Here is a 70,680-nt window from a genome sequence, read left to right on the forward strand (position 1 = left end):
AGTCCCCGAAGTCCCCAAGTAAGAGGAGCTTCTTGGTTGGGGAGTTATACACATGATGTCACCAAGCATAAGTAACCGGGCGGTACAGAGACCCTACAAGTCCCCGAACTCCGTAAGCAAGAAGGGACTCGTTAACCTGCACAACAAAGACAAAAAAAACAGGTATATGTAGAATGCTCGTTGCATTGGGCAACAAATGTGAGTTTAATTGATATGCGTTGGCATATACGAGTGTATGAGGTGCGTGATACATGGTCGTATGAGCATATGGATTGCATATGATAAATGTGTGACGCGCGCAAGGAGACGAACGAGGTCGAGTTTGACGGGGTTACGCTCGTGAGATGTAAGTTGCATGAGCGCTGCGAAGGTAAGCGTTTGTAATTCTTGAATGATGAATAATTGAACGCTTGTGTTTGCTTGGTTGTCGCTCGTATTAATGGAACGCGAAAAGAATTCAATTTGTCGCAAGTGACAAATGGTAGAAGAATTCAATGTTCCATTAACGTGTGGTGTGTCGAGTAGACATGAGTGTAAGGCTCGAGGACTGCCGGGAAGGCATGAGCGGAAAGCTTGTGAGCGGGAAACTCGGGGTTGCCGGGAAGGCATGAGCGGGAAGCTCGTGGGTTGTCGGCAAGGCCTGAGCGGAAGCTCGTGGGTTGCCGGGAAGGCATGAGCGGGAAGCTCAAGTTTTGCCGGGAAGGCATGAGCGGAAGCTCGTGGGTTGCCGGGAAGGCATGAGCGGGAAGCTCAATGGTTGCCGGGAAGGCATGAGCGGGAAGCTCAATGGTTGCCGGGAAGGCATGAGCGGAAGCTCGTGGGTTGCCGGGAAGGCCTGAGCGGGAAGCTCAAGGGTTGCCGGGAAGGCATGAGCGGAAGCTCGTGGGTTGCCGGGAAGGCGTGAGCGGAAGCTCAAGGGTTGCCGGGAAGGCATGAGCGGAAGCTCGTGGGTTGCCGGGAAGGCGTGAGCGGTAAGCTCTTAAGCGGAAGCTCAAGGGTTGCCGGGAAGGCATGAGCGGAAGCTCGTGGGTTGCCGGGAAGGCGTGAGCGGTAAGCTCGTGAGCGGAAGCTCGGGGTGCCGCGAAGGCGTGAGCGGTAAGCTCGTGAGCCGAAGCTCGAGGTGCCGCGAAGGCGTGAGAGGTAAGCTCGTGAGCGGAAGGCTCAAGGGTTGCCGCTGAGGCACGAGCGTAAAAGCCTGGCGGTGCTGCTGAGGCACGAGCGCGAAAGCGTGGCGGTGCCGCTGAGGCACGAGCGCGAAAGCGTGGCGGTGCCGCTGAGGCACCAACGCGAAAGCGTGGCGGTGCCGCTGAGGCACGAGCGCGAAAGCCTGGCGGTGCCGCAGAAGCACGAGCGCGAAAGCCTGGCGGTGCCGCAGAGGCACGAGCTCGAAAGCCTGGCGGTGCCGCAGAGGCACGTGCGCGAAAGCCTAGCGGTGCCGCAGAGGCACGTGCGCGAAAGCCTGGCGGTGCCGCAGAGGCACGCTAGCGAAAGCTCGGCGTTGCCATGAGGCATTAACGGGTAGCTCGAAGGTGATGCCCTGAGGCATGAGCGTGACTGTTGCTAATTATGCTGGGCCGTATGTACAAGTCCCCGAAGTCCCTAGTCAAGGAGGGTGTTCTTGCGGGTTGATACCAAAGCGTAGCTTTGTGCCGTATATCAAGCATAATTAGTGCGAGTGCGTCGTCCATCTAGAATTGGTTGGAGCGAACGCTTTTGCCCTTTCGGGTGGGCCCCTGCTAGCCCTGCGAGGAGTCCCCCACTCCTGGCTATAGACCTCCGGATGGTCGGAAAATTGTTTGATGAGGGGAGCCTGCGCGGAGCAGAGGGTGTTGGGTAGCGAGCCCAATCTTAGATACCCAAGCTTCGGGGTTAACTGCCGGATCAATGGCTGCCGTGGGCTGTGTTAACTAGTCCCTTGCTGTTTTCTCGAAGGAGAAAAGCTTGACTGCAATGCGCGTAGCGGTCATTGTCATTATGAGGTGTTGCCTTACCGCTTGGCGGTTGGTCTGAATGAAAAATGATAAACACATAGGGCAAGTAATAATATTTTGTTCGAGTGTCCCATGTTTTATTTAATTGAGTTGCAATTAAAATAGAAGCATGGCATATCTAGCATGGCATGTCACATATACCGCAAGGCAGCAACTTAAATGAACATATAGGCATGTATACTAGTATGGTAGCTGACATGTGCATGTGTACTAGTAATTAAGCTATACAATCAAGTTGGTTTCCAAAAGAAGACGAAGCATTGGTGCTTTGTGTCTGGCGGTATGGGACATGCTGTAGTAATTAAGTACTATAATGAAAGCATGCAGTACATATGTGTTTATGTGTGTGTTTGCATGTGAATATAGCAATTCTGACACTTAGTACAGACATGGCATGTGTTGTGGTCAGATGGTAGCATCTAGCAATTTGAACAACTAATTAAAATATGGTCGCATGTGCTTAGATTCTCAAATGGTCAGTAGATAGCATGTGCTGCGTCTCCACTTCATATTCAAGTGGCCCTCATAATTTAATCAAGCCTTGGCTTGACAAACTTGCTGACTATGTGGTGCAAACCATGGCCACGTGATACTTGAATTAAATAAAGAGTAAGAAGTCAGACTTAGCTCGTGAATTCGCGTATTTGACCGCTGTAAGAGCTTGAAGCCATAGTTGAAGACCAATAATGGTGGTTGGATTTGGATCAGCGTCTCAACACCCAGAGGATTGAAGCGGTGGCCAGCGGTGGTTGCTAGCGGTTTGGCGGAGCTGCTTTTGGTCAGCGGAGCTTGTCCGTGAAGTTTTGGTCAGCGGTGCTTGATCAGATCAACAGTGCAGCGGTGCTCTGGCCAGTAGAGCTTTGGCAGAGATGGGTTTTGGCCGTTAACCCGTATTTCTGGGTGTGGAGAAGATCCAGCAGTGGTTGGCTATTTAGTGTGGCCAGCGGGGCGGAGCCTTGGCTGGCGGAGCTTTTGCCACTGACGGATATGGGCGGAAGAATGGAGATTGGCGAGGGTTTCGTCCGCCACAAAATTTCGAAGCCGGAAACCAAAATTAAGGTCTGGTGCTTGGTGGAGGTTTGCTAGCGGGGTTGGCTAGCGGAGGTTGGTGGAGCATGACCACAGGTGTGGTCAGCGGAGGTTACTGACGGAAGTGATGCTGAGTGGCTTGTCGCTGGGGAGGCCGCCTGGCGGAGCGGAGCCTTGGGCAAATCAGCGGAGGAGCAGAGCTTGACTAGCGGAGAGGCCTAGCGGAGGCAGCCCGGTGGTACAGTCCAGCGGTGAAGAGGCTTGTGCTGTGAACTTGCAGCAGTGCAGCTCGAAGGGGAAGTTCGGCGGTGCACTTCCAGCGGTGCAGCTCGGATGAGGTTGCCCAGCGGAGCGGTGGCTGGCGGAACTTTGTTTCAGCAGCGGAGCAGTGGTGATGCCCAGCGGAGGAACTCCGCCACTGTCCGGTCGGTGCAGCCCGGCGGAGGCTTCCTGGCGGTGAAGCTTGCTGGCGGTGCCAGTGAAGTTTTGGCGGTTCCTAGCGGAGCTTTGGTCGCTGAAGAAGTGTGGCGGAGAGGAGCTTCAAAAGAGGAGGGTCGCTAACGGAGTTTGGCGGGAGAATGTGCCGCCGACTGAAGCTCAGAAGCTTGCTTAGCGGAAGGGAGGTTCCGCTGATGGATACGAGCGGAGCCGCTGAGGCTAGCGGGGCTGGTTGCCGCTGGTAGTTCCTGTGATTGCTGCAGCTGGTGCTAGCGGTGGTGTTTGGCCAGCAGAGCTAGTGGTGGCGGAGCTCTTGGCGCTGTGTCAGGGAGATTTGGCGGACACTTGCCGCTTGTTAGCGGTGTACAGTGTGGCGGAAGATTTTCTGTCGCAGGTTGGCTAGCGATCCGTTTCCGGCGAAGGATGGCCTACTGGAGGTAGCAGTCGAGCTTGCTGGCGGTGAATCCTTGACTGGCGGAGCTCCTTTTGGCGAGTAGGAAGCTAGCGGATGTTGCTTCTGCTGGGAGTAGCTGGCGGGAAATGTACCGCTGATGCATGATTCGAAGAATGAACATGGGTGCCCAGAGAAGTTTTCTGGGTGTCCATAGCAAATTGGCAAATTTTTTTTTTTTTTTTTTTTTTTTTTTGTAGGCCAGCGTTGACCTTTGAGTTGGGCGTTGACTTGCCCAAAGTTGGCGTTGACCAGACTTGTTCGGCGTTGACTTGGCCGATGGCACAAGTTGCCGTGAAGGATACGTTAAGATGACTTAACTCAGTGATAAGTGACGAAGCCTTTGTGTTGGCTTCCCACAGACGGTGCCAATGTTAACGTTAGTGATCCGTGAGATCTCTAGTTAGCTTTAGAGAGAGAGAGAGAGAGAGTGACACGAGATGTATAGTGGTTCGTTTCCCGCCTTAGCGGGAAACTACGTCCACTTGAATGTTACACTAGTGTGTTGAGCCTTGCGGCCTAAGGGGATTACAAAAGATGTAATGGGATGGTGTTTAAGTGGGAGGAGGCATTCCTTTTATAGGTGAAGGAAGCCATCTCCTTTACATGGTTTTCGATGTGGGACAAGCAAAGATAACTATTCTAGTGTAGAAAGCCTAGTTGTGAGGGCATGTTGGCAAGGCCGGGAAGGTGGCTTCCCGGCGACGGATTTGCCACTTCCGGATATCGTAGCGTAGCTTGAACATAGGGCTACAAGATGCAAGTAGCGGTTGGGCCTCATCATGGCTTGTTGGTGTCCCAAAGAGGGTGTTAATTATGCTTGGTGAGATAGCAAACTAGCCTTGCTAGTAGAGGTATCTACAGCATGTAGTATCATCACGTGGCATTGAGGTGGATAAGGCGAAGATTGAGTTGATTTCCAATTGACCACCACCGAAGAATGTGAAAGGAGTTAGAAGTTTCCTTGGGCATGCTAGCTTTTATAGACGCTTTATTCCAGATTTCTCTAAGATCACCAAGCCATTCTATGACTTCCTAGGTAAGGATGTGCCATTTGAGTTCACTTCAGAGTGCTTGCAGGCTTTTGAGTTACTTAAGGAGAAGTTGACTCACGCACCTATCATGATTGCACTTGATTGGACTAGACCATTTGAGTTGATGTGTGATGCTTCAGATTTTGCTATGGGTGCTGTTTTGAGTCAGAGGATTGAGCGAGCACTCCATGTGATTTATTATGCTTCTCAGGCTTTGAATGATGCACAAGTCCATTACACTACTACAGAGAAGGAGCTGCTTGCTATTATCTTTGCATTGGAGAAGTTTAGGAGTTATCTTCTTGGGAGTAAGGTGATTGTTCACACGGATCATGCGGCATTGAGATATTTGTTGAGCAAGAAGGATGCCCAGCCTCGTTTGATTCGTTGGGTGCTATTGCTTTAGGAGTTTGATATAGAGATCAAGGATAAGCCGGGTAGAGAGAACCTTGTTGAAGATCATTTGTCTAGACTTGAGAAAGGCAGAGACTCTTCTGATATACCATTGATTGAGCATTTTCCCGATGAGTACTTATTCCGTGTTGACACTGAGATGCCTTGGTTTGCAGACTTTGTGAACTATTGGGCTAGCAATTGTACTTTCATTCCGGATAACTATGATGCACAGGCCAGAAAGAAGTTTCTTAGAGATGCTCGGTCATATATTTGGGATGACCCGTACTTGTGGAAGGTAGGTAAGGACCAGGTGATTAGACGATGTATTCCTCAATGGGAGGCCCCTGAGATTATTTCATTGTGTCACTCATCTTTGTGTGGAGGTCATTTTGGTGGGAGGAGGACAGCTTTCAAGATCCTTCAGTCTGGTTTCTTTTGGCCTACTTTGTTTCGAGATTGTCATTTTTTTGTGCTTTAATGTGATAGATGTCAAAGGACCGGAAATATTTCTTCCAAGGACCAAATGCCTTTCACTACATTATGGAGGTTGAGACTTTTGATTGTTGGGGGATAGACTTTATGAGACAATTTCCAAAATCTCATGGGAATGAGTATATCATAGTCGCGGTTGATTATGTTTCGAAGTGGGTTGAAGCCAAGGCTACAAGGAAGAATGATGCTAAGGTAGTCACCAAGTTCTTGAAAGAGCATATTTTCTCTCGATTCGAGACTCCTAGGATTATTATTAGTGATGGTGGTACACATTTTATCAACCGGACTTTTGGTGCTTTATTGAGGAAATATGGAGTCAAGCATAAGGTTGCCACACCTTACCATCCTCAAACCTCCGGTCAAGTGGAGGTGTCAAATAGGGAGATTAAGAGAATTTTGGAAAAGACAGTCAATTCTTCTATGAAGGATTGGGCCATTAAACTTGATGATGCTTTATGGGCCTATAGGACCGCATATAAGACTCCTATTGGCATGTCTCCTTTCCGCTTGTGCTATGGAAAGAATTGTCACCTTCCGGTCGAGCTTGAGCACAAAGCTATGTGGGCTATCAAATTTTTGAATTTTGACTTGGAAGCAAGTGGTGAGATGCGGAAGCTTGATCTTTGTGAGTTGGAGGAGATCCGAGAAGAAGTATATGAGAGTGCCAAATTGCTTAAGGAGAAGACCAAGGTGATACATGATCGAAAATTGGTGAAGAAGACATTTCTTCCCAAGCAAAAGGTTCTCCTATACAATTCTAGGCTCAAGTTATTTTCCGGGAAGTTGAGATCTAGGTGGAGCGGTCCTTTTTAGGTAGTTGAAGTTTTTCCTCATGGCACTATAACAATCAAGAATCTTCATGGTGGGGAACCCTTCAAGGTAAATGGGCATCGATTGAAACTCTACTTGGACACCACATTTGACACTCAAGAGGAGGAGATCACCCTCCAAGATGTCCCTTGACTCACCCTTGACATATGGACCGGCAATGAAGTCCTTAAACAAAGCGCTCGCTAGGGAGGCAACCCTAGCATTACTTGTGATGTTCTTTCTTGTTCATTTTGCATCAATAAGGCTATTTAGCGATCTTTTTGGAAGGTTGGGAGGTGCTTGGAGTGTGGAGAATAAGGAGATATTTTGAGCTACAATTCTTGTGTGGAGGTCATTGAGGATGATTTTGGGTTGTGAGTTGATGGGATTAAGACCACGAGCTTAATGAAGGACCCTTGTCCTTATTCCTTGATGGGCTATTTGTGATGCATTGCTCTTGGACACTACACATTTCTCAATGGAGTTGATCTTTTCATGAGCACCTAGAGCTATTATGGAGCATACGTAAAGGAAGTCAAGGCCATGTGTCTTGAGGTTGGTGTCTCATATTCGTCTTCTCCAAGGGTCGTGAGCAATTGAGGGTCGACAAAGGGGGTTTTCCGTAACTTTTCTCAGCATTTATATTTTTATTTTCATAGTTAAATTTTTGTGCTTTCGCCCAGACTTCACTCTCATGCCTAAATCCGACACGGATTTTAGCTTTCGAGCTCACTTTACAACATTGAGGACAATGTTGGTTTTAAGTGTGGGGGTGAGGGCTCGGGTGCCCTATTTTCTTCACTAAAAAAAAAAAAAAATTAGCTTTATGTAATTATATTTTAGTGGTTAATGCCTTTTTCCAACCCCAATGACGAGACATACATGGACTTAGCTTGTTGTGATTGTGAATAGATTAAGCATGATCTAGGACTTTGAATTTGTTTTGTAATTGAGCGTATATGTGATCTATGCTTGACTATATGTGTGCACATAGCCTATGGTTAGGTTGGTTCAGATGTAAATTGGTTAATTTTCAAAGCTTAAATTAAGAATTTTGACGGATAGGTAGCAAATTAGCTAAATTAAAATATAGTTAGCAAATTGGCTGAAATGAAACCTAGGATAGCAAATTGACAATTACGTATTCTTTTAATTATTCACTAGCATTATGAGTAAGGTGGGGTGGGGATGAAAAATATAATAATAAATTTGAAGGAAAAAAAAAATGGATATGAGGACACCGTTCTAAGTGAATATTTTTCTCCCCATAAGGTCACCAAAATATTAGAAATTTGTTCAAATAAATCCAGAATATGTGTCTGGCCCAAACTCGAAGTTACTTGCTCTATTTGAAATAGAGCTTTTATTAGAGATATTCTCGGAGAATCTTAGGAGATATCCAATCAATGTACGATTATGTTTCCATGTACAACTTTATCTCTATGCTTGTAATCCTCTATATAAAGAGGCCCCTAATATCAATGAAAGCACAACTCAATTCTCTCCCAATTTTGGTTTTCCTTAAACACATTATCAACACGAAGCCCTAACCCTGAAACCTTAAATCCGTAGCCTTCAAACCCTAGCAACCATCGCCTCATATATTGAAGCCCTCAAACCAAGGATTCCAAAACCGGCGGCGGAACCACCAGAACCGGCCGGAAAACCACCGAACCGACCATCAGAAGTATCGAACTAGCCCTCCAAGAAGAAAAGCAGGGATCCCTGCACTGGTTCACCACCTTCCGAACCTCCGATTGCTACCAAATTGTTCCACCACTATCATCTTGACCCCAGGTTTCTGGAACCGGAACCAGATCCTTCGGAACCGGCCAAAAATTGACCGGACCTGCCAGACCAGTAGATGAGTTCCGGGCAAGCGAAAAAAAAAAAAAAAAAAAAAGGAGAAACTGACGCAGCCCACCATCCACCGAGCCCAACGTCAGGAGCCCAGAAGAAGAAAGCTCTCGGCCCAGAGGCCCGCTAACCCAAGCCCAGAAGCCCGCTGATATCAGCCCAGCAGCACCTGACACGTCATCATCAACGTCAGCACGGCCACATCACCACAGGGACCCACTGCCACGTCAGCAACCCGACCACACAGCCACGTCAGCAAAGGACCACACTGCCACGTTAGCAGCGGATCCCAGCGCCACGTCAGCACCGGACCCCAGTGCCACGTCAGCACCGGTCAACGCCGGTTGACCGTTTCCGGTCAACTTTCCGGCGACATTTCAGGCAACTTTTCCCTGTCAAAATTTCCGGCGACCTATTTCGAGGTATTTTTAACTAAAAGTTCCGTTTTTTTAGTTTTTATTCAATTTCTTTTCTTGTTCTCGGGGACTTGCAAACTCCCTTCTTCTGCCCCCCTTTGTTCATCATAGGGGAGACCTAATTAAGCCGAACTGTGGGGGTTCGTGCTCATTCCAAGCTTGGAGCTTGTTGAGATCTCCAAACTTAGAGTTTGTAGAGAATTTATGATCGGCCACTTACGTCATTGTTTCGATCTAATCCAATACCTCTTGGAAGCAATTACGCTCAGAAATTCCTAATTTCTTGGAACCGATTATGCTCAGGAATTTTATATGTTTTCGTGGTAGCTTTTTCGCTCCGAAACTAACCCCTTTTCTTGTTCTCTTTCAGGATGAGTAACCTGAACAAATTGGACTTTGCTCCATTGGGAACGACTGGCTCTGGATATCACAAGTGGGTTCGTGATGTCCGCCAACATCTCAAGGCCGATGGAATCCTGGATACGATTCTCAAGCCTAGCCAGGACGTGCTAATTGTTGAGCAAGCTCAAGCTTTGGAAGCAAATAGAGCAGCCTTAGAGGTAAATAAGGCAAAAGCCATCATCCATATGACGAGCAAAGTCCGTATGAAGAAGACCCCAGAAGGCTGTGGGTCTCACTCGAAGAAAGATTTGGCAACGTCCGTGACTCCCTGCTTCCTGACCTAGAAGTGAGATGGCATAGCCTCCGCTTCTGTGATTTCAAGTCAGTTCTTGACTACAACTCGGAAGCACTTCGCATTGATCCTTAATGGAATTCTGTGGTAAAGAGATCACAGATGCGATGTTGATTGAGAAGACTTTCTCTACCTTCCCCGTCTCTGCATTAATGGTTGCTAAGAACTATCGAATCGATGTTACTGCAGGACGGATCACAAGGTTTCATGAGCTCATTGGAGCTATGAATGTCGCTGAAAAGCATGACAATATCCTTGTGAAGAACTATAATTCGAGATCCGTAGAAACAGAGCTTATTCTGGAATCCAATTATAGTCGTGCCCCTAAGAGAGGGCGCCAAGAGCGAAACTCTAATCTTAGGGATACTTTTGGACGTCCTAGTCCATATAATCGCTCTACTTGGGAAGGTAACCACCAAAATAGGCGAACACGGAACCGAAGAGGTCAACGTGGAAAGAGAGAGGGAGGCAACGCCTCTGGCCATGTTGGTAGCGCCACCAACACTAAGAGCCATCTAAATGACGCTTTCAAAGCACCTCAATCAATGGAGTCTGAGCAAAGAGATGAATGTTCTCGATGTGGAGTATCCGGTCATTCGGCACACATTTGTAGAGCTCGTGAAGAAATTGTCACAGCCTACAAAGCATATTGTGAAGCAAGAAAAGCTCACTATTGTGAAGCAAGAGATGTAATAGGCAATTGCCATATATTTTTGTAGTAGATGCCAATGGTTTAGTCTTTCTTCAAAGTAGGCTCACCCAAAGTAAGTGTGATGTGTAGGAAGGTTTTGAGATAAGTGGTACTTAAGCGAGCTTTGCTCCACCAACATCTCTCTATTCACCTGGTCATATTTATTTTGGAGTTACCGAAAGAAGTCAAATGACTACCATTGTTTTGCATTAGCTAGCATTTTGGATTAGATTTTCTTTGGTCAAAGAGACAATGATGTAACTCCGTTGGCTTATGAATAAAATTTCGAGTTCTTTTCATTTTGACTCCATTTTGATTCTGAGCATATTACATTATGACTACGATGGCTGGGCCATCAGTATTAATTCATGGTCATGGAATAGCCCAAGTTCCCCTGGCCAAATGGCACCTTGATTACTGTCACAGAAACTCTCTACGCTCCTAGAGCAAATCGCACCTATGAATAGCCAACGAATTCCATGCAAAAATGCATTTGCACCTATGAATAGCCAACGGATTCCATGCAAAAACGCATGTAGAGAACGGAAATGACACTACTAAAAAAACATGATTTAAGGACGTTGAAACCGTGTCCTCTAATACATACAATGACTCATTAAAAATGAGTCCTCTATCCGGGAGTCATCGTAAGTCCCAAACAAGGACACAGAAAATGTGTCCTCTTATCTATACGAGGACACGGTTTATGTGTCCTAATAGCTTTGGATGTGGTGTCCTTATATGTATAAGAGGACACCTAAGTTGCATCCTTATATTACCTAATATGTGTCCTCTTTTCTATGTAAAGACACATGAATTGTGTCCTTAAATCTATGAGAGGACACAAAAAGCACACTATCAAATGTGTCCTCTATTTCATACAAGAACACATAAATTGTGTCCTAAAAGCTCTCGAAATAGAGTCCTTAAATCTTTAAGAGGACACAAAAAGTACACTCTGAAATGTGTCCTCTTTTTTATACAATGACACGCAAATTGTGTCCTCAAATATCTGAAAACAGAGTCCTTACATTCATATGAGGACACAAATATACATTTCCATAGGTGTCCTGTTTTCCATACTAGAACACATATATCATGTCCTTAAAGTTCTGGAAATGGAATCATTAAATCCATTTGAAAATACATTATCAAAATTGCCAACAAGCAATCCTTATATATTTAGAGACCATCCATTAATACATGTCTAGGATCCAAAACAAGTAATTAACCTACAAACACCACAAGTCCAAGATCTAGAATGTAGTACTACCATTGTTTCGACCAATTTAATTCAAAGCTGAATGTTGCGTACATATATAACTTCATACCAGAATGCTAACTATTTTACTTCATGCAACTTGGATATACCCATCAACCTACTCTACCCACTCTACTCGAAGTACATCAATCTCTTCTTGGGTGTAAGTGTCTTTCCCCTCAAACTGAAATGATTACAGCTGAAACCAACTTAGATAGTTGATTCCGATAAGCAAGTGGTTTTTCTGGAATCCATTCGAAAATGATAACAGCAATCTGTGGCCTGATGGAAGTAAGATGGCATGGCAATGAGCCATATAGTAATGAAGTTACATTAAATGTGGGTATCCATCATACATAATCACACATATCACACAAAAATATAATCAGATGTAATAATTATTTATCACCAATAGTACTGAAAAGAATAATTTGCAATATAAGGCTGTACCTGCTTGAAGAAAGTGCTTGTTCCAGACCCCAGAAGGCCAAGAAGAAGAAGAAGCTTCTGAGTTTTTAATATTAAAATCATAGCACTCACATACCTAAGAAAAAAAATGGTAAATCCTAGGTTAGGTTAACATGATGACAATTCGTATGTAAAAAATCATATCTATATATATATATACACACACACACACACACACATAAGGTATGTACACAAACAGTTGCTATTAGGAAATAAAAAATTGCATGCAAGCTCACCTCCAAGGACCTTCCTAAATGCTCTGTAAAAAAGCTAATACATCAAACCTGGAAGGATCAAACTTTTGAGGATCAGGAAAGTCTTCTGGATCATGATGAATAAAAACAACATCCAAGTTAACAGACCAACCTTACTCTATATTATATCCTACAATAGTGAAAAAATGTCTTAGAATTACATGGTCAAACTGGTGCAGTAAACATTGGCTTTTGTTATGTGGTGTGGGAGACAAAATGTTGTACCAGCAATCTCAAAACTCTGGGAAGCCTTCTTGAAAACCAAGGTAAAATAGTCGCCCTTCAGAGAGTTTCATTGATTACAGAGATTTTGATCAATAATGTAAATTAGTTCAACTGAAAAGTTATTTGACAAAGCTATAAGATTTGAGTACATGCATTGTTTACCTTGGTGGTCTAAGGCATATTGTTAACTTCAGACCATGTTAGATCAGCTCCATTACCTCAGTTTGCTTGAATTTGTTGATGCTCATCCTGTAAGTTAGCAATCAGCTTTTTGATCACATTGTCACTAAAGTTATATTCACTACATAACAAATACCCAAAAAAAAATATGTTGGATACATTATCATTATCATTATTATTATTATTTATTTCATTACAGGGAACATGAGAAACAATATCAACATAAGTAATAGGATAGAAAACATACAGAAGATATATGATGGAGTAAAAATAAGCTTATGTTAAAGAGACTAAAGGTTCTACATGCCACTCACAAGTGAAGCTGAAAACGTCATAGCCACATAATATCCAACATAGAGTTTCCCTCTCTGCACCTGTAGTTGCCAACAAAACAAACCCAAATTAATCGCAAAGCCCCAACATATGACCTAAGGCAATTTAAACTTCCAAATCCTTTCATAGTCAAGCAACTGCTCTTAGATACCCAAAGATAATAGTTTGGGTGCTGAAAACACGTATATGTCAATGATGATGGTACCTCTTTAACGCCTGAACATAAATTTGAACACCCAGAGATAATAAAACTTTTTGTAATGACAAACAAAATTAAGGGACAGGATATATTACAGCTTTACAACATAACATTTCAATGAACAACATTTCAATCAAAGAATGTCCTATGAACAAACTGAGATTATGAAACTAAAACCAAAATCCATTTATAGGAGTGTATACCATACCAAAATTTCATAGAAACAGCGGTCATTAAAGAAAAGTGGAAACCCTTAATGTAGTTAGATTACATACATGCACATCATCCAATTGGTAGCATATTAAATTTAAAATGTTGGTCTATGCTGTGATTCTATAATATAAACCGATATATATCATCTGAACACTAATAGTCGTTCATTAGCTTTTAGTCAATTTGCATGTAAAATGATATTAAGTACTTACAGTATAATATTGAGCAACAACATACCTCCCCAAAACCACTCAAAGAAATACCAGTCGGTAATAACCTCTCAATTCGTTCGACTCCAAGCATCTAACAAAAGTAGACACCATATTAGTCAACTAATTAAGTTATGCTATAGACAAAGATCACTAACTGCTTGAGGAGATCGTCCTCTCCTTACCAGTAAGCAGTCTGCAGGGTCTAGAAGAGGGAGAATAATGTTTGCAAATCAGATTTTGGCCAGCTTTTGCAAAAGAGCTTCATTGACAGCCATATCGAAACAGATCGATCAAACGACACAAACAAATCAAATAAAACACTATGTTCATACTGACAGAGTGACAGTACTTTATTTCACAACATATAAACAAATACATTGACCTCGTATCCTTCTCCACCTTCGTACATTGGTTTCTTCTGCTGATTCTCTCTCGTGCCGACATTCCCTCATATCATTGAGTGAGATCTTGAGTTGTGGAGAGAGGCTGAGACATAAGAGAGTGAGCCCCCTATTTTTTATATTAATTAATGAACCTTTATCAGTTTAATGAGTATGAGCATGTCTTACCGGTGGTCTTTACACTCAATCTCTTCTTGAGTGTAAGTGTCTTTCCCCTCAACCTGCTCACATGACCGAAATCTTATTGCTACTCCGTGCGTATACTCCTTGCTGCTGGGATTAAAATTCACACCTGAAAATCAAATTCTAGTTCATTCTCTCACGGAGCTTCTCCTAACTTGGTAACACACCAGAACATTCAACCCAACAATAGCAAAACCAAAAATTAAGAAAAAAAAAATTAAAAATTGGGGATCGAGTAACCTCACCTTGTACTGAAACTCTTCCCAGATTCTGTCAACCCAAAGTATGTCTCACACCAAGCAACCTCAGTATGACTTGAACTGTCTGTTACGAGTCACCGCCGAGTCGAACCAGATCGAATCTGTTCTCGGCTCGAGTTTTTTTTTTCCTATTACAACTAAGAACTGGAAATAGAGTGAATGAGTCATTTTTCTCTATTTAGGAAAGGTTTCAATTGAAGAGGGAAATCAAAAATTGGGGGAGGAGGGAAGTGAAATTGCGGGTGGGAATCGAAAAAGCTAAGTATAGCTGCAGCACCGCGCGTTTTTGTATTTCAATAGGATTTAAATTTTTCAGTTGGAGCCCAATATTAGGACACGGCATACAGTTTATGGGTGTCCTTGAAAGACTCTCTACCCTTAAAAATTTTCAATTTAACATTATGTGTCCTTAAAAACCTTCAAGGACTCCATATAAAGTGTGTGTCCTTGAATCCATTTTTTCTAGTAGTGTGAGTTCCTTTGCAATATCTCTAATGATTTCAAACAAATGCGCATCTTAGAGAAGTTTATGTGTCCCTCTAGTGGACTCTATGTTACTATTCAAGCTATTAAATCCAATAATGTTATGAGAGAAGATCTCTTGGATTTAGACATATATTGGCTTTGTCACAACAGGATAGGTCATCCTGGTCATGATATGATGATCCGTCTACTAAAGACTTCACATGGACATCCTTTCTTTCGAGCGAAACGAAGCATGAATCAAAAGTTGATTCTTGGACTAAGTGTGACCGCCGCCGCTGCCTCTGGCGCCGCCGCCGTCCACCACCAACCTAGGGCTGACACAGTCCCTATCCATGACGCCATGGATAGCGTACATCATGGTGATGACGCCCCAGGTGATGTTGCAATCACCAACTTTGCTTCAAATAGCGTTTCAGACGCTTAGGCCCAACCAAAATCCTCATTGGTTGATTCTAAGGCCTCTCGCTCGTTTTACAAAGCCCGTTCCATAGGGAAATTAGGACTGAGACCGTCCTATGCAAAGGATATGAAAATACCCATTCTGTTCTTACATAGAATCCGTAGGGATTCTGTGGACTGATTCAACCAACTTGCGGACGCTTAAATATTTCATGATGTTGGTTGACACGCAAACACGTTGGTCATGTGTTGTGCCATTGTCTACCTGTAAATGCTGCTTATACTACACTCCTATTACATATCATATGACAACGGGCTCACTCCCCGAATCATCCTATTCAGTCAATTGGACTTGACGATACTAGTGAGTTTACATCGAAGACTTTCGATGGTTATTGCAATGGAACTGATGTTGGACATCATATTCCCATGTACACACCCAAATGGTCTCGCGGAAATGACTACGATGGTAGTCAGGACATTGGTAATGCGCACCAATCTCCTTATATCCACTTGGGGTGATGCAATATTGCATGCAGCCATGCTAATTCGTCCACGACCCACCGCCACTCAATCTCCCTCTGCGTTACAGCTAGTGACTGGGTACAAGTATCATACTTACGCATCTTTGAGTGTGCCATTTATGTGCCAATTGCGCCGCCATAGCGCTCTATGATGGGTCCTTACAAACGAATGGGCAACTACGTTGGATTTGAGACTCCAACAATCGTCCGCCACTTAATGCCCTTGCAAGGCGATCTCTTTACCGCTAGATTTGCGGGTTGTCACTTTGATGAGACAGTTTTCCAATCGTTAGGGGGAGATAAGGACACTGATGTTCAGTAGGAACGACAGGAATTGTCGTGGCCTGTCCCCACTATGTCTCATCTCGATCCCTGTTAAAGTGACGAGATCACACATCTGCTATAAATATGCCTGCAAGGAAGGACGTCCCTATGAGAGGACATAGCGCCACCCTACACGAAGGTAGTCATGGCGCCAACGCCAAAGAAAGTGGCACTCTGGCGTTACAGGCCATGACCCCAACTAGGATGCATGGGAGGCTCGTGGGTTCGAAGGATACATTGGCACAACCCAATCCTTTAACCATCGACACTCAAAATCCGTCTCATGAGAATCTTCTGGATTAAGGTTACCGTTGGGGGACGCCTCAACGTCAGAACCTATTCCTGAGAATATAGAGCTCTTTGAAAATTACACTAGTGTACATGAGACGTGGGATAGAAACTCCATCATAATTGATGATGTAGTTGCGTATTTCGTTGTGCATGAGTTTGTTGAGTCCGATGATATCGAACCACGCTCCGTTGATGAATGAATGCCAACGTAGAGAAATTTGGCCTAAATGGAAAGATGTGATCCAGGTTAAGTTGGATTCTCTAACGAAGAGGAAGGTTTTTGAGCTAGTGATGCCAACACTTCCTAACATAAAACCTATTGACTAATGGGTCTTCGTTAGAAAGCGTGATGAGAAAAAGAGATGACAATCTCGCTTTATGGCGCAAGGCTTCTCACAAAACGCCATGGAATCGACTACGATGAGATATATTCTCTCGTAATGGATGTCATTGCACTCCACTACCCTGTCAGTTTAGTAGTTTCCAAATAAATGATCATGCAGTTTACGAATGTGGTCACTACGTATCTATATGGGGATCTAGATATGGAATATACATGAAGGTTCATGGTGAACTTCATTTACCCAAGTCAGTGGCTCTAGACCACGGAGCACGTTTGCAATAAGATTGAAACGCTCACTAAAGTGAGTACTTGATTGGGAAGGGATATGCCCACGCGTTTCCATAACAAGTTTCGGATTCTATCACGGTTCATGTTGGAAATGATCTTCATTGGAAGTCCTTAGAGAGTTAAGGGAAATCGCTGAACACTTAAAATCCGAGTTTGAGATGAAGGATTTTGGGAGAACACGAATATGTCTCGGTTTGGAACTTGAGCATCATGTTGATAGATGCTTAGGTATTTTGACAAGGTCAAACCTTCAATCAAGCACCCCCATGATCGTCCGTAGTCTTGATCCTGAAAAGGATCCTCTTCGTCTGAAAGATGATGATGAAGATGTGCTAGAGGCAAAAGTGCCTTACTTGAGTACAATAGGCGCATTATTGTACTTAGCTCAATGCACAAGACCGGACATCTCATTTGCCATGAACTTGTTAGCTAAGGTATAGCTTTGTGCCAACGTGACGTCATTAGATTGGTGTAAAAGATATCTTTTGGTACTTGAGATGTACGATTGATATGAGCTTGTTCTATCCCTATAGAGAGATGATGGATTCGGACCCATCACACACCAGGAACGCCGCCAACACTGGCCTGCGTCCACTATCCTCATCCCAAAACGACATGTGTTTTGGAAGGTTTTGCTGATATTGGGTATCTCTCTGACCAACACAAACGTCATTCCCAAACTGGTTAAGTGTTCACCATGGGTAAAGACCGTGATATCTTGGAGGTCTACAGAATAGACCATAGTCGCTGATTACACGCATTTTTATGCGTGTAATTGCATTCTAAATACTAGAATTAAGTTAATCCTTAAGTTAATTATAATGTAATTAATCAATTTTTATTTATTTTGTAGTAAATAAGCGGAGTTGCGGAAATCAAGGAAAAATGGCTAGACATTAGAGCAAATTAGAGTTTCCGACAAAATGATAGGAAAAATCAACGGTCGATCAATGTGTTGACCAAGGTCAACGTCATCAGAGTGTGAAGCCCATGTGTTGCCAGTTGGTGGAAGAGAAAAGAAATAAATAAATAAAAGAAAAATAAAAGAGGAAATGATGCTGCACACGTGTTGACCATTTAATTAAGCAAACCATTTGCTTAATTAAACCTTGCTGACCAACCCTTCTTTTTTTTTTTCTTCACCACGTGGCTACACTCCAACCATTGACCTGATCCATTCCTTTCTACACGAACAGCACCCTATATATACATATATGGAGACCACGACCTAATTATCCTCTACACAGAACCAAATTTCCAAAGGGAAGGGTTGCTGCCCTCTCCCTCCTTCCCCTCCATTTTTCCTCTTTTCTTTATAATTTCTTTTGAGATTTGAAGAACTACTCACACAAAGCTTCAATGATCTATCAAGGAGCTCAATCTCTACAAGATTCAAGATTCAAGATTTGAGTATTTTGTGGGGTTGTAATTCAAGGCTAGTCATGCTAGCTTCATAGCTATTTGTGACTATCTTTGTTTTCTCCTACACTTCTCTACTCTTTGCTATTTGAATTTTGTAATTTTGATGTTCATTAATATGGGTTGTGAGTAGTTACTTTTGGGAGCTAGGGTTTCTAACTCTAGCTCAATTTTGATGTAATGAACATATTTTGAAGTGATAAATAATGTATTTTCATATGGGTGCACTCTAATTACTATGTTAATTGATTCTTGATGCATAAATTTTAGGGAATTGACCACTCTCTTTGTTATGTTTTGAGATTTGTGTTGTGTGATACAATTGGTGGTTCTTTTGTTCACTAGCTTCATGTAATTAGTGTGGTGTGTCAAGTAGTTGCTTAATCGAGAATGAATGATTGCCTAAGTTTCTATTTTCTTGTGCCCTTCGCCTTTAATCCTACACATTGTGGCCCTAACAAGGCATAATGATTAGGGTTAGAGAGTTCATTCTTGCCTAAGTCGGAAGAATGGATACCAAATGAGAGAAATTGACTTAGTGGCCTTAACCGGCATTAGGTAGAGAACTAAGTAATCGTTACATTTTAGGTTGTAACTATTGCATGCTTAAATCCCTAATTTCTAGAGCTCTACGCCTTTAGTTCATGTTTTGGTAGCCCTGATAAGGTACTAATTAATTTCTGAGTTAGAGAGTTCATATTTGTCCTAACCGAAAATGTGAATACACTTGAGGAAATTCGGCTTAGTGGCCTTGACCGGCATTAAGTACGGGATTTGGTTCTCATGAAGATATATTATTTGTTTGCTTGAAATGTGTTCGTTCCATTGAAATTGCTATAGAGTGATCCCTAGTACCCAAATCTATCTCTCTTTTATTTTTTTCTTTGTTTTTAATTGTTGTTGTTAATTTAGTTTTTGACTTGGTCTTTTAGAAAATTACAATCACAATTTTGAATGACAATTTTTATCTCATTGTAAATAGCCATCACTAGGCTCTTAGTTTTGATTAGGCTTTGGTGAAAACCAAAGCCGAGCATTGCTAAGGTTTGGTGCCTTAGAATAGCATTTTTATTTATTTTCTTTTTCTTTTGCTTTTGTTTGCTTAGTGACTTTAGTTCCGACCACCCAAGGATTGTGGGTTAGCCACTAATCCCCGTGGTACGATAACTTTGGGCATAATATTTCCCTATCTTGACAATGATACGTACGCTTGCGTAAATGTGCATCAAGTCAGTCGCTATATCTTCAAACAATGCAGAGATTATTGCTCATCAAGAAGTGGTTCGTGAATGTATATGGATTGGATCCATAATTACACATGTTCGAACAATTGTGGTTTGAAGTCTACCAAAGATGAGCGTACGAACATTTAGGATAATGCTGCTTATTTTGAATAAGTGAAGCAAGACTACATCAAAATCGACAACACCAAGTATAATCAGCAACAACAGACTCTCCTCAAGATTAAAGTGAACTAGGTTCAATTTGAGGACAGTGTGGCAGACTTGCTCACTAAGTCATTGCCTAAATTCCACTTTCGGGAAACATGTTGGTAGCATCATTTGCGGAAGTTATCCGAACTCCCATGACCGTAGTCATCAGGGGGAGATGCAGACATTAGGGGGAGATGTCTACATGTATGGTCTCGAAACGTGAAGGGTGTGTTGTGCTCTTTTTCCCCTTCGACCGAGGTTATTTTTGTCCCACTGGGTTTTTGTTACTCGACAAGGTTTTTAAAGAGGCAACGAGAGGAGCACCACGTTTGGGCGACACAAGGGGGAGTGTTCAAGTAAATCCAAAATATGTGTCTGGCCCAAACTCGAGGTTACTTGCTCTATTTGAAATAGAGTTTTTATTAGAGATATTCTCGGAGAATCTTAGGAGATATCAAATCAATGTACGATTATGTTTCCATGTACAACTCTCTCTCTATGCTTGTAATCCTCTATATAAAGAGGCCCCTATTATCAATGAAAGCACGACTCAATTCTCTCCCAATTTTGGTTTTCCTTAAACAAAATTTTAATATTTATGAAAACACCACCGCATTTTTGATTTCAAATATCAATAAAGATGTCACTGCATCTGAATAACTACTGTCATTCTCCTGAAAAATGCATTGGCAACAAATAAACTATATAGTGCCATACTTTAGAAAAGTTATTGCCACATTTCGAAAAACTATTGCCTCGAAATGAAAAGTTATTGTCACTCTCCAATCATTCACAAGAAATGTTACTTACATCTTTTGAAAAGCTATTGTCATCTTTCGAAAAGTTGTTGTCCCGAACTAAAAATCTTCTATGGACGAACTGAAAAGTTATTATAGGAAATTGAAAAGCTATTTTCCTAACATAAAAGCTACTTACTTGTTTCCATATTAAACTTAACGATCTCCGCCATCCGACCACCTTTCGACGACAAACCTCTCACTAGTGCGAATTTATCCATAACCATGCATCGTCTATCTAATCAATGATGACAACAGATCAAGCCTCGAAAGCTCATAATTTTCTAAGGATTTTGCCCAACTCAAGCTGGCTGACTTTTTCTAGTTCCCTTATTCTAAATATAATATAATTAGCTCACCTAATTGGGTTTCTTTTTAGCTTTTGGGTTGGGTCCAGACCTATCATGTAGTCCCTTTGTTGGATGACAAAAAAAAAAAATTGAAACAGTAATCATCATAGTTAAAGCATATATAAAGAATAGGATTAATTTCAGTTTACCCCCTGAACTTTCCAATTTCAATCAGTCGTGTCCAATTTCTCCTATTCCGTCCAAATTGGACTTTAACTCTGACTTTTGAGGGGTAAAATGGTCATTTCAAGACAAAAAAATAAAATAAAAAATTATAATTTTTTTTTTTTTTCTGTTTTTTTCGCTTTTTTTTTTTTTTTTTTTTTTTAATTTTATTTTGTCTTCAACCTATACACCACAAGTTATAATAGGTTTATAAAAATAAAAAAAAATACTCTAGGTGGTTAAAAGCCGCTCGCTGGTCTACGATATTTGTTATATATCTCCGATAAAGTGAAGAATTTTAGGATATATCCCCAATAAAGTGAAGAAATATCTGTAAAAAATAATTTTACACTTTATCTGTAAATAAATATCTGTATATCCCCAATAAAGTGAAGAAATATCTGTGTAAAATCATTTTTGGTCTACGATATTTGTGATATATCTCCAATAAAGTGAAGAATTTTAGGATATATCCCCAATAAAGTGAAGAAATATATGTTTAAAATCATTTTTTACAGATATTTATTTACAGATAAAGTGTAAAATTATTTTTTTATAGATATTTCTTCACTTTATTGGGGATATATCCTAAAATTCTTCACTTTATTAGAGATATATCACAAATATCGTAGACCAGCGAGTGTGTAAAATCATTTTTTACAGATATTTATTTACAGATAAAGTGTAAAATTATTTTTTATAGATATTTCTTCACTTTATTGGAGATATATCCTAAAATTCTTCACTTTATCGGAGATATATCACAAATATCGTAGACCAGCGAGAGGCTTTCAACCACCTAGAGTATTTTTATGTTTTTATAAACCTATTATAACTTGTGGTGTATAGGTTGAAGACAAAATAAAAAAATAAAAAATAAAAACGAATTTTTTTATTTTTAAAAAGAAGAAACAGAAAAAAAAAAAAAAAACCGAAAAAACAGAAAAAAAAAAAAAAAAAAAAAAACGAATTTTTTTATTTTTTTTGTCTTGAAATGACCATTTTACCCCTCAAAAGTCAGAGTTAAAGTCCAATTTGGACGGAATAGGAGAAATTGGACACGACAGATTGAAATTGGAAAGTTCAGGGGGTAAAAAAGTGAAATTGAGAGTTTGGGGGGTGAAATGATGACACCCCAAACCTCAGGGGGGTAAACTGTAATTAATCCTAAAGAATAAGTGCGGCTGTTGTCACCCTAACGATTAATTTGTTCATCCTACATTGTTTCTTCACCCTACAATTATTTTCTAAATTGAAATTTACTTAGTTGACCCATTTGTAATACTCATAATACCTAGCTTTTTCAATGGAGGGTGCGACTAAATTTTTTTTTTTTTAGTTTTTTTTTTTTTTATCTCCTCCTCGCTTCGTCTCTCATAGTTTGTTCAGCCTTACGAAGTCTCACCAAGGAAGCTACTTACAGCCACAAATATCTCACCGGCATCCCATCGTGTCCCCCACGTCGTCATTGTAACTACGGAGGTGTACCAATCCACAACGCAACTAAATTGAATTTCAAAAAAATTAAAGAAATAGGCAAATTTACAAGAAAGCAAGTGAGTAATCATTTGATGGTTTTAATTGGTGGTGAAATCAATAAGGCTAAACCTATGGACAGCATCAATGAGTTAACAAAAGCAATGGATGAACAGAGAAATCCCTCTTTCAATTTTAGAGAACTCCATCTCTAGTGATCTAAAGACATAAATCCAATATGATGAATCTGCAAACTGACACAAATTCATCTCGTAACTTTTCTAAACACACGAGTACAAGAGGGATTGTAGATGGTCAGTCGTAGGAATAGTGAGTAATGCACTCAAACAATTATTGTCCTTGTTAGTCATTTCATTTTAGGATAAACTAATTTTTTAATGGTGATGCTATTAACACACTCATTTTCTCTATTCACACACCCCCTCTATTTTTCTATTACTTTAATTTAATTTATTTTTACAAATTACCCTAACTACCCTCCATTGCAATTCTGATTATTTTTTATTTTTTAAATTTTTTTTAATTTTTTTTTCTTCTGTTTTGCAAGTCAATCATCGCCAAATTCTAAACCCTTATTTTCCCGCTGACGAAGACTTCAAAACTCTTTGTGATTCTTTCTTTTCTTTTCCATCAAAAACTTCTCTAGCATAGTCATTCCATCTCTCTACTGTGATGCTTTGAAGTTCAATTATGGCAGAGCAAGCAATTTTAGATTTAGCATGAACAAGTTAGGTTTTGAGTGATGAGAAAGTAATCAAGGAAATTGAGTGTTTTGTCTTATTTACTTTTGCAGGGCAACTAAAATATTAACTAAAATGAGGAGCACCTTTGTTGCTTCCTGAACGTTGATGATTTTAATGAGGTAAACTGTTTTTCCAAGTCATTAGCTAATGTTCTTAAAATCTTATGTAGGGTTGATGATTCAAATTTTTTCCTTACATCAGAATTTTGACCATGATCTTTAAATTTTGCACAAAGAAGTTAAGTTTTGAGCGATGAGGAAGTAATCAAGAAAGTTTATGTGACTACTGATATCCATTATAAAACTCTGCATTGACTAACATTGTTCTCTTTCTGTTTATGTTTTGTTGCAGATTCGTAGTGCCATTACGTAACGACAATCTTTTGATTGAAGTGCTATTGTATTTTCTTTGGATGCTATTTGCAACATTTGAGATATTATTGCTTAGGATCTACTTGTTACATACCGGAAGTAATATTCCAAAGTATAGTGTTTTTTTTTCAACCTAATAGTTGAACTTTTATTTATGGGTGAGTGTTCTTTCAATATAGTTATCTAAAATACATTATATTAAGAGTTTCATACCATTGATTATGCGTGTGTTTGCATTTGTCTAACCCTTCAAGTAAGTCTTGTTCAATTAATTTTCAATTATACTCCTTTTTTTTTTGTGCCCAAAAATTTTCTAAATTTGCAACTGCATCTGAAAATGGCTTATTGCCAATCTATAAGAAACGAGAAACTTTAATAAGCTAGGTGCAATATTGAAACCCCAGACAACAAAGGAGTAAAGCATGCATCTTACCCCTCCTACTCGTATGAGGACAAACTTTGCAATTTAGATGATAATTGATTCTTGATTGACTTGCCAAATAGAAAAAAGAAAAAAAAAATAATCAGAATTGTAAGGGAAGATAGTTAGGGTAATTTGTAAAAATAAATTGAATTAAAGTAATAGAAAAATAGAGGGGGTGTGTGAATAGAGAAAATGGGTGTGTGAATAGCACCACCCTTTTTTAATAATTCAATTATATGTAGGGTAAGTTGTGCAAATGAGAGGTTGATCATCAAAGAATTGCGGTGTGCATGGGAGAAGCAATATCATACCTTCCATCTATAATCTCGTTATCTGATCCTTATAAAATGAAATTGTTGTCTCAATGTTTCATTCACTAGATAACGTTTTTGGATTTGAAATTTTTTAACAATTCTAATAACTACTAACGGTTGAGCATTTTTTTTCCCTACTGGAAAAAAAAAAAATCAAAATTAGCTTGCCTAAAATTTGAGCCCTACCTCCGCCCTTGTTCGAATCCTAACGCAACTTGATTGGGTTATAGAATGCTCAAGAGACACAAAAACCTTCTGTTTTGAACTTATGTATTCATATCCAATTTTGTTAACTCTTGGGCAGGAGTTGCAACATAATTGTAAACGTAGTCAGCATTCGAAAGTTCTAGCTTGGTGATCGAAGTTCAGCTAATTAATTAGAAGTATCATGGCATCGTAACGATCTTTTTATTCATTCAGAATGTTCTATTTGAGGATGGTCGTACTAAATATATAAGGTTTTGGGTCTTCGTCCCTCAGTGTATTCTTCCAGATTCAATGATAATAATATCAGTAACACTAGGATAGGCAGCCCATATTAATGGGACTAGCCCCCCTTAAAAAAAAAAAAAAAAAAAAAAAACAGAAGTTTCATGCATGAGGTAATAAGTTGGAAAATTGATGTATACAAACGAAATACGTAATTGGTTAGTTATCATACTATTCTTCTCTCTACATTTTCTGCTCTTTACAACGACAAAGAGGAGAGAATTCCAACACTTAGTCAACAAGGATGACAACAAAGTAAATTGCTCTCACATCACGAAGAAAAGTTTAGCCCCTAAAATCTTTTCCATTACATGCCATTTCATTTTGTTATTACTTCCTTGTCAATGATTCAAAGTTGGTAATTGACCAAAGGTTGAGCCAGCAATTTAGAATTTCATTAGTTCATTTCCGCGACTATATATACCATACAAGTTAATTAAACACTAGATGTTTGTGTTTGTTAGAAACAGAAATCGAATCGAAGAGAGAGCAAGAGAGCTAGCAGAGAGAGAGAGAGCTCGAGAGACGGCGATGGAAACAATGGTGGAGGATGTGGTGATAGTAGGGGCAGGGATAGCCGGTTTGGCCACTGCAGTGGCGTTGAAGAGAGCAGGAATTGAAGCCCTTGTGTTGGAGAGATCCGAAGGGCTGAGAGCCACAGGTGCAGCCTTGACTCTATACCCCAACGCTTGGTCTGCTCTTGATGCATTGGGAATTTCTCAGAAGCTCGCAACTCGTTATGCCCCCACGCTAAAGTACCTACATCCTCTTAGTAAACTTATTCTATGATTTTTTTTTTTTTTTTGAGCTTAGAGAAACTTCAACTTATATTAGAAATGACCTCATCATGCATAAGAAGTTTAACGTGCTAATATAATGTTATACGTGAATTGGCTTTCTCATTATGTAAGTACATGTAATTTACATATTAATAGAATTTCCATAAATAATAAGCATAGTTCATTACTAATTGAACCAGCATATTAGGTGTAAGGTTTTGATCAAAAGACATCAGTGAAGTTACAAGTAACCGTCACTTTATCCCATCACTTTTAGAATGGGTTAATATTATTCCAACTATTTATAATATAACTTGGAATTTATCACTTTTTCTTTTGGGCAATTACTTGTACATAAAACTAGCTCCAACATACATATATAACGGTATATGATTTTCTTTCAAAGTACCTAGTTTGATTCTTTTCTAGACTAATACATGTATATAGGTTATTACTATTTTTTTCTTTCCTTTTTTGGACTCCTTTATCCTATGTATTGTTAAATACATATTAAGGTTAATCATACCATAAAAGAAGACATTTTCGAGTTAGGTTTCTTTCTCTCTCTTTTTTTTTTATTACTTTTTGTATCCATACATCTCGATCAGAAAAGAATTGGGAGATACAAATTCTGTTAATTGACCATTTACTACGGCAACGAAGGATGGAGTAATATAATTAGCTAGCAAGATTCAACTTATATATATTTGGAGCTTAAAATTTTCAGGGGACATATAATTGATGTTGACACAGGAGAAGTTCAAGAAGTGTCTAGAGCCATAACCAATGAGTAAGCATATTAGCAAGTTGCTATTAACTCTAGCAATATTAGGAATGCAGTAGAATATTAATTAATATTTAAGTATCGATCATTATGTTTAATAATTTACTTACCGAAAAACATGCAGGGTTTCAGTTGGACCGAGATGTTTACACCGGAAAGCCTTACTCGAGGCCTTGGCAGATGAATTACCAATTCATTCAGTCCGTTTCTCTTCCAAGATCACTGCTATTGATACCCAACAACATGAAGGTTCATCCCTTGCCATTGTTCACATGGAAAATGGAAATATTATCAAAGCAAAGGTAAAGTTCAAATCTTGAGCAACTCAAAGTGAACGCACTATAAGTACCAATTGTTCATTTACTTTAATTACATGCATGTAGGTTCTGATAGGGTGTGACGGTGTGCACTCGGTGGTGTCACGCTGGTTAGGGCTTGGTGAACCAGTCCTTTCGGGTCGATCAGCGGTTCGTGGATTGGCTGTGTTTCCTCAAGGCCATGGACTCGGCCAAAACTTCCGACAGTACGTAGGAACAAGCATAAGGGCTGGTTTTATTCCCGTTTCGGACAAAGACGTATATTGGTTCTTCAGTTGCATATCTCCAGCTAAAGGTACGTTTGGAATCTTGCATACCACTGGAATATATGGTAGCAAAAACAAAGACTTCTCGACCCACTGCCATTTGCTTTTCTATAGAATCTATATACTTCAAACGTGACATGGTATCAAATCAGGTGTATCTTAGGGGATCGGATATAAGATTAACCATAGCCTGCTTGTCAATTAATCTTGGGTTGAATACTTTAATTTTTATAGATCGATGCAAAGGGCAAAAGCTACTTTGTATTGACCAATTGCTCAAGATTTTATGTTTCATTTTCTTTCATTAATGCAGGTGTAAGCTTGGGAGAGGATCCAGAAGAAACTAAAAAACAAGTACTTGAGAATTATGCCAAGGACCTCCCACCTTTATACCTAGATGTTGTGCAGCACTCGGATCTTTCAACGTTGACATGGGCTCCGCTGAAGTTCAGATATCCATGGCATGTTGTATTTGGGAACTTAAGCAAGCAAAACATCACGGTGGCCGGCGATGCCATGCACCCGATGACACCTGATTTAGCACAAGGAGGTGGCTCAGCATTAGAAGATGCCGTGGTCTTAGGCAGACACATAGGGAAATCCTTCGTAAAAAATGGACGAGTTCTGGTGCCAAAAGAGATGGTCGTCGCAATTGATAAATATGTAGAAGAAAGAAGGTGGCACGTTGCTTTGTTGGTTGCGGGATCTTATATATCAGGATGGGTGCAACAAGCAGGGTCTGCAGGCTGGGGTAAGAAATTCTTGAGGGATGTCATGTTTTACAAGTTCCTTTACCCTAAAATTGTTAGATATATGCACTATGACTGTGGAAAACTTGATTTCTAGTGCTTTTGAAGCATTGTGTACAACTGGACAAGATTGATCGTTGCTAAGTTATCATTATTGATCGACTTCCTGATTCAATTCCTTTTCTGGCATACAATATTGAAGCAATATTCTTAGAAATAAATTTGTAAGAACAATGCCACCAGCATTAACTTGTTTTTCGTGATTTTTTTTTAATCTCTTTTACGATTTCTTATATATAGACCTTTAATTTCAATAGATCACATTTTCATTTGAATTCGATTCAAATCTGATTTAATAAATAGGAGTTTGTTGTACCAAGTTGGTTCGATGATCAAATCTAGGCTTTGATGTGATTTTCCTTTATAATGGTGAATGCGGTCTAGCGCTGTCAATACGGGCAAAGCTAGCTAGAAATCTAACCTAGGTGGGGTACTTCGAAAAAAACATTTTATACTCATATTACAGACAAATTATCTTCAAACACTATTTTAGTTCTTCAGAAATTTAATTTCGTTAACCACTTTTGTGTTAATAACAACTCTTGACAGTTATATGAAGCTAATTGAGTCAATATTGCATGCATACAACAGAATTCTTAACAGGACTTGCCCCAAATTTCATCATGAAATCCGAGGTGCCCCTGTCGGGCCCATTTTTTTAGAAAATCATATTGAAAATTTGGCACAACTTTCCCTAAAAATGGACAACTCAAACCTGTGAAAGGAATAAAAATCACACTTCTAAACATTTCCACCCTCAACTCCTGGAGCCAACTTGCTCCCCATAACCATTAACTCCACCACAAGATTATCATACATCCATACATGTCCAAACTGATAATTAAAAGAACCATATCCAACATTTCAAGTCAACATGATAATCTCCAGGAAATTCTAAATCGATCCAAACCCATATTTTACAACATCAATAAATAACATCCCATGGTTATCAGAGCAATCTAAGGAAATAGAAAAATTACACCAAGTAAGTTATCGAGTAACCTACGAATAATAGATGGCAGCGGTGGTGCTAAGCCTCAACTCCTAACTACACAGCGAGCTAGGCATTTGAAACTAAAGGGCCCACGGAGAAAGCATATAAAAACGGTAGCGTGAGTAGACAAAAATAAATCCTCGTAGTAAATGAAATAAAAGAAGAATTTTACACTTTCCCACGTGTGTCCCTTTAAAAAGCCAATGCATGCAACATTTAATAAACAATACTCTTTGAACAACCGAAATCTCATAAAATAAGATCAGCCCCGCTAGTTAAACATAAGAGTATGGGGAAGAGGTTATCACCATATGATAAAAGGGAGCCTCCCAGGCTCTTGGCTCTACTTCAACCCACAAACATAGAGTAAGTGAGGAGAAGTACTAACAAGCTAGCTAGCAATAAAATATAACGACCCAGGTATGGTGAAAAAAACATACGAAAATGAATAAAACTTCTCCAAAATCTCGCAAAGAAAAGCACGAGTACGATTCCCAACTGTACTAAAAAAATCTCAATAGAAATCAAATAAATCATCAGCGTGTCCTACACGCCAAAATATTATCGATAAGAACACAACTCATGAAAGAAATTCGAATGCGAGATTTATGAAATTTCATCATTTAAATTAATATCCTCAATCTGGGAAGAACTCATCGGAAAGCTCAACTCAATCAAATCATAAAGCAATTCCATTCTCGAAAAGCATAATCGAAATTTAATAAACGACTTTCCGATAAAAATCATATATGTCAAGTAGATAATTAAACGCATTCACTTAAAAAAATGGTTGTATGCATATTTAATTTCAAAACAAAAGTCCACTCACAGTATACATCTAAGCCTGCCATTGATCCAAACTCTCGTTGCGTGTCCTCCTCACATCCTGTACAATGCAACACTCATAAATAACTAACCAAAAACAGGAATTTAAATTTACGTTAAATAGAAACCGAATTCTAAACACCGCCTCCATGTATCAAATCTTCCAATCTTCCCGGATATATTCATCCCAATAGTTTTTGACAGAATTGTACCTTTCTTATTCAACCAATTCTTGAATCCCTCACAATCCTTCTTGAAATGACCTACCTTCTTGCAAAAGAAACATTTCACGAAGACTTGAGGTTTTGAGAGATTTTCCCTTATCATTTTCAGGTTTCACAGCATTGTTTGAGGTGCTACCCTGGCCTTGAATTTCTTATAGCCAAAAGGTTTCTTAATTTTTGGCTTTGTGATTAGATTCACACTTCACTACAACAGAAAGTCTTTTTAGCGACCAAGTTTTTTGCGAGGAATTTATTTTCCTCAGTAAATGTCACTTTTTACGAGGAATATTTTGATTCCTCACTAAATGTCATTAGGTTTTATGCGAGAAACATATTTTCCTCACTATACATCACTTTCTACGACGAATATTTTTGTTCATCACTAAAAGTGACTATAGTTTGGTCTCCTAAATCATCATGTTATTAGCGAGGAAATATGAGACTAGGGTGAGGAATTTTTTCATCGCGAAAACGACATTCAACGAGGAAATAACGATTTCATCGTTATTAGTTTGGCGGAAAATTATGTAAAACCCGCCAAATTCAATGGTGACAAAATTATGGATTCCTCGCTAAAATCCCGTGTTTTACGATGAACTATTTCCTCGTGAAAAGAAGCAATTAGCGAGGAAATAATGATTTCGTCGTTATTAGTTTGGCGGAAAATTATGTAAAACCCGTCAAATTCAATGGCGACAAAATTATAGATTCCTCGCTAAAATCATGTGTTTTACGATGAACTATTTCCTCGTGAAAAGAAGCAATTAGCGAGGAAATAATGATTTCGTCGTTATTAGTTTGGCGGAAAATTATGTAAAACCCGCCAAATTCAATGGTGACAAAATTATGAATTCCTCGCTAAAAGCCCGTGTTTTACGATGAACTATTTCCTCGTGAAAATAAGCAATTAGTGAGGAAATAACGATTTCGTCGTTATTAGTTTGGAGGAAAATTATGTAAAACCCGCCAAATTCAATGGCGATAAAATTATGGATTCCTCACTAAAAGCCCGTGTTTTACGATGAACTATTTCCTCGTGAAAAGAAACAATTAGCGAGAAAATAACGATTTCGTCGTTATTAGTTTGGCGGAAAATTATGTAAAACCCGCCAAATTCAATGACGACAAAATTATGGTTTCCTCGCTAAAAGCCCGTGTTTTACAATGAACTATTTCCTCGTGAAAAGAAGCAATTAGCGAGGAAATAACGATTTGATTAATATGAGAAATTGAAGGGAAGTATTCAAAATTAATCATATCCACATCCCGACCGTTCAGTTTTTAGGTACTAATATATAGATCATCTCTGCAAAATTTCAGCCAAATTGATGGTCGTTAAGACGTTGATAACTGCCTTAAAGCTAGTACGGTTCAGGGTGGACAGATTCAGTTCGTGCATTGGTTTAAGTGAGTTAGATACCTTAAAGATCATCAATTTGGCTGAAACTTTGCAGAGATAATCTTAGGCCTCGTCGACGGGCCGGGCCGGGCCGGGCTTTATTGTAAATCGAAGGATCCAAGCCCGTCCATATAAAGCGGGCCTTGCGGGCTTTTTTGGAACGGGCCTTGTGGGCTTTATTTATAATAAATATTTAAAGACACTAATTTTTTTTTATAAATCTATATTCATATATCATACATTCGAAAGAGCAACCTCTATCAATTCAAACAAAATGGGAAAACCGATCGTTGGATGTGATTATTACAATAAATTATTCGTGTGGTTAAAAATTTAGTCAATTTCACCATAGTTTCGAACCCGATCGGATTGGTCAACCGTAGTCATTTGTATGTTTTCTTGGTTGACCGATGGCGTGACGACCGCGAAACGTGCTTATTTTTTTATATCACGTTTGTAAATATTTCATCGATGGATGTGCGTGGACATAAGATAGAAATTTTAATTTTAATTACAAATACATTGGTCTATACCAATTTGCCTCCTAAAGTTGTATAACTTATACATTGCATTTAAATTGTTGAGGTTCATTCTAAAGCAAACATGAAGTGGAAAATGAATTTGGAAAAACAAACCGCTCGATGGAGAGATTGTAATGTTTTATGGTGGTTATAAAAATTTCAGCCAATTTGGTTCTCGTTTCGAATTCGATCAACTAGGTCAAACTTAGTTACTCTTATAAACCTATATTTATATATCATAAACTCTAAAGAGCAACCTCTATCAATTCAAAGAAAATGGAAAAACCAACCGTTGGATATGATTATTACAATAAATTATGAGTGTGGTAAAAAATTTAGCCAATTTCACCATATTTTTGAATCCGATCGAATTGGTCAACCGTCGTCACTTGTATGTTTTCTTGGTTGACCGATGGCATAGCGACCGCGAAACGTGCTTATTTCTTCACATCACGTCTGTAAATATTCCATAGATGAATGTGCATAAACATAAGATAAAAACTTCAATTTTAATTACAAAGACATTGGCCTATACCAATTTACCTTAAAGTAGTATAACTTATACATTGCATTTAAATTGTTGAGGTTCATTCTAAAGCAATCATGAAGTGGAAAATGAATTTGGAGAAACCAACCGCTCGATGGAGAGATTGTAATGTTTTATGGTGGTTGCAAAAATTTCAGTCAATTTAGTTCTCGTTTCGAATTCGATCAGCTAGGTCAAACTTAGTTACTCTTATAAACCTATATTTATATATCATACGCTCCAAAGAGCAACCTCTATCAATTCAAAGAAAATGGAAAAACCAACCGTTAGATATGATTATTATAATAAATTACGAGTGTGGTAACAAATTTAGACAATTTCACCATATTTTCGAATCCGATCGAATTGGTCAACCGTCGTCATTTGTATGTCTTCTTAGTTGACCGATGACATGACGACCGCGAAACGTGCTTATTTTTTCACATCATGTCTGTAAATATTCCATAGATGGATGTGCGTGAACATAAGATAAAAACTTCAATTTTAATTACAAAGACGTTGGCCTATACCAATTTGCCTCCTAAAGTTGTATTGACTTATACATTTCATTTAAATTGTTGAGGTTCATTCTAAGACAACCATGAAATAGAAAATGAATTCGGAGAAACTAACCGCTCGATGGAGAGATTGTAATGTTTTATGGTGGTTGTAGAAAATCCAGCCAATTTGGTTATAGTTTCGATGGAGAGATTGTAATGTTTTACGGAATTGCAAACCGTAAAATTCTTCAGAAACTAGACACATGGAGCTTTCCGTCCATATAGGGTACAAGAAAAAGTATTAGTCATGGCATATCACTATAGCGTTTTTTCAGGAAATGCTATGAATTGTAAATTTGAAATATTTCAATAGCGTTTACAATTTATAAACGCTGCTACGAATGCAAACGTCATAAAAAATGCCCGTCCACGGAAACTGCGAGCGGGTAACAAAAAAATAAAAAGAGCGCGGAGTTGAATTTTTAAGTTGAAGTTGGGAGCCTTTATCACAAAACCTTATCACAGACTAGGCCGCCAAAGAAAAAAAATTCTCTCTCTCTCGACAGAAAATCCCAGCAACTCTTCGAATTCGATCATCTCTTCCCCAGGTAGCCCTTCTCCATTCTCTTCTATATTTATTCCCCCCTCTCTCACATGAGTCACATCATATACTTCATTTTGGTAATGTGATATAATTCTAGGGTTTGGTGGATGAATCAAAGTTTCAGAAATAGATTTGGGGCTATTTCTAATCTATGCAATTTCGTGTCTCTATTTTGGTGACAGGGGGTGTAGTGAATGGGTTAGGCGTCGTTCTCAATCGTGTGTCGACCTTCCCGTCACCTACATCAAAATCGGTTCTCCCTATACCCTTTTCTTCTTTCTATTTCAATCTTTGATGACTCAAAAGTGAAGAAGATGTATTTCTCTCCCACGAAATTTTATTAAATTTGGTTCAAAAAATGAAATCAAAGATTAGATTACATGAACTTGGATCTGGGTTTTTCCGTAATGGTTCTAAGATTAATGCTTTTAGTTAATTACTTGTTTTACTTGACAACAATCTGCAGATCTGTATGATGGTAATACGTCTATCCTTAGATATGGTATGGTTTTTGTTCTTGAAGATGGTGTATAAGTACTAATTCACCCACTTTAGCCTTTTCCTTTCATTATATATAGTTGCCCATATTAATAATTGACCATTGCTTCTGAATATGACTCACAGTGTTGTTATAGCAATACTATTATGAAGCTTTTGAGCTAAAACTTTATTCCTAACAAGTTCATTTAGACTTGGATAACAAAGTAGCTACCTTGTCAGAACAGAGGTAATATTCAACTAAAAATCTGCAGTTTTACTTTTCTCCTATGGTAGTGGCTGACCAATTCGCAACTTTCCATCATACATGCACAAGTCATTGTTCATGTATTGTTGGTGAACATATGCTTCAAATTCTATAGTAGAAATACTTTATACTGCATCAAAACTTTTTTGCTGAGAGCCTTGGTATTTGTATAATATATAGATCAAATATATAATTGAAGGCCAGGAAACAATGGTGAAATATTTTCACACTTTTTCATATAAAAAAAATATCTCATACTTGCTTCAACACTGATGGGCATTAAAATTGAGCAAAACTGATGCTAGCTAATGAGATCATTTTTGTCTTTCTTTTAGTTGGCATCTACGAATTGCATTCAACAAACAAGAACAACAGAATAGCATAACCTTTCACTGGTTGGGTAATCTTGGTTTTGTCCTATGGAACTATTTTCATTGTAGCTCTTATTTAATCTATCTGCTGATCCGTATTTTTTTCTTCTATTAATTAGCTCCTTGTGGTTGAAGTTCATTCCCCTGTGTTATTAGTTTCTTTGTGCATATATATAATTGCTCCAAATACAAACCACCTATGTTGGTAAAGCCCAAGTGGAACTTTTTGATTTATAATGTCTTATTCATCTTAAACATGCATTTCAATGCAGGTATTGATCCCAAAATGAGTCGAGACCTAGTATCTCCTCAGGTTATCAAGCAATCAGGTCAAAGTTTTTAAACTAGTTCTTTTATTCAATATACTATGGAGTTCACAGTTTTGTTTGAAGCTTTTCAATTATAGTGCTTTATGACCACGAAGGCAATGGTATTCTTGAAACTTTGTTGAATGAGTTTAAGTACCCAAGCAGATATTGGAATGCGTGTTCACACAATTGATACCTTTTAAGTTGGATATAATTCTTTGATTTTTGTTATGTTTTATTTGTTGTAATTAAAAAGGAGAAAGTGGAGAAAATAAGAGACACAGTAGGGAAATAAGCCTTTGGTAATTATTAGCTTATACTGTCATGTATTTATATATGTATGTGTATGTATATTAGTAGAGAAGGCATAGAGAAAATGAAATTGGAATCAGTTCTGAAATTGAACAGAGGTTTTATTCAACTAAAAATCTGCAGTTTTACTTTTATGTCGCATCAAGAACAGATTGTAAGTTATCTATATAATTTTATTAATTAATATATTGTACCTATTATACATGTCTTAACAACATTTTTGTTTGTTTGATGCAATAGGCTGCACAATCAGGGGAGATGCTAGGTGCAATTGAACGCTTTGAAATGGAGTACAAAAGCATTAAAAAAGGTTGGGACTTGGGAGTGAAAGAATTATGGGTAAGTGACCTATTGATGTATATAATATAACTTGAATTATAGATGTATAACTATATATGCATATTCATACGTAGATATGTATTTATATAAAAAACGATTACATAGATTAAGATGATGAATATACCTATAGATTACAAGAGATTATTTTGATTTACTAGGTTTCTTTTATTTGCAGGATCAAATGGTTAAGATGCGAACTGAGACAACCCTTCCTGATGGGACTCGAACTATGAATGATGATGAAAATGTGCAAAGGTTCTTGGAGTAAAATCAGGCTACATCAAGGGTTGTGGTTTAGGCCCTAGGCCTCCACCATCTAGCACTTCTCGATCGTCACAAGATGAAATGTCTGAGAAGAATAAAGAGTTAGTAGATAAACTTGAAGAGACCCAAGATACTATAAAGGCTCAACAAGAAAAGATTGATGCACAAAACGTGCTGATCCAAGAATTGCAGGAGCAAGGCAAAAAGTTTGAGCAGTTCATGGCAACCTTTATGAACCAACAAGCATCAAGTTAGTTATGCATATCTATGATTTAGTATCAGTTAAACAAGTTCATTGATTTTTGGATCATTTTTAGTTCAGTATTGACTTTAGACTATTCCAATTAGTAGTTATGGTAGACAACATTATGAATTATTATTTTGTTTATTGTTTAACTAGTTTTGAATAAGAATCCTCTTTTTAGAATAAAATAATATGTATCGCTGGCAGGTCGTATTGTAATAAGAAGACAACTGCAACAAAAATAAATTTCCTCGCTATAGATTAAAATCAATAACGACAAAAATAAATTTTCTCACTGGACTGTAGATCCTACATTGACGGAAAACACATTCCTCGTTGAGTATCTTTATCGAGAAAACTTTTTCTTCTTGAAAAGATACATATTACAATGAAACAAAATTTCCTCGCTGAAATAAGTTTATAGAGAGAAAAAACTTCCTCGCCCAAAGCTATTTATAACGACGAAAATATTTTTGTCCCAAAAACCGTAGTCCCTACACTGACGAAAAACACATTCCTCATTGTTGAGTATCTTTATTGAGAAAACCTTTTCTCATTGAAAATATACATTTTACGATGAAACAAAATTTCATCGCTGAAAACAGTTTATAGCGAAGAAAAACTCGGTCGCCCAAAGCTATTTATAACGACGAAAATATTTTCGTCCCAAAAACTGTAGTTCCAACGCCGATGGAAAACATATTCATCGTTGTTAAGTATCTTTAACGAGAAAAATTTTTCTTGCTGAAAGAATACATGGTACAATGAAACAAAATATCCTCGCTGAAAACAGTTTACAGCGAGAAAAAGCTTCCTCACCCAAAGCTTATAACGACGAAAATTCGTCGTAGAAAAAGTAGTTTAAATATTTTATTTATTTATATTGTTTTATTTTGGTTATCATTGGCGAGGAAATAAATAATTTCGCGACGAAATCTAGTATGTCGGAAAATATATTTAACGACTATTTTCTAATCGTTGAACTTTTTTAACGAGAAAGAAGTATGGGTTTGAGTGAGGAAAGAAATTGTCGCTATAGAATAACAGCGAGACAAATAAATTTCATCACGAAAAGAGTTTGACGAGGACATTGTTTTTTCGTCGCTGAAGCTTTTCTTGACGAGCATTCTCCGACAAATTGAAGACGAAAAGAATTTCCTCGCAGAAGTACTTCCGCGACGAAATGTTTGTTTTTAGCGAGAAATTTGTTCCTCGCAAATGAGGTTTTTTGTTGTAGTGCTTACTGCCTTTCCAATCTTGATCATCTCATCTTCCTCTTGCACACAGATTGAAATGAGTTCATTCAAACTCCATTTTTCTTTTTGAGTGTTGTAGAGGCTTTTGAGGTGGCTATATTGGTCTGGTGGTGAGTTGAGCAGTAGGTGTACCAGAAAGGAGTCCTCAATGGTCATGTTCAGACCTTTCAGCTTTCCAGCAATGTCTATCCCCCTCATTATGTACTCTCTGATGCTCCCTTGGCCAGTGAACTTCATCCTAATAAGCTTGTTCATCAAATTTCCTGCTTACTGCTTTGTCAGACACCTTGTACTTCTCTGTAATAGAGTTGAAATAAACTCTAGGATCCAGGTCTTAAAGCACCCACTACCTAGGATCCAGGTCCTGGGTTCAAGTCACTATGGGGGTAGAAGTGAAATCCTTTGATCCTCTTAAAAAAAAAAAAAAGACTCTAGGATATCAGAATCAGGTATTCCACCTTTCACAGCATCTGTCATACTCTGTTTCATGCAGATCAAGGACATCCTGTTGTGCCTGTGCCACTGCAGAAATTTATCCCTTGTTTCCTTGCCTGCATTAGCAGTTGGCTCTGCAGGTGGTTACTTTCCGCTACTGCACAAAGCCGTGGCAAAATGAATTCTTTTTTGTAGTGTGTGTGTGTGTGTATATAGACATCATTGACAAATCTAGATTACCAAATTTAAATAACCTAAGTGTCTAAACTTGCAGCGCAAACTTTAGTAGCTTAGTCCATATGTGAGTATATATTTATACTCACATATGTGCTAATCTGTCAATGATGTCTAACTACAAGGAACCTAAGAACATTATAGTGAATAAAAATAAACACTAGTGTTCCTCCCTCAACACATGATCAAAGTCTAAGATCCCCATATTCAATTATATCACTCTACCATTTCTTGTAGTTCAGTCCATTGAGCAACTCACTTTGATTAATGCTCGTGGAAAAAGGCATTGCTGTTATGCGATGCAATTAATCTAAGTCAGAATGATATTCTAGTGTTTACAAAATACACCAGAATGATATATATATATATATATATATATATATATATATATATATATATATATATATATATATATATATATATGTCCCAAAATGCTAGATCAAGATATGAAACATTTGAATAAATGCAGATACACATTATAACAAACTACGGTATTTTCAAGAAGTTTTGGTGTTATTTGTAACACACTTTTCTCTAATATCATATGAATGTTCATTGAAACTAACTTAAATAACTCAATGTCTGATCACTAATTTCTTTGAAAATCAGAATCAGATTTATTTTAAGTCAGTCTATGTTTTCTGTTGGTAAATGAATTAACTCATGTACATAGACAACGTCCACTTTGATGGCAACAAGTATAATGTGCATGAACTATTCTAGATAACATTGCATAATGCGTATGAGTTTGTATTTGTGGCTATTTTGGCAGCATATATACCACGAATAAAACTTATGCAGCATTTTATGGGACTTCCCATTTTGTAAATCATTATGACTAATTCTATACACAGTAATGTGCATATGACTATAATGTGTGAAACAATGAATAGATGTACTTCCAATATAACCAGAATGTATCAAATGGAATATACATTATATAATTATCATTTATCAGATCAAAAGGTGAAAAACACAGTAAGAGAGCATGTAATTTCATATGCAGCAATATCAGAAACGTATTCATATTCATACTAAAACAATATCATTATCAATCCTAATTTGAGCACAGTTGGCTCTGATACCAATTGTAAGAAGTAAACTGAACAACATGTATATTTACATGAACAAAAATCCAACTTGATTGGGTTATAGAATGCTCAAGAGACACAAAAACCTTTTGTCTTGAACTTACGTATTCAGATCCAATTTTGTTAACTCTTGGGCAAGAGTTGAAGCATAATTGTAAACGTAGTCAGAATTCGAAAGTTCTTGATGATCGAAGGTAGATTATTCAGCTAAATAATTCTATCATGGCATCATAACAATTTTTCTATTCATTCAGGATGTTCTATTTTAGGATTGTTGTACTATGTATATGAGGTTTTGGCTTTGTCCCTCTCGGTGTATACTTCCGAATACAATAATGATAATATCAGTGGCACTAAGATAGGCAGCCCATATTAATGGGACCTAGTCCCCTTCAAAAAAAAAAAAAAAAGGAGGGACTTTGACCCCTTCAAATAAAAAAAGTGTCATGCATGAGGTAATAAGTTGGAAAATTAATTAATGTATACAAAGGGAAGTGCTTAATTGGTTAGTTATCATATTATTATTCTCTCTACATTTTCTGCTCTTCACAACGACAAAGAGGAGAGAATTCCAACACTTAGTCAACAAGGATGACAACCAAGTAAATTGCTCTCACATCACGAAGAAATGTTGAGCCCCTAAATTTTTTTATTACATGCCATTTCATTTTGTTACTACCTTGTCATTGATTCAAAGTTGGTAATTGACCAAAGGTTGAGCCAGCAAGTTAGACTTTTAGTTCATTTCCCCGACTATATATACCATACAAGTTAATTAAACACTAGACGTTTGTGTTTGCTAGAAAGAGAAATGGAGTCGAAAAGAGAGCAAGAGAGCTATCAGAGAGAGGGAGTCAAACAGGTGGCAATGGAAACAACGGTGGAGGATGTGGTGATAGTGGGGGCAGGGATAGCCGGTTTGGCCACGGCAGTGGCGTTGAAGAGAGCAGGAATTGAAGCGCTTGTGTTGGAGAGATCCGAAGGGCTGAGAGCCACAGGTGCAGCCTTGACTCTATACCCCAACGCTTGGCGGTCTGCTCTTGATGCATTGGGAATTTCTCAGAAGCTCGCAACTCGTTATCCCCCCACGCTCAAGTACCTACATCCTCTTAGTAAACTTATTCTATGATTTTTTTGTTTGTTTGTTTTGAGCTTAGAGAAACTTCAAGTTACATTCAAATTGACCTCATCATGCATAAGAAGTTTGACACGCTAATGTAATATTACACCAGAACTGGCTTTCTCATTATATAAATACATGTAATTTACATATTAATAGAATTTCGACAAATAACAAGCGTAGTCCATTACTAATTGAACCAGCATATTAGGTGTAAGGTTTTCATTAAAAAGACATCAATGACATCAATGAAGCTAGTTACAAGTAACCGTCACTTTATCCCATCACTTTTTTTTTTTTGAAAGAGGGCCAGTACGGCTGCCCTTAAGCCTTGATCATTAATGAAACTGCAGAATACATGGGGGGGACATGAAACCTGAACCCCAAGTTACAATAAGCATAGAGAGAACATCCCGAGATAATAACGAGTGTCTCAATAAAAAATATGTATTCTAACATGCACCAAGTAGCGAAGAGTGCACAACTAGCTACTCTATTCGCTTTACAAAGGTGGTGACATACCGGAAAGTAAATGCTTACTCGAAGCCATAATTTACTAATAAGATCAGCTTTCTCACTATGTTGCCACCGGAAAACTAATCCGATGACACTGTGTTTCATCCTGCCACTAGGAGGTTGCGACCATTTGACAAAGCAAGGAACTCGCTCCCTAACTAGGGCAGACCAGGCACACAAAAGGTGCAGTCCGGGATAGAGCCCACGTCGCCCTACCACGACAGGATAGGGACTTATTGCCGGCATAAAGCCACGTCCAATTAAAATAATAAAACAAACTAAATAAAAGTTATAAAACTTATTACTTAAGCAAAATAAAAAACCAGCCCACCAGGTTAGGCCCAACAGCCTAGGGCAGGCCCAAAGGCCCAGAGACCAAACAAGAGTGCGCGGGTCGGGTTTGGCCCGCCTGCTTCGCCGGACCAGAGCATCAGCTTCCAGCGGAAAACGTCGCCACACCGATCTGTAACCATCAGCTGATCTCGCCGGCCAGATCGCCATGGATCTCCATTCCAAATCGAAATTGGATCCAAAACCAATATAGGGTCGACCACCATAGCCTCCATCAGCCTTTTCCAACCCCAAAATAGGGGAAACCACAACGATGATCCACCTCCGCCGTGCACCAGAATCCTCTCGCCACACACCAGAAACCAACCGCCGCCCTGCCCTTGCTTGAAACCTCCGCCGCACAGATCGAGAACGATCAAAGAGGAGCCCCTCTGCTTGTCGAACCCTCTCCGAAATCGACCTAGGCGTCTCCAAGCCCCAGCTCCGTCCCCAGAGCCGCTGTCCCTCGCCGGTAGACTCACAGAACCAGTTCGCCCGTCCGACGACGACGTCCCATGGACGCGCCTCCGGACGGGGCATTGAAAATTTTGTTTCTAGGGTTTTCGCACTGCTCCGATTTTCTTGGAGCAGGTACACAATAATACTTACTGGGATATTCTTAGGCGAAAGAGAGTATACTTTCCCCATCACTTTTAGAATGGAGGATCTAATATTATTACAACTATTTGTAATTACAAACAGTTGGAATAATATTCATGTACTATAAATTGGAATTTATCACTTTTTTCTTTTGGTCAATTACTTGTACATAAAACTAGCTCCAACATACATAGATAATAGTACATGATTTTCTTTCAAAGTACCTAGTTTGATTCTTTTAGGTTAATCATACATATAAAAGAAGACGTTTTCAATTGTTAGCTTTTCTTTCTTTTTCCTTTTTTTTTTTTTTTTTTTCTATTACGTTTTGTATCCATACATCTCGATCAGAAAAGAATTGGGAGTACAAATTCTGTTAATTGACCATTAACTACGGCAACGAATTGGAGTTACATAATTATCTGGCAAGATTCAACTTATATTTGGAGCTTACAATTTTCAGGGGACATGTAATTTATCTTGACACAGGAGAAGTTCAAGAAGTTTCTAGACCCATAACCAATGAGTAAGCATATAATATCCCTAAATTGTTGCTATTAACTCCAGCAATATTAGGAATGCAGTAGAATATTAATATTTTGTATCGATCATTATGTTTAATAATTTACTTACCTGAAAACATGCAGGGTTCCAGTTGGACCGAGATGTTTACACCGGAAAGCCTTACTCGAGGCCTTGGCAGATGAATTAACAATTCATTCAGTCCGTTTCTCTTCCAAGATCTCTGCTATTGATACCCAACAACATGAAGGTTCATCCCTTGCCATTGTTCACTGGGAAAATGGAACTATCATCAAAACAAAGGTAAAGTTAAAATCTTGAGCAACTCAAAGTGAATGCACTATAAGTATTAATTGTTCATTTCCTACAATTACATATAGGTTCTGATATAGGGTGTGACGGTGTGCACTCGGTGGTGTCAGGCTGGTTAGGGCTCGGTGAATCAGTCCTTTCGGGTCGATCAGCGGTTCGTGGATTGGCTGTGTTTCCTCAAGGCCATGGACTCGACCAAAACTTCCGGCAGTACATAGGAATAGGCAGAAGATACACTACTAGAATTTTTGCCTTAGACATCGGCCAGAAACCGATGTTAAAAAAAAAACCATCCGATGTCTTAGTGGGTGATGTTAAAGATCACAAACAAAAAGACATCGGTCAAAAACCGATGTCCAGTACAACAATAGACATCGAATAAGCTTATGGAACCGATGTAAAACCGTTATTATGATGACATATTAGTGTGTTTAGATATTGTTAAACCTTCATATTTTGGCATTTAATGCTTAATGAAGTATAGGTCCAATAGCAGAAGTATTCATTTTAACATCGTTACTCATATTAGAAACGATGTTTTATATGGTGTCAGACATCGAATTCTTTTCATTTTTCCTGCTGTTTGTGAGGTTCACGCATATTTTCCATATATCTCACTATTTAAGATTCAATCTACATTCCTTAGTATTGTATGAACGATGTGTAATATTATGCTAAACATCGTTTCCTTTTATGAAGTGATGTCTATTTTAATATTAAACATCGTTTCCCAAATTGTAAATTGATGTCCATTTTTATTCTAGACATCGTTTCCCAAATTGTAAATCGATGTCCATATTGATGCTATACATCGTTTCCCAAATTGTAAATCGATGTCCATATTGATGCTATACATCGTTTTCCAAATTGTAAATCGATGTCCATATTGATACTAGACATCGTTCCCTGTAGTTTACATCGACGTCCATTAGTTTTTTTAACATCGCTTCTTACTCAATACGTCGATATCCATGAAAAACGAGACATTGATTTTTATTTCGAAACTGATGTATTATCTCTTTATTGACATCGTTTTTGTAGTTTAACACTGATTTGAAACAAGTGTATATACATCATATCCTTTATATGAGATGATGTCCAGAAAATTTGTAATTGCTGCTAAAATTGATGTAATCTACATTCGACAACATGAAATTCCGAATTAATTGAATATGGGGCATTGCATTAATTTCTGTCAAACATTAGAATTGTTAATAGTTCCAAAAATAGGCAAAAACACCCCAACCTACATCAAGGCTAGCCCAAAACAGACCATTACAATAACTATATGCAGTTTAGTTCACCTGCAACTGTACACTATTCCCTGCATTATAAAGGATTATGATAATCCTCAAAATTGAAAAGAAATAGGTGTTCAGTATGGTTACGCAGCCAAAACAAAGTAATTCATAACTTCAAACTCTCTACCCAATACTTTCCTTGCATATAAGCCTACAATCCAAACATAATGTCGCTGCAAAATTGAAAGGTAAAGGCCCCCAATTCTTCTCCAACTCTACATTTTTCAACTTCCAAATACTAAAACAGACCACAAATTTCCTCTCCTTACCGATCAGCAGCTACACAACTTTCTTTGACTTTTTCTCTCGTTCAGCCTTTTCCTTCTTCTTCGAACCCATTGCTTCCAACTATCTGTTCACAAAGCACAAATAAATGTTATAGGCAAACAAAACACTTAAAAACAGTAACCTGCTAAATCAGTAAATAGTGAAGTGTACATCAAAGACTATCACAAACAAATGCACTTAAATAAATCACATATTTCATTCAAAGTCATAAAACAGCAATTAAAAAGCGTTTTAACTCCAAATATAATACAAATACAAGCCACTATTGTTCTCTTGGAGCGGTGAATTGGAGAGACAGATACAGGACAGCCTCAAGTTAAGGTCGGTAATATACTAATATGTATTTCTTTATTTATTACCCAAATAACCCAATGACCGAACAAGTGGAGTTAAATGAATATATTGAACTGTTATATATTCCCCACAGTATAAATTTGACTAGATTTGATCATCTAGACCTCTTTACCAGTACATAAAGAGGATTTCCCTTTTATTATCTTCTTTGGAGACTATTAGGTAAAACAGAGGAAGGGTTCCTGAAGCCAATAGTTCAATATGACCTGGAGGCAAAATAATTAGTATGGGCCATTATATAATTGGGATGCATCCTTCTAATTAATCAATAAGGTGGTTGGAATACAACATAGTTTACAGCGGAAAGTAATCCATCACAAGGGACTTTGTGGGTGAGTATGCACACACTCTTGAAACTTACATACTGTGCAATTATTAGATTTTTGACATGCAAAACTTACCTGGACCCAGATTGTAAAGATGCTGAGTGACAACATTGACTACACCTGAACCAGAAACCTGAAGAAGCGTGGCAAACCACTTTTGATCATAGAATCCTCCAGGTCCTACAATTGCAGGCTTTATGTGGGAGTCATTGTACAACTGGTTGACAAGTTGTTTAAGCTTCATCATGTCTTTTCCATACTGTTCAGCTCCAACTCTAGCTCCAACACCATTACCACAGAGCTCATTACCTACACCAAGATAGACAAGAATATATGTGAAGCAAAAACAAAACAAGTGGCAAGAAAGATGTTCATATCTTTTCATAATCATACCCAACTCCCATGAATTTATGTGGTAGCCCTTCAAAAATCTCCAACCCAAACATCCGCGCCTTTGTGGTGCCTCCCTGACAGTACATTCAAGCTAAATGTGACAAGGGGCCTGAAAATGTAAGATACAGATCGTAAGTCACAGTACAAGTAAGCCTAGACCACATAATTCAGAGCAGCAAAGGATATGCGCAAATTAAATAAATATTAACAAATATTATGCCACCTTGTTTACTTATAATAATATTAAGCCATTAAAAATATTTAAAAAAATACAGAAAATAATAACCACTTATGCCTCCTTAAGCTCCAATTCCATATCAGCCATCAATTTATGCTGCTCAACATAAATTGTGTTGTGCTTGTTTTACTACTATTGGTCCAGAGTAAAATACTAAAATAAGTCATAATCTTGTTCCCAACAGAATATACCAACACATGTCATCAGGTACCCAAAGTCATATATTAGGAGCAATCCTCTGAAACATTGCAACTTTGCGAGTGATAAAGAATGCTAAATAATGAGAGTTCAGCCTGAAAGATCTTGCATAGACTTTTGTGTACATCAAACAACAAGGGGTAATATAGTAAGTACAGTACACCTGAAGGAGTGTCGAATGCAGGTAACAATTGTCGGCCTAGATCCTTAGCTAAGTTCAGCAACTGGTTGTCATATGTTGGAATTCTCATGCCCTGCAACAGAAGGGTGTAGAAATGATTCAATCTGACCTTCAAAATACGTAATTCTATGATTCTATACTGCTGCAGTCTATCGGACTAATAACAAGAAAGAACCTTAGATCCTACTAGTACGCTTGGACAACCATCAATTAAGAAAGGTTACATTGCTATTATGCTATATACAGATATACACTTCGTTACGACTAACCCAACCTCTTTTTTTCTTTATGGCGTGTGTGTGTGTGTGTGACAATGTGACAGTGTGTGTGTGTGACACACTGTCACACACACACACACTCACTCTAGCTTAACCCAAAGGGCACAGTCCCCTGTTATTTCATGGCATAAAAGTGTAATTTATGGAATTAAAACAAATGATAAATGCAACTAATTGTTACCATAGCATAATCACTTGCTATAAGATGTGCGGATAGCAAACCCCCGAGGACACGGATGGCAGTCTCAAAAACAGATACTGTCTTATTCTGCAACAATCATAAAATTCAAAGTTAGATGTACTAAGTCATTCATTACTAACAAAGTAACATGTATAACATTAACTCCATCCTATCATAAACAATGAGATCAAGACCATGAGGAAAACAATTCAACAACAGATAATCACAATAACAATCAACCACCATATATTACGCCAGATAATTTCACATGTAACAGTCAATGACAACTGTCATGTTCAAAATCATGTAAAATAACTTTTACAGGTCTTCAGAATTAGTGGTATAACCTTGATTTGAAGTAGTTAGATCATAATACTGGACACAATGTTCTCAACTAAACTAATGAGATATCTTTCGGAAAACAAGAAATTAGTTCTATATCCAAATACTAATAAAATAAATAAACAAGTAAAAAAACTAAAAAAAGTTTAATGCGATTCATGCATATAAGCCAAAACACAACATCAAAATCTTACATTTTGAAACAGCAATTCAGAAACCATTAATAAGAGAGGGCGAGAGAGAGAGAGATGCAAGGAGTGACAAGAAAGACAATTACTACATCTATTACATCATGACGGACATCGCAAGCTTAAAATTTTGGAATTTGAAAAGGTAAATAGCCAGGATATAGCAGCTGACTTTAGGAGAAAGATGTGCAGTTATCGAGACAATAAGTTCTTCATAAAAATGTAAATAGATCTCTATCCCAACATCAAAAAGGAAGAAAATAGTGCAACCTGTGGAAATTTCATGATAGCAGCCCCTTTTTGTAACTTGTCTTCAACAGCAGCAACCCCTAATAGAATTAAATCCTTTTCAATCATTTCAGATGCATCTATTAGTACTTCTTATCTTTCAGGACCGATTGTGGTCTTAGTCTCAGTAAATATTGAGTTCCATTTTTCATACTCGACAGCGTCAAGTTTTCAATAAGCAAATGCTAGAGTTCGAAATCCATCATCTGCATAATCCGAAAGGAGTAGATTTGTAGCCTCTTGGTAAGACCTACCATTGTCTACAAGCCTATCAAAGATAATGCTGAAAATGGAAATAGGTACCTTTCCTTAAGCCTGTTGTGACCATTTCTACTTGTCCAAAGCAATTGCAAGAGGTTCCAAGTATCTGAAAATCGATCAGAAGCAACAAATTCTAAACAGCTTTCCTAAAAGAGCAATTATAATCCAGATTCCAACAATCAGTAGGTAAAGAACAAAATCAGAAGCAACCCAGAAACTACTGAATAAAAACAACCCAAACCCACATCAAAACTCATCTCAAAGCTTAAAACTTTACCATCGAAGCCATCAGTGAAGCTCAAACACAAAAGCATGCACCTTCCTTGAAGTAAATCACATCGATAATGTGAAGCTTTTTAGTTGATAAACAAGCAAAATTTGACATTGGCGGACCACTCAAGGACATGTATGCTACGTTTGGTGAAATGGGTCCATCAAAGTTTGGAAATTTAAGCTTATGGTTTAGTTTAAGCCCCAAAATTTGCAAAACCCGAAACCTAAAACTCAACAAAAGCCCCAAAATTTCCCAAATCAGTCACAAACAATGAGAAGAATTGAGAAAGAGCGAACCAGAGATAAAGAATGCCCAGAAAGCTCCAGTTACATGGTCACCAAGCTTCGAACTTGCCCAGCTCAATGAAGAATGTCTTGGTAGATGAAACACAAATCCTTGGAAGCAAATTAAGAAACAAAAGCTCAGATCGGTGATTTCAGAACTCACAAATCCTTCAAAGACATGTACTGAACAGATTCGTGAATTACCTATGACTCAGAAGCTCAAAGCTTCTCCGAAACGGCGGCCTCGATCTCCGATCTTGTTCACTGTCTTAGAGCAGAGGAGCTAGTGTGACGCGAAAAAGAAGGAGGACGAGGCGTCAAGTTCTGGTTGGATTCGAAGAACCAAGAGGATGAGAGTTTTGGTCGGAGGCGTAGAACGAAGAGGAGGAAAATGAGGTTGTCGAATAGTAATTAGGGCAGTCTTAAGTCAATTTTAGTCCAAATATGTCTGAGTGTGGGAAACAACTTTTCATCCCCGCGTTTCTTTAAAAAAAATTTAACTTGGCCGCTCAGCCTTTCCGCGAAAATTTAAATCAAAGTTTAGACATCAGTCAACAGTAAATATTGATGTCAGTAATATCCATAGAAATCGGTATTTGAGGAATCGATGTTAATGACATTTTTTTACATCGCGTGAATTCCTCAGCGATGTAATTGTCGTGATGTCTAAGGCCAAAATTCTAGTAGTGATAGAGCTGATTTGCTTCCCGTTTCTGACAAAGAAGTATTTTGGTTCTTCAGTTGCACATCTTTTTTTCTTTTTTAGATGAACCTCCTCGGAGGAATTTATTCAATAAAAATAAGAAGTGAAACAAAGAGGGGGAATTTATTCAGTTGCACATCTCCAGCTAAAGGTACGTTTGGAATTTTGGATACCTTTGGAATATATGGTATCAGAAGCAAAGTGGGGGAATTTATTCAGTTGCACATCTCCAGCTAAAGGTACGTTTGGAATTTTGGATACCTTTGGAATATATGGTATCAGAAGCAAAGCCTTCTCGATCCATTGTCAATTGCTTTTGTATAGAATCTATATACTTCAAGAGAAAAAATCGCAAACAGTGTCTGAAGTTTGGCCGGCCACTAATAACTTTCATGGAAAATGATTTGTGGCCTCAATGAGGCCTAAGATTTATGGCCTCAATCTTAGGTGCCATGCCATGTCACCTATACAAGTCACTTATTTGTCAAATCATGTTATGTAATTCTTGAGAAAAAGACTATCTTATCATTTCAAAATCTAATGACCCTAAATTAGTTTGGTTTTTTTCTAAAATTTTTTTTTTCATTTTTCCTTTTCATTACACTCATGCTTCGATTTAAACAACAATTTTTTTTGGGGGGTGAAATTTGCACACCCCCTTTTACATTCCACACACCCTTTGCATTTTTTTAATATTTCTTATCAATCCACTATATTTCTCTTCCAAAACTACCCTTCTCTCTCTCTCTCTCTCCCCTCCGATCCAAATCTCAGACTCTCTCTCTCTCTCTCCCCCTCCCTCCCTCCCTCCCGGTTTCCACTTGGGCAACCCACACTTTAAGCTTACTACTTGAATTTTCATCATCAAAACGAATGGTGAAGGCCAAATTCAAAGTACTAGTCTCCGAATTCAAAACAATCTTTCGATTCTTCTTTCCCTTTCCCCTCTTAGCTGGTGTCACTGCAATGCTCCTAAACAGCCCTCCATGAGCAGTATATACATGGCCATTTATAATGGACGCAAGAGGAAGCCCTTCAAAGCATCCCAGGCATTTTCTATACACATGTTTACCTACTTTATCTTTACCATCGTCATCTCTATACTTGACTAGCACTTCCTTCTCAAACCCATAAACAGAAGTACAGTACTTGGATTCATGGTTACCTCTCAAAAGATAAACGCTTTTCGGCATCAACACTTTCCAAGCCAGTAAAATCAAGAAAGTCTCAAGACCCCAAGCTCCTCTGTCAACATAATCCCCATTGAAGACGAAGACTCGATTCTCCGAAGGGTACCCAGCATCCTTCAGAAGAAAAAGAACGTCGTGCAACTGGCCGTGGACGTCTCCGACGACTACGACGGTGGAGTCAGGGCCGCAGTCGTCGATCTTGACACAATTGGGTTCTTTGTGGAGAATCTTGGAGGCACAAAGAGCCAAGGAATCGAAAACCCGGACGGGAAGAACCTCCGGGAATTGGGTTGGTGTTAGATTTCTTGAAGACCAATCGAAGACGGACATGAGGTTCTGGACCCAGTCCAGGCTGAGATTCCCGTTGGGGGGCCATTCGATTGGGAAGTCTAGCTCCGGCGGCGGCGACGACGATGATCCCAGGATCGCTGGTTCTGCAACTTTCGGGACTTGGTTTGGAGATAAAGATTGTTCTTGATGTTGGGATGTGGGTAGCGGAGGATTACAGTGAGATGGGTCAGATTCAGATTCAGATTCAGGCGGAAACCGAGAGAGAGAGAGAGAGAGAGAGAGAGAGAGGGAGTATGAGATTTGGATCGGAGGGGGAGAGAGAGAGAGAAGGGTAGTTTTGGAAGAGAAATATAGTGAATTGATAAGAAATATTAAAAAAATGCAAAGGGTGTGTGGAATGTAAAAGGGGTTGTGCAAATTTCACCCCCCTTTTTTTTTCTTCAATTAAGAACATAAAAAATTTCATGTAATTCAGTCAATAGATTTGCACATACATTCGAACAAAATATTTGCATAACACATACCTTTATTGGGTTTCCTGCAAATTTTGAAAATATAATGTGAAAAATACATATTCATATGATTATTATATATTCTTTTGTTCATTTTTTTCTCTTTATGTAGCTAGGGTTTAAACATTGAAATTGAGTTTTGTTGGATCATAATTCATATACATATTTGTCCCTTAAAACATGGAAATTACTTGTTCTAAAGTCCAAATTTAATGTTGACTAATCCAATTTCATTATTTCCCTAATCTTGTACTTTTGCTTAACCTTGTGTTTATTTATATATATTTATTATGTTTTCCTTATCATGCTAGAAAATGATGGAGAAAAATGGAAATGCACTAAAAATGTCAACTTTACACATTTTCCTACTCCGGCTAGGAGAAACCAAGCCAAGCAAGGAAGAAGGAGCGACCACCTGACCAAATGAACTTCAAATGCGCTGAAACCTTCCAGATCCATTCTAGACATCCTAAGAAACATTTCTTATGAAGAGTGCAAGAGCCAAATAGAAGTGGAAGGCCTTCAAACAGTCAGCCCAATTTTATGTAGAAGCAAAACTGGAAAACTGGATCTGTAAGGAGTCCAGCAGCGATTTCGGCCCAATGGCATGGAAATAAATTCTGAACATTTGACACAATGATCTACACTCATGGTGGATCATTTCATATGAAGAAGTCATGGGCAAAATCTGAAGTCTTGGTGGAGAATTAATTGAAGGAAAAATGAGTAGAAAGTGACTCAAACCTAACAAATTCCATTAGTGTTTAAATATTCAAACCTAACAAATTCCATCAATGTTTGTACCTACATGTACATTTGCAAGCATAATTAGCTATAATGAGCTACGCTCATTATACCGCCAGAAGTATCAACTCCCACCGAAGTAATGTCCTACGGATAGACCGCCAGGCGGGCTACGGCCTGAGCGCAGGGTCGTCCCCATATCACCGCCAACGCACCGCCACGCGCTGCTCCAAGACGGCGTCAGAAGCTACTGAAACTAAGAACTGAAGCACATCAGTCCCACATCGAAAACAGAGAGAAGATCAGACCTCTCCTCACCTATAAATAGGTCCTCTCTTCTCTCTTCATTAATTACGCATTCTATTACTCATTTATTGTTATCCTGCCTATATGCATGGACTGACTTAGGCATCGGAGAAGTGAAGACCGCCCAACGCGGTCTCCCTCTGACGCCCTGTCTCTCATTTGACAGCTAGCGAAGATCATCAAGTGCACAGAGTAGCGGTCCGCCCAACGGACCTGCGTTAAACGAAGGTTTGGCTACCGCCAGACTTTGAGCATTAACATTGGCGCCGTCTGTGGGAACCCTTGAACAAAAGGTCATCCCATCACAACTACCATGACTAGCGGTAGCGGGGAAAACGCTGAGGAGCAGGCAGACCAATCCGCCATCCCCCAACCCTCCAATCCAGCGGTAGGTGTTAACCGCGCACTATTCAACACCCCAGCCAACCCCGGCGGTGAGGCAAATCCAAGCAGCAGCCGCCCGCCAGGCCAGGACCTCGCCGCCATGTACGAGCTGGCACTGGCAGACCTTCACAAGGCAAACAGAGAGCGTGAAGAGGAGCGCAGAGAGAAGGCTGAGGCCCAAAAACAGGTGGCTACGCTGATGTCACGTTTTGATGACCTGAAAAGGACGTTGGAAAGAACCGCCAATCCAGCGCAGAGCGAGCATTCGCACAGCACAAGGCGTAGTCAGCCCAACACTGGCACATTAGCACCAGGACCAGTCATACAGATGCAGGTTCCGCTGGACCCACCTGAACTATTGGGGATGGGACCACCACCCGTCCCCCAGCTAATGTTAGAGCAGGAGGCGGAGTCAGTGCCGCGCACCAACCGCTCGGAGGCTAGGGCAGGAACTGAGGGCAATCCACCGGCGCCAAGGCGTAGGCAGGCCCAGCGGAGTACATACGCCGGATCCGCCGGCGACGCAACAGCCCAAATTCTGGAGAGGATGCAACAGTTGGAACAGAGGTTGGTCCGGGCAGAGTCGGGCGCCCCGGCGCCAACTCAAAGTCCACTTTTCACGTCCAGACCAGGGCCCTTCACCGCTGCAATTCTGCAAGCTATCAGACAGGCGTGTGCAAAAACTCCAAAGATGTCACACTACAGCGGCACGTCCGACCCCTTCGTCCACATGGACACCTTCAAGAGGGTCACCAACAACAATGGATTTGACGACCCCACCCTGTGCCACTTGTTCAGCGAGACACTGGACGGAGAGGCAATGAATTGGTTCTTCGAGTGTCCGCCGGGATCCATTGACTCATTTCATGCACTATCGCATACCTTCCTCTCTCAATTCATCTTATTGTCCGCCGGACATCATAACACAAGTCAGCTGTTCAGCGTCAAACAGGGGGAAGACGAATAACTAAAGGCATTCGTCACAAGGTGGCGAGCGGCAGCATCTCAGTGCCGCGATCTAGACAAATCAATGGCATCGGCGGCCTTCAAGCAGGGACTCCTCAAGGGACCATTCCTCTATCACCTCAACTACAACCATCCAAACGCGGCATATGACCATATCATGAGTGAGGCGGTCATTCACGCCCAGGCGGAATTCATTACATATGGAGAAGCCCCACCGCCGCCGGCGACGCCAGCAAAGATAACACAACCCACCTCCAGTCAGCATGAGACCGCTAATAAGGCATCCGCCGCACCACCAACTGACAAGAAGAGGGAATGGCAACAGGGCCACTGCCAGAACAAGCGGCAGAAAGACCAATACCACAACAAGGGAAACCGCCCAACCCAGGAGGATAACCGCAACAAGCAAACGGAGTCTTCTCAGCGGTATGCAGTGTTCACGGTCCTCACGACCTCGTACGAGGAAATATACAATCAGTGCAAGGATCAAATCCCGCCGCCACCCCCAGCAAAATACCCAAAGACGGGCAAACCTAGAAACACCGCCAGGTGGTGCAAGTACCATGAAGACAGCGGCCACAATACCAACAGCTGTAACGCACTAAAAACAGCCATTGAGACCTTATACCGTGAAGGCAGGATGGAGCAGTTCAAGGTGCGCGAACCGCCACCTGTGATCGCCAACGTAGAGACCTTGGGCCGCATTAACACCATCGACGGCGGTGCTCCAATCACGGGCATGTCTCACAGGGCAAGGAAGCGTTATGCACGCCCTAATCACCCGAAGGAAGTCTGCAATATCCGCTACGAGAGAGCCGCCAAACTCCCAAAGGCGGGTTGGGAACCTATTACATTCTCAGAGGAGGAGGAGCGCGGGGTGCATCTACCCCATGATGACCCCTTCTTGGTCGACGCCATTCTTGGCAGATTCTCAGTGGGGAGAATATTGGTGGATAGCGGGTCCGCTGTCAACGTCATCTTCAGCGGTTGCTACAGCCACCTCAAGCGGAATAACAAGTTGCTCCAGGACCATGAGCCACTGCTCAGCTTCTCCGGTGACGTCACGCAACCGCTCGGTTCTGACTACATGCGGTTGACTATTGGCGCTAGTCCATGTATGGCGGAGGTACATGCAGAATTCATAATCGTTGATTGTCTCAGCTCGTATAATGCCATCCTCGGACGACCGGCGCTCAACAAGCTTAAGTGCATCATCGCCGGATACATGCTTCTCATGAAGTTCCCCACACCTAATGGCACGGGCAGTGTGAGGGGAAGCCAGCAGTTGGCACGCGAATGTTATTCAATGACTATAGCACGGTTAGCACGCCGCCATGAAATTCTGACGGTGGGTAGTGAGGCACCGCCACCAAACATCTTTGAGGATCCTAGGGATGAGGAGGAGAAATATGTAAGGAAGGAGCCGGTCAACCCGGACACGTCTTTGAAAGTGGTCTGCATCTCAGACGAGCACCCTGAGCGGACAGTCCGCATAGGCGCCCAGCTAGACCCAGAGGTGGAGGCAGAACTCACTCAGTTCCTACGCCATAACGCCGCCGTCTTTGCATGGTCCTACGCGGACATGCCAGGTATCTCCCCTGACATTATCACTCATAAACTGACCATCAAGCCCTCCTTTTATCCCATCAAGCAGAAGCGGAGGGCCTTCGATGAGGAAAAGTACCGGGCAATCGGAGAGGAGGTCGCCAAACTCCAGGACATTGGATTCATCCGCCAAGTCATCTATCCCCAGTGGATCTCAAATTTAGTGATGGTCAAAAAGCCCAGCGGCAAGTGGCGGATGTGTGTCGACTTCAAAAATCTCAACAAGGCATGCCCAAAGGATAGTTTCCCGCTACCTCGTATCGATCAGCTGGTCGATTCAACCGCCGGACATGAGCTCCTCAGCATGATGGACGCTTTCTCCGGATACAATCAGATCAAAATGCACCCCAGCGACCAGGAATGCACCACCTTCACCACCGACAAAGGCCTCTACTGCTACAAAGTCATGCCTTTCGGTCTGAAGAACGCCGGTGCAACTTACCAGCGGTTGATGAACGCCATGTTCGCTGAACATCTGGGAAAAATCATCGAGGTCTACGTCGACGACATGCTAGTTAAGAGCATAAAGGCCAGCGGACATGTGGCAAACCTCAAAGTCATAGTAACCATTCTCTTGGCCTATGGTATGCGCCTCAACCCAGAAAAATGTTTCTTTGCGGTAACCGCTAGCAAATTTCTTGGTTACATCGTCAGCGAGCGAGGCATCGAGGCTAACCCAGACAAGGTCCAGGCCATCCTTGACCTGGCGGACCCTGAGTATAAGGTACACGTCCAGTGCCTCCAGGGCAAGTTAACCGCCCTTTCTCGATTCATCTCTCGACTCACTGACAAGTGTGCCCCATTCTTCAAACTCCTCAAAACAACTCACAAGAAGATCATCGACTGGAACCCGGAGTGTCGGGCGGCGTTCCAGGGCCTGAAGGAATACTTGGCGGCAGTTCCTCTCCTTTCTGTCCCTGTGCAAGGAGAAACACTATTCATATACCTGGCGGTCTCGGCATCGGCGGTAAGTTGCGCCATTGTCCGGCGGGAAGGCCAAGATGAGCTCCCAGTGTTCTACGCCGGCAGAGGCATGAACGGAGCAGAAACAAGGTATCCTCCCTTGGAGCAACTGGCCCTTGCACTTATCGTTGCCGCCAGACGCCTCCGCCAATACTTCCAGGCTCACACGATCCATGTGTTAACCAATCAACCGTTGAGGCAAGTGATGCAGAACCCTGAGCACTCGGGGCGCCTCAGCAAGTGGGCCATTGAGCTCAGCGAGTTCGACATAGAGTACAAGCCAAGAACTGCCATGAAGGGCCAGGCAGTGGCGGACTTCATTGCTGAACTCACCGAGCGTCAACCTGAACCCGGTATTGAAACAGTGCCCGTAACGGAAGTGGTAACCGTTGGGGAGGCAATTCCCCTACAGTCAGCTTGGAACCTGCATGTGGACGGCTCCGCCAGCGCCAAGGCCAGCGGCGCCGGAGTCATCTTAACAGGACCCGGGGGACTGAACGCGGAGTACGCGTTGAAATTCAACTTCAAAGCTTCAAACAACATGGCGGAGTACGAGGCACTCATCGCCGGCCTACTACTCGCCATTGACTTAGGTGCTGACAGCGTCAACATCTTCAGCGACTCTCAATTAGTCGTTAACCAGGTCAACGACAACTTCCAAGCCAAGGACCAGCAGTTAGCGGCATATTTGGGGTACGTCAAAACACTGCTGAAAAAATTCAAATTTCATACCATCACACAAATCCCCAGGGAAAAGAACGCCCAGGCTGATTCACTGGCAAGATTGGCTACCGCCCAACCACACCAAAGTCCAGCGGACACAAGGGTGGAATGTCTTGATAAGCCTAGCATCACAAAAACCCTGGCGGAGATCTTCAACATTGATATCAATCCCAGCTGGGTGAACGAGATTATTGAATACAAGCGCAACGGGACATTGCCAGAAGACAAGGTCAAGGCACGACAACTTCAGCGGAGAGCAACCCGCTACAATATCCAGAATGGCAAGCTTTACCGCCAGGGGTTCACTCACCCCAACCTCCGCTGTTTAACCCCAGAGGAGGGAAGGGTCGTGCTGGCGGGAATCCACGGCGGGGAGTGCGGAAACCACTCGGGCGCCAGATCCCTGGCCAATCGCACAATGCTACAGGGCTACTTTTGGCCTACGCTCTGTGATGACGCCCGGCAGGTATCAAGATCTTGCCACAAGTGCCAGCAGTTTGCTGATCTCCCACATGCACCGGCGGATCCACTTTCAATCATCATCGGTCCATGGATTCACTCTACATGGGGCCTCGACTTGATGGGAAAATTCCAAACCGCCAAGGGACAGTTCAAGTACATCATCGTTGCCATCGACTACAACAGTAAGTGGATAGAGGTAGAACCACTGACGGCAATAACTACCGCCAAAGTCATTCACTTCCTTTGGAAGAACATTTACTGCCGCTATGGTGTCCCACATACAATCATTACAGACAACGGCACACAATTCAACAACAAAGAACTCATCTCCTTCACCGCCAATCTTGGCACCAAGATGAGTTTTGCATCTGTCGCACACCCCCAAACCAATGGCCAGGTCGAAGCAGCAAACAAGATAATCAAGAAGCTGCTAAAAAAGAAACTCGACACCGCCAAGGGTTTATGGGCGGAGAAGCTTCCAGAAGTGGGCCATCAGAACAACCCCGGCCTCCGCCACTAGTGAAACTCCTTTTTGTATGATGTTCGGCACTGAGGCTGTCCTGCCTATTGAGGTAACTCAACCTACCGCTAGGATTGAAGGCTACCAACCAGCAACCAACAGTGACGGCATCAACCTGGACAAGGACCTCCTAGAGGAAAAACGACACAAGGCCCATTTGCACAACCTGCAAAACAAGCAGCGGGTATCACGTTTCTATAATGCCAGGGTCAAGGCCCGGAACCTCCAACTGGGGGACTGGGTAATGAAGGAAGTCATTCCACCGCCGACAAAACTCCGCCCAACTTGGGAAGGTCCGTACAAAATAGTAGAAGTCGTTAGCCCTGGCACCTTCTACTTAATGGACAAGGGTGGCGTCACAACCACCCACCCTTGGAATACCGAACACCTTCGGTATTACTATAAATAGTCATGTCACTACCCAGGAGCATCTTGACTTAGCTAAATTTTTGTTCAATATTTAGCTAAGGGAAGCTACCCAACGGGTACATCCCCACTTTTGTAAACACTGATCAGTCAGTTATCAATGAAACGAGGAATTATTCAAACCATTGTTACCAAGTCTAGCACTGAGGGCAACTGGCAACGCCAGTAATCGTCAGCGGACTACGTCTGCTACGTTGTGCACTTGGACCAATCTTAATTCCTTTAATGTTTCATTGATTGCAAAAGAAAATTCTACGTCAAACCTCTAGCGGTACGAGCATATCATCACTAGCCAAAATTCCAATTTCATTTCATATATTGAGGGCTGGGACTCCCCACCCAAAAATATTCTTTACATCCACGCAATATTCAGCCTCAGCGGCTACACAAAAAAAAAAAAAAAAAAAAAAAAGAAAGAGGAAAGGTCAGCATCTCAAGGGTTGGCTTCAGCGTCCTCTTCGGCGGCATGCGGCGGCGGCTGCGCCCGGCTTGTTTGTTCAGACTCTCGGGCAGTGGGACTTGGAGTCTCTATAGTCCCATCCGCCCGAGTATGCGCCGCCATAAAACCGGCACGGGACACATCCGACTGGGTGGGAGGAGTCCGCTGGGCGCCATCCACCGGCCGAGCAGTATTTTCTCCGCTGCCTGAGCCAGCGTCAAGGACATTCGGCACTGGCGGGGCATTCTTCACCGGCGGAACAGTCTGCGCTTGCGGCACGGCGGGCTGGGACGCCTTTGCCCAGTCAATGGCACCCTTTTGGCGCAGCATCTCCACATTGGCTAGGGCGCCCGCCTTCGCCGCGTCATTCATCGCCTTTTTGTATTCCGCCGACTGTTTAAATTTCTCCACAGCGGCGGCCGCGGCACGGCTCCCTTCGTCCCTCAGGCGGGCCACCTCACCCTCTAGTTTCTTCACCTCCCCTTGCCTGGCGGCAGACTCCCGCTGCAGGATATCAATCTTCTTCTCCTTAGAGGCCACCCGTTCCTGCAGCAGGGCCCTGTCTGGCTTGGAGACGCGATCATTTCGCTCCACATCCCGCTGGATGGCGACTTCCAGCTTGCCGCGAGCGTCCGCAACATCGCAGTCAGCCTTCATCAGACGTCGCTCCACATCCGCCAGCCTGTCCTTAGCATCCGCAAGCTCCCCCTCGAGTCTCTTCACCTCCTCCCTGAGCTGCACCTCGATCCGGGGCTGCTTCGACGCCGCCAGGAACATTTCGTTCAGCCCAACCGCCAGGTGACCAAAGGCCGAGCTGAAGGGGGACTTGTCAATCGCCGTGGGGCGCGAAATCCCCGCTAGGCCGCCAAAGCCCAACCGCTCGCAGAGATGGAATAGAAACTCCCGCTCACTGTCGGTCATGAACTCGGCATATGCGGCGAAGGAGTCCAGATCGCTCACAACCGCCTCTTTCTCAGAAACCGCCGGGGCCTTTGGCGGAGCTTGCCGAACCTTCTTTTGCTGGCGGATCCGGATGACCTCACCCTCATCCTCATCCTCATCCTCCTCGGCGGAGTCGTTCTGCCGGCGCTTCCGCAGGAGCACCCGTGTGTTTCCAGCGGGCGCCGTGGCAGTCCCCGCCGGCTGTCCCGCCCTCTGTGAGCCACGCCTGATGGCAACCACCCTCTCTTTTTGCGGAGCGGGAGCAGCGGACCCCTTCTTCCCGCCCTCCACAGTGGCACCAGCCTGAACAACTGGCAGGCCGTCGGCGCCAAGGTGGGAGTGGTGCGGCATGGGCAACACCACCGGAACCTCGGATGGGCTCAGCGCCAATGTCTCCGGGTTTACAACCGTCTCCTGGGCCGCCTGCCCTGAGGCGTACATGGCCTCCAAGAAATTGTTAATCTCAGCACGGTCCATGGCCTTCTCGAAAGCGTCGCGGCTAGCTTTGTTTCCTGGCGGAGTCTCTACAACAAAAACAAAATGCGAACACGTCAGCCTCAAACAACCTAGCAAAAGGTACTGTCTGGCGGAGGTGTCTTACCAACGGCGCGAGTCAGTTGCAGATCGACCAACAACTCCCAACCGGTCAGCAGGCGGAAGTCAAGCAAATTTCGATTCCGCCAACAGCCTCTGATGCGCGCCACGCGGCACTCTTCCTCACGAGTCAGGGTATACCGCAAGCCCGCTACAAAACAAGAATAATGGTTAGCATACGGTACAAAGGCTATACATAACGTAAAACCAGACGTGTTCAGCGGAGACCGCCAGACAACCTCGGATAGGCTGAAACTCCGACTTAATCCTAAACGTCGGCTCCCCCTCGTTGGACTCCGCTTGGTACTCCCACCCCACCGTGGCGACGCAGAAGGTCCCCCGCCAGTAGGACATCGAGTCCCTCAAGTTCTCAATCAGCTTGGGCGCTCCCTGGCGGCGACTCAAATTCACCTGCCCTCTGCAACCTTGGCGCTTCACGTACACCAGTTCGTAGAAGTGCAGTACCTCCGCCACAGTTGGCCCCTCGCAGCCGGACAGCCGCCACAGTGAGTTCATCGCCAACATCAACCGCCACATGTTGGGGCAGATCTGCCCAAAAGCAAGGCCGAACTCGCACACCAAGATCTGTAGATTGGGCACGAGCGGCAGGGTCACCCCTTGACGAAATATGGCCTCATGCACAGCGGCAAACCCCGCTGGAAGAATGGACGCCTTCTCATCCACCGTCGGCGGACGCAGTTTCACCACGCCAGGCAACCGGTACACCCGCTTCAACCGATTGACGGCGACGGCATTCATCCTCCCTCCAGCCTCATCAACGGGGGTCCCATCCGGGAGAACCCATGCCGACTCGGTATCCTCACCCGTCACATCTCCCCCTTCAGCGGAACCACTGGCGGCGCTGTTACTTGCCAGCCGCTCCTCACGTCTATCCTGCGCAGCGGCAGCCTCCCCCGCCCTAGAACTCTCCGGACGCGAACCATGACCCATGACTACTTCCCAGGGAATGGTTTGTAGCGGCTCAACTTCTAGCGGTTCTGGCAGTGAGGTTCCTGCACGGGCAGACGGACGCAACGAGTCAATAAAAATTCTATCCGCCGCGCTGAACGACACGTCAGACCCGAAGTCCTCACTGCTCGAAATCTCTACGACGTTAGCCATCCCAAACCCTAAAACCCAAATCAGTTAGCTCAAAAACGGATCTAACCTATCCCCACACCAGTTATAGCCAAGAACACCAAGAACAGCTACCCAGAAAAATACCAAAACACGCACACACACTCAACCCAGATTCGACCATCTAGCAAAACCCTATATACCAACTCTCTGTCAAACACCATAACCCACCCCCAAATCACACTTTACACCCTCCCACAACAGCAAAGAAGACACCAATCCCAGAAATAGCAAATAACCCAGAAATCGACAAAACAAATGAAACAGGACAGAGAACCAGAATGCTAACCTCAGCGCTAAACTTTGTGAGGTCGTGATGCGCGTTGGTCTCCGACGACAGAAGCTTTCGTCTTTCCGAGCACGAGAACTCCACCAAAACACAGCAGCCTCTTTCTTGAATCTCAGACGCGAAGAGCTTGAAGACGAGTAGGGTTTGAAGTTTTGCCAAACTGACAAATCCCCTTCAGGGGATTCTGGGCCGTCGAAGTAAAAAACGACATCACCTACCGACCGTACACGTGTCCCACGTCTGCAGTAAATTCTCTGGATTAACCGAAGCGACGCCTCGGTTCCGCAATCCATCATTACTCGCATTAATGACAAGAAGACGGCCGGACTGACGAGACCAAGCCTCCGGACGCTAACCCTCTCGCAGTTTGCCACGTGTCAGCCACCATCAGACGAAGCGTCTAATGGAAGCAACCACTTGCGCCAACTTAACAAGTGACGAAGTATCCGCTGAGCGAAACTCCGCCAGCGGAACTTCTCACTTTTCATCTCGTGACGAAGTCTCCGCTGAGCGAAACTCCGCCAGCGGAACTTCTCACTCTTCATCTCGTGACGAAGTCTCCGCTGAGCGAAACTCCGCCAGCGGAACTTCTCACTTTTCATCTCGTGACGAAGTCTCCGCTGAGCGAAACTCCGCCAGCGGAACTTCTCACTCTTCATCTCGTGACGAAGTCTCCGCTGAGCGAAACTCCGCCAGCGGAACTTCTCACTCCATATCGCGACGAAGTCTCCGCTGAGCGCAACTCCGCCAGCGGAACTTCTCATTTTTCATCCCCTGACGAAGTCTCCACTGGGCGAGGCCCCGCTGGTCTCATCACCATCGGTCTCCGACAGTGGAGCTTCTCCCTTGTCAGCCTGCAAACAGGGCATCTTCCGCTACACCACACACCGCTAGCGGCACCCTCTTTCATCTGACGTGTCGCGTACTTTATTCAGTGCGGTACCGCTCAATAGAATACCGCCAAGCACGTCTACTGGACGCTGTTTCCTGCTTCAACCAGCGGGGGGTTATCCGCCAGCGGCGGATCCCGAGGCCACGCCTCATTCTGCCAAAACGTCCGCCACGCGGCGTTACGGTCAGACTGTCCCTACGGGACACGGGGACTAGTCAACAGTCTACGACGGCCCAGATCAGGTACGTTGACCCCCGTCATTTGGGTACTAAGATTGGGCTCGCTACCCAACACCCTCTGCTCCGTGCAGCTCCCCCTCAACAAACAATTTACCGACCTTCCGGAGGTCCATCTTAGCCGGGGAGTGGGGGACTCCCTGGGGGGCCTTGCAGGGGCCCACCCGAAAGGGTATAAAGCGTTTGCTCAATAAATCCATGGTTGACAACGCACTGACGCTAATTATGCTTTTGCAATGTCTAGCGGAAGAAACGCTTCAAACCGCCGATCAACTCCCTAACCAAGATTGCCCTCCTTGACTGGGGACTTGGGGGACTTGTACCTACATGTACATTTGCAAGCATAATTAGCTATAATGAGCTACGCTCATTATACCGCCAGAAGTATCAACTCCCACCGAAGTAATGTCCTACGGATAGACCGCCAGGCGGGCTACGGCCTGAGCGCAGGGTCGTCCCCATATCACCGCCAACGCACCGCCACGCGCTGCTCCAAGACGGCGTCAGAAGCTACTGAAACTAAGAACTGAAGCACATCAGTCCCACATCGAAAACAGAGAGAAGATCAGACCTCTCCTCACCTATAAATAGGTCCTCTCTTCTCTCTTCATTAATTACGCATTCTATTACTCATTTATTGTTATCCTGCCTATATGCATGGACTGACTTAGGCATCGGAGAAGTGAAGACCGCCCAACGCGGTCTCCCTCTGACGCCCTGTCTCTCATTTGACAGCTAGCGAAGATCATCAAGTGCACAGAGTAGCGGTCCGCCCAACGGACCTGCGTTAAACGAAGGTTTGGCTACCGCCAGACTTTGAGCATTAACAATGTTTAAATGCTCAAACCTAACCCATCATCATTTGTTTAAAGCCAAATAGTTTTGCTTGGTAGCCTATAAATAGAGGCTACAACAAAGAAGAAAATGACCAATTCATTCATCCATTACATCTTCTTTCTCTCTTCATCTCCTTCACAAAACCTCCATCTCCACCTCCCAAAATCCAAACTCATACTATCCATACTACTCTATCTCCTCCATCACCACCACCATTTCTTATCCTCTACCTCCATTAACACCATCACTACTACATCATTTCTCCACTATCTTTTCTATCATCATTTTCTCCATCTAGTCCACCTATTCACACAATACATAATACAAGCTTCACTATCTTTTATCATCAAATCTTCAAGAGCAAGAAGGAGAGGGAATCACCACCACCACCATTACCACCAAGACGTGAGCTTGGGGACCATCCGACACACCACTAAGCCAACTCTATCCCTTTTACTCTAGATTATATTTTGGTGTTTAATTTGATTATGAAGTTAGTATATGTAATTATGAGTGAGTAGTACTTTGTTGGGGCTAGGGTTGAAAGCCCTAGCCAAACTTGTATGAATTGATATTTTAATTTACATTTGAAGTTATTTGTTATTTTCATCTTCATATGCTAATTCAAGAAGTGAATGCATTCATTCAAACTTAACTACTTTGAATGTGTTGTGTTTGTCATCTCATGAAAAAATGTTTAGGGAGTAGTTAACCTTGAGCATTGATAGCATGATAGCATCCTCTATGTGCATGTGAAGGTTGTGAGTTAAAATCACCTAGATCTAGGATTGGTTTGCTTGCATGATTATCTAAACTCAAAGCTTTATGCATCTAGGAACAATGAATTGAGACTTAACCGGTAATAGGATTTGTTCTTAGGTAGTTAATTCTAGACTTATCCGGTTGGAATTGATAACATTAAAGGAGTTTAAGCCTTTGTAGTCTTATCCGGATGCAAAGAGGGTAATTGGAAAATTAGAATATCATCACTTGTATTTGAATTTCAATACTTGCAAGGGAGGTTAGTGGTAGACAATCCAACCCCTAACTTCATCCATTATATTACTAGTTTAGTTTAGAGTAATTTAGTTTACATTGGAGCATTTAATTTAATTTGGTTCACTACTCTATCCAACAAACAATTTCACTATCACCACAATGCACATACTCACCATGAGCCTAGATTTCCTTGTGAATTTAGGTTTGTGATTGTACATTTGCATATTCTAGCTCTCCTTAGGTTAACACCCTAGCTAGTGAAAGGAATCCAATCATCGTGGGTTCGACAACCTTTCTTAAATCCCTATACTCTTACTTGTACCCCTTATACTTGAGGGTGGCTTTTTGGCTAACAAGTTTTGTTTTAGGGAATCAGAAATTGAGAGGAAATTGCTGTGCGTTCTCATTGATAATAGGGGGCCTCTTTATATAGAGGATTACAATACATAGAATCTCAATCATACAATGAAAGTAATCTTACATTGAATAGGAATCTAGATCCTTCTAATGTAACCCTATTACCACTAGGTTAAGTAACCTAGAGTTTGGGTCAAACACAAACTAGGGTTTTTCTTGAACACTCCCCCTTGTGTTGCCCAAACGCGGTGCTTCTCTCGTTGCCTCGCTAAAAACCTTGCCGAGTAACAAAAACCCAGTGGGGCAAAAATAACCTTGGTCGAAGGGGAAAAAGAGCACAACACACCCTTCACGTTTCGAGACCATACATGTAGACATCTCCCCCTGATGTCTGCATCTCCCCCTGCTAACTAGGGTCATGGGAGTTCAGATAACTTCCGTAAACGATGCTACCAACATGTTTCTCGAAAGTGGAATTTAGGCAATGACTTAGTGAGCAAGTCTGCCGCACTGTCTTCAAATTGAACCTAGTTCACTTTAATCTTGAGGAGAGTTTGCTGTTGCTGATTATGCTTGGTGTTGTCGCTTTTGATGTAGCCTTGCTTCATTTGTTCAAAACAAGCAACATTATCCTAAATGCTTGTAGGCTCATCTGTGGTAGACTTCAAACCACAACTGTTCGAACATGCGTAACTATGGATCCAATCCATATACATTCATGAACCACTTCATGAAGAGTAATAATCTCTGCATTGTTCGAAGATATAGCGACTGGGGTCTATTCTGTAGACCTCCAAGATATCACGGTCTTTACCCATGGTGAACACTTAACCAGTTTGGGAATGACCTTTGTGTGGGTTAGAGAGATACCCAATATTAGCAAAACCTTCCAAAACACATGTCGTTTTGGGATGGGGATAGAGGACGCAGGCCAGTGTTGGCGGCATTCCTGGTGTGTGATGGGTTCGAATCCATCATCTCTCTGTAGGGATAAAACAAGCCGATATCAATCGTACATCTCAAGTAATGAAAGATATCTTTTACACCAATCCTAATGGCGTCGCGTTGGCGCAGAGCTATACCTTAGCTAACAAGTTCATGGCAAATGAGATGTCCGGTCTTGTGCATTGAGCTAAGTACAATAATGCGCCTATTGTACTTAACTAGGGCATTTCTGCCCCTAGCGCCTCTTCGTCATCATCCTTCGAACGAAGAGGATCCTTTTCAGGATCAAGACTACGGACGATCGTGGGGGTGCTTGAAGGCTAGACCTTGTCAAAATGCCTAAGCATCTATTGACACGATGCTCAAGTTCCAAACCGAGACATAATCGTGTTCTCCCATAATCCTTCATCTCAAAATCGGATTTCAAGTGTTCAGCGGTTTCCCTTAACTCTTTAAGGGCTTCTAATGAAGATCATGTCCAACATGAACCGCGATAGAATCCGAAACTTGTTATGGAAACGCGTGGGCATATCCCTTCCTAATCAAGTAGTCACTTTAATGAGCGTTTCAATCTTATTGTAAACGCGCTTCGTGGTCTAGAGCCACTTGACTTGGGTAGATGAAGTTCACCATGAACCTTCATGTATATTGCGTATCTAGATCCCCATATAGATACGTAGTGACCACATTTGTAAGCTGCATGTTCAGTTATTCGGAAACTACCAAACTGACAAAGTAGTGGAGTGCAATGACATCCATTACGAGAGAATATGTCTCATTGTAGTCGATTCCAGGGCGTTTTGTGAGAAGCCTTGAGCCAAAAGGCGAGATTGTCATCTCTTTTTCTCATCACGCTTTCTAACGAAGACCCATTAGTAAATAGGTTTTATGTTAGGAGGTGTTGGCATCACTAGCTCAAAAACCTTCCTCTTCGTTAGAGAATCGAACTTAACTTGGATCGCATCTTTCCATTTAGGCCAAATCTCTCTACGTTGGCATTCATTCATCAACGGAGCGTGGTTCGATATCATCAGACTCAACAAACTCATGCGCAACGAAATGCGCAACTACATCATCAATTATGATGGAGTTTCTATCCCACGTCTCATGTACACTAGTGTAATTTTCATAGAGCTCTATATTCTCAGGAATAGGTTCTGACGTTGAGGCGTCCCCCAAAGATAACTATAACCCGGAAGATACTCATGAGACGGATTTTGAGTCTTGATGATCAAAGGATTGGAATGTGCCAAAGTATCCTTCGAACCCACGGGCCTCCTAAACATCCTAGCTGGGGCCATGGCCTATAACGCCAGAGTGCCACTCTCTTTGGCGTTGGCGCCATGCCTACCTCCGTGTAGGGTGACGCTACGTCCTCTCGTAGGGACGTACTTCCTTGCAGGCATATTTGTAGCAGATGTGTGATCTTGTCACTTTAGTAGGGATCGAGATGAGACATAGTGGGGACAGGCCACGACAATTCCTGTCGTTCCTGCTGAACATATGTGTTCTTATCTCCCCCTAACGACGGGAAGACTGTCTCATCAAAGTGACATCCGCAAATCTAGCGGTAAGGAGATCGCCTTGCAAGGGCATTAAGTGGCGGACGATTGTTGGTGTCTCAAATCCAACGTAGTTGCTCATTCGTCTGTAAGGACCCATTATAGTACGCTGTGGCGGCGCAATTGGCACATAAATGGCTCATTCAAATGTGCGTAAGTACGATACTTGCACCCAGTCACTAGCTGTTACGCAGAGGTAGATTGAGTGGCGGTGGGTCGTAGACGAATTAGCATAGCTGCATGCGATATTGCATCACCCCCAAGCGGATATAAGGAGGTTGGTGCGCATTACCAATGTCCGGACTTCCATCGTAGTCGTTTCCACGAGACCATTTGGGTGTGTTCATGGGAATATGATGTCCAACATCAGTCCCATTGCAATAACCATCGAAAGTCTTCGATGTAAACTCTCTAGCATAGTCAAATCTAATTGACTGAATATGATGATTCGGGGAGTGAGCCCGTTGTCATATGATATGTGCTAGGAGTGTAGCATAAGCAGCATTATAAGTGGACAATGGCACAACACGTGACTAGCGTGTTTGCGTGTCAACCAACATCATGAGATATTTAAACATCCGCAAGTTGGTTGAATTAGTCCACAGAATCCCTACGGATTCTATGTAAGAACAGAATGAGTATTTTTATATCCTTTGCATAGGACGGTCTCAGTCCTAATTTCCTTAAGGAACGGGCTTTGTAAATCGAGCGATAGGCCTTAGAAGTAACCAATGAAGATTGTGGTTGGACCTGAGCGTCTGAAACGCTATTTGAAGCAAGTTGGTGATGGCAGCATCACCTAGGGTGCCATCACCATGATGGACGCCATCCATGGCGTCATGGATAGGCACTGCGCCAGCCCTAGGCTGGTGGTGGACGGAGGCGGTGCCCTAGGCAGCTGCGTCGGTCACACTTAGTCCAGAAATCAACGTTTGATTCATGCTTCGTTTTGCTCGAAAGAAATGATGTCCATGTGAAGTCTTTAGTAGACGGATCATCATATCATGACTAGGATGATCTATCCTGTCGTGACAAAGCCAATATGTGTCTAAATCCAAGAGATCTTCTCTCATAACTTTATTGGATTTTATAGCTCGAATAGTGACATAGATTCCACTAAAGAGACACATAAACTTCTCTAAGATGAGCCTTTGTTCGCAATCATTAGAGGTATTGCAAAGGAACTCATTTCCGTTCTCTACATGCGTTTTCGCATGGAATCCGTTGGCTATTCTTAGGTGCGATTGGCCCTAGGAGCGTAGAGAGTTTCTGTGACAGTAATTAAGGTGCAATTTGGCAAGTGGAACTTGGGCTATTCCATGTCCTTGAATTAATACTGATGGCCCAGCCATCGTACTCACAAAACTCATATGCTCAGAATCAAAATGGAGTCATAAAGAACTCGAAATTTTATTCATAAGCCAACAGAGTTACATCATTGTCTCTTTGACCAAAGAAAATCTAATCCAAAATGCTAGCTAATGCAAAACAATGGTAGTCATCTAACTTCTTTCGGTAATTCCAAAATAAATGTGACCAGGTGAGTAGAGAGATGTCGGTGGAGCAAGGCTCGCTCAAGTACCACTAATCTCAGAACCTTCCTAGACATCACACTTATTTTGGGTGAGCCTACTTTGAAGAAAGACTTAAACCATTAGCATTTACTACAAAGTATATGGCAATTGCCTATTACATCTCTTGGAAAAATAAAGACTTAAACAGAATTGGCGATCTATTGATCCCAGCCAGATTTGTAGTCTTCAACCCTTCACTATCTTCTTGATCTTCTTGTTCCATATAGTGAGCTTCTCTTGCTTCACAATATGCTTTGTAGGCGGTGACAATTTCTTCACGAGCTCTACAAATGTGTGCCCAATGATCAGACACTCCACATCGAGAACATACATCTCTTTGCTCAAACTCCATTGATTGAGGCGCTTTGAAAGCGTCATTTAGATGGCTCTTAGTGTTGGTGGCACCACCAACAGGGCCAGAGGGGTTGCCTCCCTCTCTCTTTCCACGTTGACCTCTTCGGTTCCGTGTTCGCCTATATTGGCGGTTACCTTCCCAAGTAGAGCGATTATATGGACCAGAACGTCCAGAAGTATCCCTAAGGTTAGGGTTTCGCTCTTGGCGCCTTCTCTTAGGGGCGCGATTATAATTGGATTCCGGAATATGGTCTATTTCCACGGATCTCGAATTATAGTTCTTCACAAGGATGTTGTCATGCTTTTCAGCGACATTCATATCTTCAATGAGCTCATGAAACCTTGTGATCTGTCCTGCAGCAACATCGATTCGATAGTTCTTAGCAACCATCAATGCAGAGACGGGGAAGGTAGAGAGAGTCTTCTCAATCAACATCGCATCTGTGATCTCTTTACCACAGAATTCCATTAAGGATTTAATGCGAAGTGCTTCCGAGTTATAGTTAAGAACTGACTTGAAATCACAGAAGCGGAGGCTATGCCATCTCACTTCTAGGTCAAGAAGCAGTGAGTCACGGACGTTGCCAAATCTTTCTTAGAGTGAGACCCACAGCTTTCTGGGGTCTTCTTCATTCATACACTCGTACTGGAGCGAATCATCCATATGACGAGTCATTAGGATGATGGCTTTCGCCTTATTTGCCTCTAAGGCTTCTCTATTTGCTTCCAAAGCTTGAGCTTGCTCAACAGTTAGCACGTCCTGGCTAGGCTCGAGAATCGTATCTAGGATTCCATCGGCCTTGAGATGCTGGCGGACATCACGAGCCCACCTGTGATATCCAGAGCCAGTTGTTCCCAATGGAGCAAAGTCCAATTTGTTCAGGTTACTCATCCTGAAAGAGAACAAGAAAAAGGGTTAGTTTCGGAGCATAAAAGGCTACCACGAAAACATATAAAATTTCTGAGCGTAGTCGCTTCCAAGAAATTAGGGATTTCTGAGCGTAGTTGCTTCCAAGAAAATCCGATTCCAAGAGATATTGGATTAGATCGAAACAACGATGTATGTGGTCGATCGTTTTCTTCTCAACAAACTCTAAGTTTGGAGGACTCTACAAGCTCCAAGCTTGGAGTGAGCACGAACCCCCACAGTTCGGCTATTGGTCTCCCCTATGAAGAAGAAAAGGGGGGTAGAAGAAGGGAGGTTGCAAGTCCCCGAGAAAAAGAAGAGAAATTGAAATAAAAACTTCAAAAACCTGGAACTAAAAGAGCCTTGAAAACATACCTAAAAAAGTGTCAAAATTTTGCCCGAAAAAAGTCCCCGGAAAAGTGTCGGAAAAGTCGCCGGAGGTGGCCGGAAAACGGTGGTGGCCGGCTGTGGTCGCTGGCCGGGGCTGCTGCGCTGCTGCTGCGGGGTTGCTGCGCTGGTGCTGCCGAGTGCTGCCGAGGGCCTGCGCTAGTGCTGTCGACAGATGTGCGTGGGGACTGCCGAGACGCTGTCGACAGATGCGCGCGGGGGGCTGCAGAGGCTCTGTTGAGGTCCTGCCGAGGATCTGGGGAGGGTCTGCGCGCAGGTACTGCCGAAGGTGCTGGACGAGGCGGTTCAGGGGTCTGCTGCAGTTCCGGTGGCCGGTTCAGTTACTTTCCGGCCGGTTCTAGAGGTG

The 70,680-nt window shown here is 41.7% G+C and overlaps 5 protein-coding genes and 2 long non-coding RNA genes across 14 annotated transcripts; 3 read left to right on the plus strand and 4 right to left on the minus strand.

Annotated features, from left to right (window-relative positions):
* Positions 1-10,934: 10,934 nt before the first annotated feature.
* Positions 10,935-14,992, minus strand: LOC133730864 (uncharacterized). 4 transcript variants are annotated; one of them, XR_009856668.1, is made up of 9 exons: positions 14,474-14,992; positions 14,214-14,337; positions 13,827-14,130; positions 13,670-13,735; positions 13,002-13,061; positions 12,670-12,756; positions 12,265-12,562; positions 12,011-12,104; positions 10,935-11,842 (listed from the first exon to the last, which is right to left on the minus strand). It is a non-coding gene; the product is annotated as an uncharacterized LOC133730864 (long non-coding RNA). The 4 variants fall into 4 exon arrangements; XR_009856669.1 differs by having other exon boundaries at positions 12,265-12,312; positions 12,444-12,756; XR_009856667.1 differs by having other exon boundaries at positions 12,265-12,312; positions 12,395-12,756.
* A 10,616-nt stretch (positions 14,993-25,608) lies between these two features.
* LOC133730910 (monooxygenase 2-like) lies at positions 25,609-28,203 on the plus strand. 2 transcript variants are annotated; one of them, XM_062158415.1, is made up of 5 exons: positions 25,609-25,900; positions 26,652-26,714; positions 26,833-27,010; positions 27,092-27,320; positions 27,605-28,203. In XM_062158415.1, the coding sequence occupies exons 1-5, from the start codon at positions 25,677-25,679 to the stop codon at positions 28,135-28,137; spliced, it is 1,227 nt and encodes a 408-aa protein (XP_062014399.1). In that variant the 5' UTR covers positions 25,609-25,676; the 3' UTR covers positions 28,138-28,203. The 2 variants fall into 2 exon arrangements, with proteins under 2 accessions (XP_062014399.1, XP_062014404.1); XM_062158420.1 differs by lacking the exon at positions 26,652-26,714.
* A 5,328-nt stretch (positions 28,204-33,531) lies between these two features.
* On the plus strand, positions 33,532-36,342 carry LOC133730926 (uncharacterized). 3 transcript variants are annotated; one of them, XR_009856671.1, is made up of 5 exons: positions 33,532-33,697; positions 33,876-34,838; positions 35,082-35,138; positions 35,670-35,768; positions 35,944-36,342. It is a non-coding gene; the product is annotated as an uncharacterized LOC133730926 (long non-coding RNA). The 3 variants fall into 3 exon arrangements; XR_009856672.1 differs by having other exon boundaries at positions 33,876-33,946; positions 34,160-35,138; XR_009856670.1 differs by having other exon boundaries at positions 33,876-35,138.
* A 3,750-nt stretch (positions 36,343-40,092) lies between these two features.
* Positions 40,093-43,165, plus strand: LOC133724510 (monooxygenase 3-like). The gene is made up of 4 exons (XM_062151264.1): positions 40,093-40,387; positions 42,322-42,384; positions 42,506-42,683; positions 42,761-43,165. The coding sequence occupies exons 1-4, from the start codon at positions 40,104-40,106 to the stop codon at positions 42,770-42,772; spliced, it is 537 nt and encodes a 178-aa protein (XP_062007248.1). The 5' UTR covers positions 40,093-40,103; the 3' UTR covers positions 42,773-43,165.
* A 700-nt stretch (positions 43,166-43,865) lies between these two features.
* Positions 43,866-45,498, minus strand: LOC133730935 (heparanase-like protein 1). Of its 2 annotated transcripts, XR_009856673.1 has the most exons (3): positions 45,355-45,491; positions 45,037-45,270; positions 43,866-44,345 (listed from the first exon to the last, which is right to left on the minus strand). XR_009856673.1 is itself a non-coding variant. In XM_062158435.1 (2 exons), the coding sequence occupies exons 1-2, from the start codon at positions 45,350-45,352 to the stop codon at positions 44,266-44,268; spliced, it is 396 nt and encodes a 131-aa protein (XP_062014419.1). In that variant the 5' UTR covers positions 45,353-45,498; the 3' UTR covers positions 43,866-44,265. The 2 variants fall into 2 exon arrangements, 1 of the variants encoding a protein (XP_062014419.1); XM_062158435.1 differs by having other exon boundaries at positions 45,037-45,498.
* A 318-nt stretch (positions 45,499-45,816) lies between these two features.
* LOC133725499 (alpha-mannosidase I MNS4-like) lies at positions 45,817-48,269 on the minus strand. Its single transcript, XM_062152780.1, has 5 exons — positions 48,080-48,269; positions 47,552-47,615; positions 47,231-47,289; positions 46,431-46,517; positions 45,817-46,044 (listed from the first exon to the last, which is right to left on the minus strand). Exons 2-5 carry the CDS (start codon positions 47,574-47,576, stop codon positions 45,817-45,819), a joined length of 399 nt encoding a protein of 132 aa, XP_062008764.1. The 5' UTR covers positions 47,577-47,615; positions 48,080-48,269.
* Positions 48,270-49,540: 1,271 nt separating this feature from the next.
* On the minus strand, positions 49,541-60,163 carry LOC133725511 (serine/threonine-protein phosphatase ppzA-like). The gene is made up of 3 exons (XM_062152790.1): positions 59,845-60,163; positions 58,842-59,767; positions 49,541-50,506 (listed from the first exon to the last, which is right to left on the minus strand). The coding sequence occupies exons 2-3, from the start codon at positions 59,718-59,720 to the stop codon at positions 49,541-49,543; spliced, it is 1,845 nt and encodes a 614-aa protein (XP_062008774.1). The 5' UTR covers positions 59,721-59,767; positions 59,845-60,163.
* Positions 60,164-70,680: the final 10,517 nt, after the last annotated feature.

The sequence above is a fragment of the Rosa rugosa genome, chromosome 1, assembly GCF_958449725.1.
Source record: "Rosa rugosa chromosome 1, drRosRugo1.1, whole genome shotgun sequence".
Lineage (NCBI taxonomy): Eukaryota > Viridiplantae > Streptophyta > Magnoliopsida > Rosales > Rosaceae > Rosa > Rosa rugosa.

Bases quoted from the DNA above. Each gene is read 5' to 3' on its own strand.
- LOC133724510 (XM_062151264.1), top strand. From the start codon at position 40,104: ATGGAGTCGAAAAGAGAGCAAGAGAGCTATCAGAGAGAGGGAGTCAAA. The intron at 40,388-42,321 runs GTACCTACATCC...TACAATTTTCAG, and splicing joins CGTTATCCCCCCACGCTCAA to GGGACATGTAATTTATCTTG. The intron at 42,385-42,505 runs GTAAGCATATAA...GAAAACATGCAG, and splicing joins TCTAGACCCATAACCAATGA to GGTTCCAGTTGGACCGAGAT.
- LOC133730910 (XM_062158415.1), top strand. From the start codon at position 25,677: ATGGAAACAATGGTGGAGGATGTGGTGATAGTAGGGGCAGGGATAGCC. The intron at 25,901-26,651 runs GTACCTACATCC...TAAAATTTTCAG, and splicing joins CGTTATGCCCCCACGCTAAA to GGGACATATAATTGATGTTG. The intron at 26,715-26,832 runs GTAAGCATATTA...AAAAACATGCAG, and splicing joins TCTAGAGCCATAACCAATGA to GGTTTCAGTTGGACCGAGAT.
- LOC133730935 (XM_062158435.1), bottom strand. From the start codon at position 45,352: ATGATTATGAAAAGATATGAACATCTTTCTTGCCACTTGTTTTGTTTT. The intron at 44,346-45,036 runs GTAAGTTTTGCA...CTTTGTGAACAG, and splicing joins TCTTTACAATCTGGGTCCAG to ATAGTTGGAAGCAATGGGTT.
- LOC133725511 (XM_062152790.1), bottom strand. From the start codon at position 59,720: ATGGACCGTGCTGAGATTAACAATTTCTTGGAGGCCATGTACGCCTCA. The intron at 50,507-58,841 runs GTGGCCTCTAAG...TCTCTCTCTCGG, and splicing joins GGGCCCTGCTGCAGGAACGG to TTTCCGCCTGAATCTGAATC.
- LOC133725499 (XM_062152780.1), bottom strand. From the start codon at position 47,576: ATGGTCACAACAGGCTTAAGGAAAG. The intron at 47,290-47,551 runs GTACCTATTTCC...TAATTCTATTAG, and splicing joins CACAACAGGCTTAAGGAAAG to GGGTTGCTGCTGTTGAAGAC. The intron at 46,045-46,430 runs GTAACAATTAGT...CTTCTGTTGCAG, and splicing joins TAGCAAGTGATTATGCTATG to GGCATGAGAATTCCAACATA.